The sequence below is a fragment of the Vanessa atalanta genome, chromosome 13 (genome assembly GCF_905147765.1).
Source record: "Vanessa atalanta chromosome 13, ilVanAtal1.2, whole genome shotgun sequence".
In the NCBI taxonomy this organism is placed as follows: Eukaryota; Metazoa; Arthropoda; class Insecta; order Lepidoptera; family Nymphalidae; genus Vanessa; species Vanessa atalanta.
The window spans coordinates 5347057-5419145 of NC_061883.1; the positions used below are offsets into that span (position 1 = coordinate 5347057).

General features: G+C 29.4%; 5 protein-coding genes across 6 annotated transcripts in view; 4 read left to right on the plus strand and 1 right to left on the minus strand.

Moving 5' to 3' along the window:
- Positions 1 to 1147: 1147 nt before the first annotated feature.
- LOC125068303 lies at positions 1148 to 11360 on the minus strand. The gene is made up of 6 exons (XM_047677411.1): positions 11177 to 11360; positions 10685 to 10736; positions 8914 to 9039; positions 6888 to 7030; positions 5373 to 5559; positions 1148 to 1278 (listed from the first exon to the last, which is right to left on the minus strand). Exons 1-5 carry the CDS (start codon positions 11252 to 11254, stop codon positions 5383 to 5385), a joined length of 576 nt encoding a protein of 191 aa, XP_047533367.1. The 5' UTR covers positions 11255 to 11360; the 3' UTR covers positions 1148 to 1278; positions 5373 to 5382.
- A 629-nt stretch (positions 11361 to 11989) lies between these two features.
- Positions 11990 to 35551, plus strand: LOC125068075 (putative phospholipase B-like lamina ancestor). The gene is made up of 11 exons (XM_047677066.1): positions 11990 to 12158; positions 19134 to 19240; positions 28111 to 28485; positions 29595 to 29744; positions 30057 to 30309; positions 31284 to 31564; positions 32208 to 32442; positions 33120 to 33334; positions 33885 to 34044; positions 34159 to 34468; positions 34882 to 35551. The coding sequence occupies exons 3-11, from the start codon at positions 28367 to 28369 to the stop codon at positions 35217 to 35219; spliced, it is 2061 nt and encodes a 686-aa protein (XP_047533022.1). The 5' UTR covers positions 11990 to 12158; positions 19134 to 19240; positions 28111 to 28366; the 3' UTR covers positions 35220 to 35551.
- Positions 35552 to 38173: 2622 nt separating this feature from the next.
- LOC125068199 (charged multivesicular body protein 2b) lies at positions 38174 to 41447 on the plus strand. Its single transcript, XM_047677251.1, has 6 exons — positions 38174 to 38349; positions 38446 to 38537; positions 38764 to 38880; positions 39534 to 39714; positions 40068 to 40174; positions 40635 to 41447. The coding sequence occupies exons 1-6, from the start codon at positions 38316 to 38318 to the stop codon at positions 40731 to 40733; spliced, it is 630 nt and encodes a 209-aa protein (XP_047533207.1). The 5' UTR covers positions 38174 to 38315; the 3' UTR covers positions 40734 to 41447.
- A 1914-nt stretch (positions 41448 to 43361) lies between these two features.
- LOC125068348 (gustatory and odorant receptor 22-like) lies at positions 43362 to 48821 on the plus strand. The gene is made up of 9 exons (XM_047677450.1): positions 43362 to 43472; positions 43988 to 44126; positions 44243 to 44493; positions 44930 to 45190; positions 45629 to 45756; positions 46727 to 46886; positions 47510 to 47581; positions 47650 to 47739; positions 48738 to 48821. The coding sequence occupies exons 1-9, from the start codon at positions 43362 to 43364 to the stop codon at positions 48819 to 48821; spliced, it is 1296 nt and encodes a 431-aa protein (XP_047533406.1).
- Positions 48822 to 64481: 15660 nt separating this feature from the next.
- The window catches only part of LOC125068141 (orcokinin peptides-like), a 9810-nt gene continuing 2202 nt past the window's right edge, over positions 64482 to 72089 (plus strand). Inside the window, exons 1-6 of one of the 2 annotated variants that reach the window (XM_047677162.1) lie at positions 64482 to 64524; positions 68149 to 68228; positions 69230 to 69281; positions 69773 to 70236; positions 70780 to 70880; positions 71719 to 71820. In XM_047677162.1, coding sequence (XP_047533118.1) covers positions 68154 to 68228; positions 69230 to 69281; positions 69773 to 70236; positions 70780 to 70880; positions 71719 to 71820 — 794 coding nt within the window. In that variant the 5' untranslated portion in view covers positions 64482 to 64524; positions 68149 to 68153. Of the gene's footprint in view, positions 64525 to 68148; positions 68229 to 69229; positions 69282 to 69772; positions 70237 to 70771; positions 70881 to 71718; positions 71821 to 72089 lie in introns of both variants that reach the window. The other variant, XM_047677161.1, reaches the window with a different exon arrangement.

The window sequence follows — 72089 nt, forward strand, 5'->3', positions numbered from 1 at the left end:
GTCACAATCATCTTCATCAATCTTGGAAATATAACATAATGTCAAAGTAATTGTGAACTACATTGATTCGACTTACGCATGCCGCAGATCTAATTTGAGAGAGCGTATTTCTGTATGTTTTTAGTATCACGAAATTGGTCCAATTTAACCAGTATTGTGTATTTTGAGGTACGATCAATTACGTCTAATATCAATTCGATCTATTCTTTGTGTATTTAAAAATATTTAATATTAAGCAAAGTAATCAGAGCACAGAATGTATGTGTATCTCAATAAAAAAATATTTTCATTTGTGATTTTTCATAAAATATACTATTTTAAATATGAAGGCTTTGATTATCTTTAAATGATAAAAATAGGGACATCAAATTAAAAACAAAAAATACTATGGCCAGTAACAAATGGAAACTATGTTATGAATGATTTTCACGTTACAACAGGCATGCTGTATAAACAATTGCTAATGTTTCTCAAATATTCTGAGTATTAGGCACACTACAAGCCAAATAATTAAAAAAAAACTTTTTTAGATTTACTTTGTTCCATAATATATGGCGTACTAGTATTATTTTATTTTAATTAATAATAAAGTACAATTATCTAATAGGTATAAATAAATTGAGATGTAGATAGTGAAAATTTATTTCCTTGTCGTATTCAAGTCTTAATAAATAGTAGGTATTTATATAATACTCAGTAAATGCGGTAAAAATATCTAAGATGTTTCACATTTTAAATCGTTAAAAATTGTAAATGATCGAAAGAGTGTAATACTTTTCCGTTTTCTTAACATCGGCCTGCTAGTCAATAGTCCAACAACATTTTACTGACACGGAATTTGAACCCGGGATTCTTTTCCGCTGCTTTAGAAATGAGACTAGAACTGCTAGACATATTTTGAAGATCGCAGTGACAGCACACGCCTAGCCGTTTAATGACTACATTTTTTATTGTTTGCGAAGTTCATGGGCTTTTTTTTATTTACAATGTCAACTCATGTCTATTTATAGCTCGAACAATATGTCATAAAGTGTAAAAAAAACACATTTATGATAGTATTTTAGATATTGATAATATGATATCATTGGATTCGTTTTCTTTCTTAAATAATCTCAAGTTACGATTAATCTATTTTATTTATTCGATAGTTTTATACAACAGGATTAGGTAAACGAATTACAGAGTAAAAATTAGGCTATTAAAATATTTTTATTTAAAATATTTGTAACACAATATCATAATGTAAAGCGTAGCACAGCCTGCTTCGGTTTGTATGACCTGTAATGAGAAACCAGTAAATAGTAATCTATGACATGGATTATTGCTATGACAAGGACAACAAACTAGTGTATAGTGTTTGCGGTTAGTAGGAAACAATAAACACATACATAATCTTTACAATATATAGATTTTTTTTATAGCTTATATATACGGACTGGACAATGGACCATCTGATTTAAGTACGTAAGCAGTCGTCTCTGTCCCATGGTCCAAACCTTACATGTTTTATTTTTGTCCTAAAATTGATATACTATTATTATAAATGAAAAAGTATCTTCGTCTTAGCAGATGAACGTTCGACGACATCTGACTGATCGTAATTGTTATCTACCTATACTTCTATAATATTCTAAATAATTTATGTAAATAAAAGTGTAATAACACTCGCGGATTAATCACGAAATCTCAGAAACTATAACACCTACAAACTTGAAATTTGGCAGGTAGGTTCCTTATAGCGGGTGTAGACGTCCGCTAAGAATGGATAAAAACACATACAAATGAAACTCTACCCCTCAACGGGTAAAACGGGGTCGGAAGTGTGTTTTATAAATTTCGCGCGAGTAAAGCCGCAGGTTCAGCTAGTAATATAAATACGAAACTCCGTATGTTCTTCAGTTTGTTGCTCTTTCACGGCCAACCATTGAACTGAATTTGATGAAATATTGGTAAGAAGCAAGCTTGAGCTCCAAGGAAAAGAAGCCGCGGTTGATTATAGTTAAATATATTTATATATTTATATATATATATATATATATATATATATATATAAATATATTATATATATATATATATATATATTTTACATATATATTTTTTAAATATAAATATCACTTTATATATACTTACTAAATGCCCATTAGGACTTGGTGTGGGTTAAATTCATATAAAGTTATTTAACATACGGAAAAGAGACCATATTAATATTTTTTCAATTAAGTGTAGAGCGAGCTTATACTTTATTAATATACATTGCAAATCTCTGGAATGTCCAATACAATGTTGCTGGACGATGGAACATACTCATATCCCGTTATTATTAATAAACTTATTGATTCATATGAATTATTACAATAAGGACTTAAATAATATGTATATACAAATTAAAATCGATGAGTCGAGATGGTCCAGTGATTGAAACACGTGAATCCTAACCGTCGCGCGCCGGTTTCGTTTTATACCGAGGTAAGCTAAAAGCGATTTAATGTACTTAATTTGTGCTTATAATAATTCAGTCTTACTCGGCGGTGGTAAACATCGTGACGCAACTAGTCGTATATATAGCCATACGTTGCATAATGAAATAAGTTCGAAACCTTCCCTTCAAATAGAGAGCATTAGTCCAGTGGAACGAACTATAATCAAAATTATTTTAAAACAACTGCTTCAAGAAGAATGAATTATACCTTCTGTTAACAGTAGATACGACTCATTGCAAGAGTAAAGTCAAATAAACAACTATGTCAATGAATTGAAATTATATCATTGGTAATTAATTATTCTATGGTATAAATTGTAGATTCGTGAATAAATGGCGCTTTGAATGTCGGCGTAACTGTTATCGATACTTTTAAAAATAATGTAAATAAATATATATTATTCAAGTACTGTTTTATGTGCATAATAAAGCAGAGGTATAATTAGCAAAACGCTTGGAATATGTAAATTTAAAGATTATATTATATGATATTTTCCTTTGCTCCTTTTGCGATTTCAAGGTCTTTGCATCGATCTTTTGCAATGTCCTAGAGCAAATGTTTTTAATATAGAAAAAGTTCAAATTAATCAATCACGCCGGAACGGATGAATGAATCTGGATTCAAATTGGCACAGATACTGGTGGCTATTGTTAACGGAAGGAATAGTTCATTATTTTTGAAGCAGTTGTTTTAAATTATTTATGATATATATATATATATAGTTAATAAATGTCCCAGTGGGATTAAATTTTGAAGGGAAGGTTCTGAACTTATTTCATTATGCAACATATGTTTCCTACCGATGAGTTAGACTATGCAGAAAACTGCATAGTACTACTATGCAGTTTTCTGCATAGTCTAACTAACTGACTTTTAGGGGTAAAGAATGGCATAGGCGATTTTTAATTTATATTTCCATTTTATAAAGAGGAAAGATTTGTAATCGATAAACCTACTGAACTGATTTTGATAATTATTTCACTATCAGAAAGGTAATTTTTCCAGGTGTAACGTAGGCTCCATCCATCATATATTTCAGTAATAGTAATATTTTTAGCCTGTAATGGTATTTGTAATGATTGCAGATGAAAAACACATTGCTTTATCCGCATGAGCTGACTAAATCATCTTTTATACATAAATTCTACATATTGATAAAAAAAAGGTTTTTATAAAGTCTAAAACATATTCCACCTAAACATATATCTATATTTTAATTTATATGGAAATAACTTCGAAAAGTTAGTGGAGTGGACAGCGAGCAGTGGAATCGCACTTCTGTGTTGCAGTCAAAAAGTCTCAACACTTGATTATTGCAGATTATTAATAATTTAAATATTTTCTATGTATAATTTAAACCTACATTAAAAATTTTAATTAGGTACAATGGCAGGTTTAGAAGAATTGTCGTCGCAAACTGAATGCTATGCGCGTGAACTGCGGTTTCAGCTAGTTTATTCTTTCAACTTGGAATTCACCATTTTCATGGCGTCTGATGAACTGAATGATACGTCTGAAGAAGAAGAATAGTTTAATATTTTTTTACTATTATAGGACATTTTTTAATATTACAGGACAGTTCTTTTTATCCGGACGATAACAAATAAAATGACTGGTATTCATTATATTATATTACACTGTCTACGCGGCCGCCTACGTACCACACTACTAGTGTCAGTGGATATAATTCTTTCGCGGGGTTTTAAAATATAGAATAATTTCAAAGTTAACGGTAATTTTGAATCAAATAGCATTTAGTGCTACTTTTGGAGTGACTAATGAGCGGGAAAAAAGAAACATTACAGACGGTGAATTGAGACGTAAAAGGGGCTTCTTGGAACACATTGGAAGAGTTGTCAAAAAAAGTTAAAAAAAATAAATGTTTATGCTATTTAATTAAAATCGTAGGATAGATCCTAGGATAAATTTTTGTTTGGTAAATTTTTGACACGTTGTATAAATGCTGGCTGTGCAATTTTTTTATATAATCTCTACAGATTAGTCCGGCTCTTGTTTAACTATAATGGATTGCTGGATTTTGTTTTGTTTGCTTATAATTTATATTTCATTATAAAAATAACATGAATTTTTCCTTTGTTTTATATTGTTGAGTGAAAATAAATACCTCCTTTTTGTGACGGTAAATCAGAGAAACCTCTAGCTTAATTCCCGCTTCAACCCTCTTCCGTTCCTTTTGAAATATCACCCCTGTTAACGGTCTCACGTCTAACTTTAATAACAATAGACAAATATATGTGAACTTTATTTAATTCCAATAATAATTTTAAATAATTATATAAAATTCAATAAAGTTAAAAGGAAACTACATGTTTTATAGATTGAAATTTTCAAATTCGCCGTTAATCACCATAGCTCCCCAACACGGCTTGGTAGATATAGATACATGAGGCGGATTTACATTCGATTCCAACAGGTAGTGCCATTATCGTCGAGCACAATTATAAAGTCAAATTTAACATATGAAAATTGAGATTATGAGAACAATATGAGATTTGAACCACTGGCTAATTTTCATAAGAAAGTTTTGTATGAGTATTTTAATCTTTATTTTCCCGATTCTGATATGATAGGATAGATGTACTATAGCTTACACCAGTATGGATTCCACGTGACGTCTGCAACGGTGCACGGACGAATCACATTAGATTAAAATAATTATCCTATTTATAGTAAAAAGATTATGTTTAGATGATATGTACAATAATCTAATTAGGTAGAACAGCTAAATGTACAAACATGATGTGGATTGACATAGATAAAATTCAACGATAAATAAAATAAGCATAGGATGTAGATTCGCTACCGTCGTCTCGTATTGAAAAAAAAGTTACAGTTTAATCATTATATATCTAATAAATGAAATATCTTTACCTGAAATACTTTATCTTATTCGTTGTGGACAATATTTGATAGTATGAGCGTTGTCACCTGTGGCGCCACAACGGCGACAGGAGAAGGCCCGCAAAATGGGACATCGCACCCGACCTTTTCCGTCTTTTAAGGCGTGGGTTGTATACCAGACTTCTGGTTGTCCATTATTCTTGCAGAACCCACACTCCTAAAATAAAACAAGTTTAACAAAAAAAAAAATGTATTGACCTCAAGCAAACTCATAAGCAAGACGTTAAATTAAGTATCATAGTGTTAATTTAAAGAAATTTCCATTTTAAAAATGAGGCTCAATTTTTTGTTGTATTCATAATTTTCAAGACGATGAATTTACGTTATTAATTTGATACAACATCGGTGAACAGTTGCGAACGATGGTTATTGATTTTATAATACAACCGTGACATTGTTAACTGTATAAAGAGGAGACTGAGCAAAATCTATACTAATACTAATAATATTTTAAATGTGAAAGTAACTCTGTCTGTCTGTCTGTCTGTCTGTCTGTCTGTCTGTCTGTCTGTCGCTCTTTTACTGCCAAACCAATGAACCGAATTTGATGAAATTTGGTATGAAGCAAACTTGAACTCCAAGGAAGGTACTTTTTGCATAAGCTACTTTTTTTGCCTAACACATGACAACCAACCACCTTAAACGCGAGCGGAGCCGCGGGCGACAACAAATAAATAAATAAATATCTTTGACAAAACTAAGATATTAAATACGAAATACTTTGTAATTTTGAAAATTAACCTTTATATATATGATATACTAGCTATAAATGCTCGGCATGCGTCGGAATGCCTTTTTAAGGTTTGTAAACTATTATCCGATATGACTTGCGGTAAGATAATCTACGTGTTTAAATGTACCTACAACTTGTCATGGCCATCGGTTGAGCTATGTTGAACATAACAACTTCTATTTATATGACCATTGAGCGAATACTTGTATTGTTAAGTGGTCAAATTTCAAACATAATCAATATTGAATATTGAAGGAAAACATTAATTACATTAATTTGCATGTGGTCGAACATATTTTTTTACTCTATTTATCTCTATTAATATTTCCAACATTTTTAATAATATTATGAAAGCTAAAAACATATGAAAAAAGCGCTGGATTAATTATTGTCTTTATCTATTTATATATAGATATTAGGTATGTATTTTTTTATAATATAGGCAAGTAGACGAGTAAATGGGCCTCATGATGGAAAGTGGTCACCACCGCCCATAGACATTAAGCGCTGTAAGATATGTAGCCCTTTCCAACATCGCCAATACTCTACCAACCTTGGGAGCTAAGACATTATGTATCTTGTGCCTGTAGTTATATTCAAACCGGACACAACACTACCAAATATTGCTGTTTGGCGATAGAATATCTAATAAGTGGGTAGTACCTATCCATACATACTTGCACAAAACCCTACCGCCAATTAAATACATACAATTGTCTGGTTATGTTTCTTCTACCTTCAAATATCCTCACCAAATATTTTTGTAATGAGACCCGTTGCTGGCGAAGTGTGTCGGCGTATTTCATTAAAAGATTGAATTGGTTTGACGACAAGGAGAATAGAGCGGCTCGTTGCAAGCACATCGCCTTTTCAAATTCCGATTGATGCTTAGAATCTGCAATTTAAATAATAATTATAACAATAAAACATATGACAAGTGTAAGCCGACTTTTATTTAATATTTTTTTAATTAGTAATTTTCAATTTATTTTTATATTTTTATTAACAATAAAAGATTATTGACTGCCGGTAATTATATTTTGTGAATGGCAACAAAATGTGTGCGGGGAAGGAGGATACGGTAATTTGATTCATTCGGTTTTGAGCGTTGAAGGAAAAACAAAAGAAATGAAAAAAAGAGAAAAATGTAAAGTCAAGGGAAAAGTAAAGAAAGTGATTGTGATCATTACGGAGTTTCATTTTGGACATATTTTGTTAAGTTTACACATCTTTATTCTGTTTCAATGTGTAATTTTAAAACATCAAATTACAAGTGATGTAGAGCTCTTTTGAATATATTTAAGCCCTCTGTCACATCCACGTTATAGTATTAGCAAAAATATTTTATGTACACAATACAATACGTTTTATTTTTCATATATTTCATGAAAGCTCATTGCTAATACGTTTGAAGACATTTGTTTAAAAATATATAGTCATCAAAAATTTAAAGAAAACATTCCACTGACCGGCAAAATAATTGCCGGTTCTTCCCAGTTCCGAGGTAGTAGAGTAACAGGTAGTAGATAAAACTGAATAAGCAAGTGGAACGCCTCTGAGAAGTATAAATATTTTAACTTGCTTTTTTGTCAAGTTACTTGACAATACATGAACAAGTCAACACTATTCTCATCATTGAGTAGATAGGTATTTGATTCGAATTTTATATGGATTTATTACACAGATTTTTTCCCCATACTTTCCTATTTAAAAGTATGATAAGTTAAAACCATCGTATATTTTTTTTATTCGTTCCTCTGGAAAAGTCGTATCTTGTTCCTACGCTCTTTGTAATCAGAGGTGTCGATATTACATATCCTAGTGATATTCACACCGAATCGTGAAAAGGAAAAATAGTGCCTTTATTAACTTCAGGTTTTATTTAATGTCAATATTTTGGTAATCGAAGCTAGATATCTCCGCGCGGTGTCAATAAAATAACGTCAAATAACGATAGTACTTTATATAAGAGTAACAATAATTACATAAGAAAGAAAACCAAGTTCAATGAACGGAGCAAAATAAAACAAAAGAAAAAGCACTCGAAAAATGGTATGGACACCAAAGAAAGAAGATATAAATTAAAAAAAAGATATTTATATCTCTTGTGAAGCTGCTATAAGCTTAATTCATTTCGCCGCCTCGATGTGGATTGGATGAAAAAAAAATTGTGTACGTATGCATATAACGTTCTCCTGTTTGCTTTAATCAACTTAAAAAATAGAAAGGTTACCATCTGTATGTACTTCACTATATAAAACAATAAAATTATAAATAAAATTATATTACGACTAGAGTCAAGGCGCTTAATTTATTTTATTACTATGTTTCCCTCACTACTGGTACGAGTTGAATTATAATCAGTAGGATTTAGGAAAGTCGTGGCGCCTACCTAGATTTAATAATAGGATATAGCTAGGTATTCTATTCTCATAGTTATCATAAGTTTTAATCAATATTTTTTTAAATATAGGTTGATTTTTTATTTGACATCTGTAGGTAGATGGGTGAATGACCCCCTGACGGTAATTAGGCAGCACAGATTATAGACATTTGCTCATTAAGATATATTAACTATACACAAAATTTCGAAAACGCCACGTTCTTTGTAGCCAGTGTAAGTACACCCTGTACTTACATTGTCTCACTCACCCTTCAAATTAGAATACAGTATTACTATCTATTGCTGTTAGGCGGTAGAATATGTTGTTGGTGTTGGTGGTACCTACTCGGACGGGCTTGCACAAAGCCCTACCACTAAGCTTAACATCAACATACCGTCTTTCTTATTCATATTCTGCACCTTGTCAGTATAATTTCGTTCATAACCAACATTTTCACCGTTATCAATAGTCACTTGAGCTTCTAATACTGCAGGATCCAATTTAACAGCCAATAAAACATCTGCAAGAAGGCACGTAATTATAAAAGCTAAAAAATGTTCTTATTTCTTTAATCATCTTTTGTTCTCTTGATACTTATTACTCTTTGTTATAAATAAATTGGATATCGATTATTTACCTAGAAAGCTACCTGAAACGCCCTTAAAATTTTTAACATGCTTCATTCAAAAAGTCTTACAAGACATTTCAATCCTTTACTTCACACTAAATGTGGGTTCTTCAATTAGGCATTATAATTACGAAAGAGATGTTATTTATTTGATTCATGTCTGAACCCAAAAAATCCGATTCAGAAAAATAGGTCCGTTCTACGTTCGTACGACGTCGTACGTAAGTATGTGCTAGGTACGTCCCTACATGCAGGCGAAGCCGCGGGCAGATCCTAGTAGTAGGGTCGTAGGTACTCGTATTAAGTCAAGTGCAGTATTATTAGACATGGAGGGTGTTGTAGCCCCCCACCAGTGGAATCTACGCGTAGTATGTCAGTCCGTCAATTTTAAATTTGTATTAAGTGTAACGAGAAGGGAATAACATTACGAAAGATTATTGTAGTCATGAAATAAATAAATGCTTGTGTATTTCAAGAAGCGTTCCTAACCAATTAGAAATAAATAAGTCAAACAACAATAACCAATATATTATTTCCAAGTTCGAATTGCAATATAGAGTGAATAATAAGTAATTGTTACTGTTGCAATTATTATTGTCCTTGTTGTATATCTAAGGAAAAATCTTGATTCAAAAGTGATTAGAGAATTTCTTTTAATATAATTATTTATAATTGTTTGCAGGATAAATACATTTAATTGTAAGTAATTAGATATTATGTAATGATGATGGGGGTATGTTGTTTAATTAGTGGAGTAAAAAAGTGTCACGCAAGCTACTGAATTTCTTTCCGGTTCTCTTTGGGTGAATGTGGTGATTTGATTGTATGATTTTTTAGTTAATACTCCATTTTAGTAACATAAAATATAAATATTATATATATATATATATATTTATTGTTAAAGTCGTATATCGCCTGATATAAATACGTTAAATTTTATTTATCAATAATAAATTGAGAGAGGAAAGGAGGATTACGTCGGGAATTGAAAATTTGGCCTAGTTTACAATAGTACGTGGAAAGAATTTGTTTGAAAGAAAGCTTATTTAACACAAAAACATATCGCATAATAATTATATTACAAAGTAATTATATTATGCCAACTTTATGATTTTTGGAATTGAATTGTATTCCGACTCATTTAAAAATGTATTAAAATAATAGATTATGCACATAAAGTAAAAAAATACTATATTAAATGGCATGCTAATCTATATGTAAATATGACTTCAAACAGTTGAACTTAGAAGGGTAAAAACGTATAATATCACAGAACAGGATACACAGAGATGTGCTAATCCTTTCTCTTTTCTTTTTTATAAATTTAATAAGCATGCAATATCAATTATACGTACTTATAATATATGACAAAGTTATAAAATACTGCATACAATATTTAAGACTATTTTATTTTTAGGTAGTTATTAATAAGCGCCAATGTAAAGAGTATGTTAAATTAAATTGGCCCATTTGTTAAAAGAGCTTATAATTACTCTTTTAAAACCGTCACTGAAAGTAAAAAAATATTAAGTCTTACCGGAATGAAGGTTAGATTTCTCTCGAACTAAAGCGATACTGGGAATAGAGGTCTGAAATATAATAATGACAAAGATTCATTATATTTTATACTATTTATTTTACAGGAGGATTATAACAGACCCGACGAACAGATGGCTCACACATTGGTTAAGCACATTAGCTTGTATCTCGATAATGTCCGGCAGACTTAATTCAATTAATGTTGCGCGGACGTTTTTTACAGTGAATAAATTATTAATGACATTTTTACACTTAGAATCGCCTCTAAATCTGTCATACCAAGACATAGACATAGAAATATCTATTATAAACTGGTTTTTCTAAAATCAATAATTGTATTTTACAAATTAAATTTAAAAGAGCAGTTAATTTAATCATATTTTGAAATACGTATACAAATCAAGGAACGTTATTATTTTAAGTACTTACATAATATGATTCAATATTTGAAAATCATGAAACACTTGTCCAAATAATATTTAAAACATACCTTATAGGATATTGGCAATATTTCTTTATATATACGTCCTTCTTTGAAAGATTCGTTGCAAATTGTTGTAACATCCATTATTATATAGGTTTTTTTTTTTAAAGCAAGTTGTAACGAAAGGTAACAATATGAAGAAAATGATTAGTAACTACTTATACATATTATGTATGTAATAGAAGTATTAATTACAACCGTATTCGTTATAATATGTCTACCCTCTTTTTTTAACATTTTAACAACGTAATAATAACAAACTAGTTTCTTCAAAGATTATTCAAAAATATGTTAAGCGTGAATTAATTTACAATTATGTAAATCATTATTACTACTAAGCGAATTAAGTCTTATTATAATTTTGTCATTTGTTATTGAACAAAGATGAACGTTAACGCCATCTATAAAATTAAAATCAAACTATCTATGTGTTTTGTTTGGTTTCAGTTGACCTATAACAGTTGTTGTCAGGATATAACAGATGGCGCTTTTAAACAAATAATTATGAATATTATTTTATACGATAAAATAGGTTTTTTATTCTTATTAATAATAACTATTTAGACAGTTATATATATTTTGGTAATAGTTATATTTGTTTTTGACCCAAGCTATATAAAGAAATAAAAGTAAACATTTGTTAGGAAAATTTGGAAACTTTTTGATTCTACTAAACTTTTCTTTTATACACACTTAACATTTTAAAATGAAAATAAAAATGGGCAATACAAAGCATTTTCGTATTTATTAAGTATGGCTTAATGGCTAGCGTAGATACTAGAGTCGTGCGCTTGCGATCACGACATTTCCGAGCGCGCTACACGGTTAATGTAATCGTCACTTCGATGTAACCAAGTGCGGTCGTGTCTCTACAGGGCTCATTGTAGTTCGCACGAAAGCCCTTTAATAGTGCCTATTCAAATGTAGTCCCCTTGCTGTGACCTAAGTCAAAGGCTACCAGAATTTCGAGAGGAAAATCGATGCAAACGTAAGTTTCATTTTTATAATTTTTCATTAGTCATAGTGGACATATTGCACAACTTTCAATACAAAGGTTTTAATGCAAATAGGTCAATTAGAGTACTAAACTCGTATTATTTTACGGTTTTTTGTCATTATTCAAATTTCACAACATTCTCGTTCATTACTTACCTACACTTTCTCCACGGCATCCGTTACATCCACGGATATTAACCTGTGGTCTTTATAGAGCTTCTAAGCAAGACTTTTCCTCGTAAATCGAGCTAAATAATCTGTGCTAAACTATAAATTGATCATTACTTCACAGCCAAGTATTCAAGGGGAGTCTTTAAGGTTTCAAACCAATGGTCATTTTTCGATGGGTTACTACCGTCTAGACTCTAGACGTGAGGCACTTGACCCCAATCGGATTGAATCGGGTTCCGAACAATGTCCCCACGTACTATTAAGAACACGTGGTGTTATATTTAGAACGCGTTGCGAAGCAAACCTAACTACTCATATAGTACATATATATTTATTAAAAAACAACATTTAAAAGAATATATTTTATGCTTATATAACGGGACAAACTTGGTCCAGCCGCTACAAAAACAATTGCTTATTTCAAGAAATTGTTATCTTTGTAGTCTACCTTGAATTATTGGAATTTTCACAACTGACGTAGTTCTAGTTGTTACCTGTAATTCTCATGTACGTAATAATTGCACTAACAAATAACTTGCCAAGGCTTAATCATTATCAATGGGTTTTGTTAACGTTATCTGTGGTAAAACTGTGTGCGTAAGATAAGACTTCATGGCTATATAAAGTTATGGAAATGTGTACCTACTTATTGTATTTTTCCATAGTTTAATATAGCAACTATTTCAATTTTATAATGATACTAATATATAACATGAAATTGTTATATATTATTTTATTTATCAAACTTTACAATTATATTATATGCTTACAAAAAAAATAATAAAATATTATGTAACAATAAACAAATTGACAAAAACATTATTTCAATAATTCCGCATTAGGGTATGTTGGGGAGACCGGTTTTTAAAAATTGCTCCTGAACTTGATAATATTTTTAGTCACTGGCAATATTGGCAAATCATTTTTTAAGAATATTACAATTCAACGACAAGGCATAATAAATAAGGTAAAAGTTACGTTACAAAATAATGGAAAGTCTTACTTACTATATTATGCTAGGTGTCACTCTCAGAAAACAATAAGATTTCACTGCTCTACAAATCTTAGACATATGATTTTGTCCGAACTTTCGCTGGAAAATATGTAATAGTATAGAAACCCTTGAACTAATTTTAACGAAGCTGCTAAAATGATGACGTTTAACTAGACGTGTATATATAACCAATACCAAATAGAAATATTTTCTGTTTTAATAGTCCTTCCAGTAAAGCAAAAATGCATCCAATCAGTACCTAAACGAGTAAAAAATGGCATACGTACTTTTTAGTTTTTAAAATGTAATCATACTAATTCATTAGAAATTAAGTAATGAGTATATTCTTAATAAATAGAAAGCAAAAATTCTGTGTTCTGAAAGTAAAAGTAAACAAAAAACATTTATACATACATATACTCGTGCATAATAGAAATCAATATTTAATTTTGCTCTACATATCAAATTCCGGAAATCACTTGTCTGTTTTGAGTATTTTATCAACCTATAGAATACCGCTATTACACGATTCTATAATCTTTCCTTGAATCACAACCTATTCATAATTTTTCTTATCTTATTTGTATCCAATATGATACTGAATACAAAACTGTTTACGATTCTGTCGACATTAAATGCAATTATTTACAAGGAAAACAGCTAGATGTAGTTTATGTCTTAGAACATATTCATGTTTAATTATCGTTACAGCAATAAGTTTGCTGATTTCTTTACTAATAGTAAAGAAATTGATATTGCTGTACTAAAAATTGTGTATATATAACGATAATCGATAATTAGTTCACTCTTTTTTAATATTTATTTTCAATTATTTGAAAGGAATTAATTAAATTCCATTTTAAGGAAAATCATATTTTATTTATGTCCTTGTTGCATTTTTTTTCTCAGTTACTGCGACCGTTATTATATATAAGTTATGTTTCTATAAGGCGACACGATGTTTTTATAAGACAGACATCACTAAATATAGTCTAAATTCATCTCTGGCATGAGACGTACAAAGATTCGCAATTTTGCCGCGCTATTAAATGTCATTTTTCTTAAATAAATTTTCTCAGCAGCACGTCTGCTATACCCCGTTCAAGTTAGCTTGATCTTTTTGACAGACGGGCTAGTGATGAGAAACAGAAAATATAACATATATAACAGTCGTTGGAATGATGGAATTCGTAATTCAAATTAGAATTCATTTTTTTTCAACTTATTTTCTAAAAAGAGTTATAACAACTAAAGAAACCCCAACCAAGAGGACCCCCGTTCGTAACAATAACTTAACAATGATCTTTAATAAGGATTTTTGTAATCTATATTTGTAGCAGTTCCTGCCTATCGATATAACATTGTACAAGCGTTTATTATTTTCAGCGTTTCTATTTAAATTTTACTTTGAAGCAATAATATATAATAGAAAAAGTCTTAAAATTTCCGGATAACGCTTGAATCTTTAGGAACTTTTGTATCATATGTATTTTTTTAAATATTTTTATAATTTTTAAAATCATTAAATCAGGAAATAAATTTTCGTCATTGCAAAGTTATGTCGATCAGAAAAATTTACATCTGTCAAAAAGATCAAGCTATCTTGTACAGGGTATAATACTGAATTTATTTCAAGTGTAATAATTATTTTCGGGCCTTAAAATACATAATTTAAAAAGCTCGTTACAGTGATTTATATGGACACAATAAATACTTACTACAATACTAGGTACTACTAATTATCCAATTTGTACGGTTAATTCTTATGCGTACACAAAAATATTGCGATAGGTACGCTTTATTCAAATATTAATTATATAAATATAATTTTTTTTTCCATTGTTTATCTTTTATAATGAATATACTCAACAATTAGTTATGCTTTACTTATTGCATATAAAGAGGTTTCAGAAATGAGTTGTCCATTACAGAAGAAACCTCCGGTATTCACTGGTAATTACTTATATTTATTATAATTATAATATCCATTACAATTCATTGTTAAATTTAAAAATACACATCACTAAGTATAGTCTATTTTATACTTATCACTTTTCTGCTTTTCATATTTTGACACTCACTTTATAAAAAAATCCTGGTAATTATTTCCCACAATTAATTTATTTTATCTGAATAATTATTTGCTTGGTTAAAATTTTTAAATAATTTAATAGGTAATTTCTTAATAACTATTTTATTTTTAAATATTTAGGGTGAATCATTATTTTGATAACTCTATCAATACATTAAAAGCTTTTTTAATCTGTCACTACCAACTTTTAGATTTTAGATAAAGTTTGATGGATAACGAATGGATAATATATACTTAGTTCCTATAAGTTGGCGGGGGAAAATCATTATTTTTTTGCTATTTTAATTGTGCAACAACATTGTTGTTGTATCTAGATTTTTTTTAAATTTAAAAATATTGTGTACTCTTTTTTTATACTTCCTGTTTAAAAAAAACCGCTGTTCATCCTGCGTTTCCTTTTATATTCATATAAAATTATTAAGTTCTCTTAGTGGCATATTATATGTTGTATGTTATATATAGTAGATTTTTAACATAACAACATTTATTATTCTAATTGATCTCTCCGCGTCAACTGTTTCAAACGACTATAGCGTCTTTATATACAATATGACGTTACTGTAGGTATTTAGTATTGTTTTAAGATAATTGTTATTCAATAGTGTGTTGAGTGACACTTTATCAATCACGTCAGAGCCGAAGGCAGTTGTTGTCCGAATCAATCAATTTTGAGGCATATGGCGTTAAGTATCACATGAGATGGAGAAAACACGGAAAGCATTTTTGCGAAATCATAGAAGTTATGACAACTGACAAGTCACACAAATTTAATTTGTACAATCCTTTTTATTTCGATATCTCTCAAACTCCTGCTAAGGTTTCATATCGAAATATTCATATACAAAGTAATATCATATAATATTTAATAAAATAATTATTATCTTTGTCCTACACCGCACTCTCCCAAGTTTTTTTTTTCTATAGTAGTATTTATATTGGTAGCTTACCTATTTGCCAAGAAAAAATGTATGAGTAAACTTTTAATGTGTATTAATAATAACTAGTGAGTCGCACGCGAGATTTCGCATTTTTTCAACAGATATTTACAAATTTCAAAACTTATGATTTTGTTTTGATTTAATTTCATTGTAAACTGACGATCTGATCGTCTATTCGCACGTTTTATATTTGTTTTTTAATACAGCGATAGCGCCACTCTCTTCTCGGACAGTATTTTTATTCCGCTCTCTAAAATTAATTCTTTGTTAAATCGTAACAATTTAGTAAATTGTAATCAAGAATCCTCTTTAATTTTCTGCATATCTACGGCTGAAACTCTCCAAAATAAGATCATAATCCATCTTTAATTTTAAGTTATCGTCCCATAATCACTGGGACAAAACGTTTTTTGTCTCAGTGAGGCGCAAGGCGATCGTAAGAGCGTAAGGCGATCCTTACGCTATTAATACTTATATAAGAATATTATTAAATTCATTGCAATACAAAATATGCTACAGATAATAAATAAAATAAAATTACCTCTACAGATAATTTACATATTTTTTAAATATTAATTTACGTATAGACCAAAGGCATTAAAGACTATGTTTTTGTTTACAAAACTAAATTGAAACTGATCGCCGATCTTAAGGTGAAACTAGGGTATGCAAGGCCAAGATATTGCAAAATGCTTTTGGCATTGTTATAATTTCGGTAGATACACGTGAAAAACGTAAAAAATATTTAATCTTGTAGTCGATGTTCTATCAAAACAATTGAAAATCCGCTTTAGGTGTGAGACGTACAAGCAATCTTAAACCGTAAGACCCAAAAATTCTAAAAGTTTATTCAGAGAGAACCTTGGCCTTCATTTGAAAATCTTTATTTAATAAATGTGGAATCGTTACAATTATTTATACGATTCCTATTTACCTTTTTAATTAAACAAAAAGCTTGAAACTTGGCCCACTGGTGCGCTATTAACGCTTAGGTTTTTAACATATCTATAATAACACTCTTCCAGTGTTCTTTTTCATTTCTGTACAAATTATACTATTGTTTTCTAATAGTTTGAAAACATGTAGAATTTCCAAAGTAAATGCTTATCATGGATACAAGGATGACACCTATTCATACGAATCGATTTTAATTAAACATGAGTTTTGTTACTAATAAAACGAATATAAATATATATTTATTGTATAATTTAAAAAGATTCAACAATATTTGAAAGATGACAAACTTATTTGCTTTATTCATATTTGTTGCTTCGAATTGATTATAAGTACACATAAATTGTTTCTGATTTAATTAAGTCGATCATTACATTACACTTTTAATCTTTAAAATTTTCTCACTGATTCAATGTCATAATATGTTTTTCTCTATATTTAAAAAAGTATATTGTGGTTCTAAAATTTCATTAACTCAATAAAAAAAATTGTATAAACATGGTCTTGTTTTAATTTTATTCTAATGACCAAAATACTGACCTTTGTTATTTTGTTTGTATTACCTGCTGATTTCATAGAATATACGAGAACTAAGACCGTATCGTTTAAAAGACAAGACCACCTTGGCGCGGGCCGAATAATCGACCATCTTATCGCTCAGTCTAAATGCTTGCAGGCGATCATATTGTTCATTAAATTATAAGGTTACGAATTACCGCCCAGTTTATAAGTACTCACATAATACCTAATTTCTTGAATCTGTATTAAATTTAATGGATTGTGCCAACGAATATTTTATAGTACAAGAAAATAAAGCGTATTAAAACGCAATTAAAAAATACGGCCATTTTCGGCGTTGAAAATAATGAAAACTTGCAATACAGTAAAGCACAGATATTCAACAAACAAATAATAAAAGATTTATTTTGTTATTATAATGGTAATACCTTAATAATATCTCATTTAGATAAAAAAAACCAGGTAGAAATTAGTGGATTTGTTACTTTTGTGTATAACCTATCCTAGTGTAATTGATTTTAATGATTGTATTTTATTGACAAGATTTTTTATTATACTTATAACTTTTTAAATAAAAACACAAAACTTATCCGTCTTTGTTTTAATTTATATATTGTTTATCTATATTAATTCACGAAGTATTTATTCCAATTACGGTTGCTATAGTGCTCAAAATATATGAAATAACAGTTTGTTGCTAAGACGTACCTATTATTAATATAGGAACACTGTAATAATATGATGAAGCGGATTCTTTTGTACATTTTATTTGTCGGTGAGCAAAGATCTTATTGTTGAGTGTTTTTTTATTGGGTGTCACACTTTAGCTTAGTTTGGTCCAAACATCTTGAATAAGCAATACCGTATACCTATTTGTCATCAACACGAATAAACCAACTATCAAAGTAAGGTTTTTGGATACAATTTTATATAAGTTAGAAATAAAATAATTAAAATGTATTCTATTTGAAATATTAAACATTTAGGTAACTTTCGAATTTAATATGATTTGTCGATCATAAGTAGATTAATTAAGACTACCTAATTTAAATTACTTTTTATTTTTATCAAATAAAATTTTATTTTATTTAAATTTTATTTAAGTAAACTTCACAATGAAGCGTTTTAAAATTGTCAATATTTAAACACTACCACCGTTCAGCGATCGACAGTAGGGCTGAAAAATTATCGTTTACTTGTTTCGTATAAATGTCTAAATTAATACATTCCCCATTTATGACTTAATTTATGTATTTGCTAAGTGTTTCGACGTAATTAATATATTTTATCTTTTTACAGATCAGTAGCGGTCTAAGTCTATTATCGACCGCCACTGTCATCAGCAGTTTCATTCCGATGGGTTGAGAACGCCTATATTCTGTGTTTGTGGGCTCACCACTGACGCTGTAAGTATCAATAAAATTATGTACCTATAATAGTTGAAACAACCATATATATTAATAAAGATGGAAGTAGTACATAGTAGAACTTTTTAATAGATAATTGTATGTGTGTTTTCTTAATATTTAACATTATTACATTTAGAGCTGAGAATATAAGATAACTAAAGTATACAGATATAAAATGTGTTTGTAGAAATATTCATAGTTGACTATGAATTTCATTTAAAAAAAGCAGAATCTACATTTAAAATTCTGACCTGGTAATACCTTTTATATTAGTGTTCTTGTAACTTGACGATTCAAAAGCGCTCATGAGAATCTACTTGTATAAAGAATATTATCGTCAGTGAAAAGGAAGAAAGGCTAAAGCGCCAAAGTGGTAGTTTAGAGAAAGGAGTTTTAAAATTGAGATAGTAAACCTGATATCCGTTTTCGATTTCGTGTAAATGTATGTATTCTGAACGCACCCGTAAACTTCAATCATGGCCGCCCGATGAACTTTACGTCATTGAATTTTATGGATTAAAAAATCGGAATATCTCGATTTTGAATATCTGAATTTTGCGAATAAATGTTATTGACAAAAAAATAATTATTCTTTAACGATTTATAATTGTGGATAGGTAGGATCGTGTCTATCGTAGACCTGCACGAAATTCTTAATATAGATGTGTTCGTGGAAAATAAATATCTTAGTAACATTACATATTAATCAATCGGAACGTATGAACGTGACAAATTTGAAATGCTTCTTTCTGTTGATCTGTATAAAATATACTTTTATAACATGTTTTTAATATGTACTGTGACTACATATATGTATCTATATAATATGTATTTTGATTAGAATCAGTTTGAATATGTTTCAGCATACAAACACATGTAGTATCGTATTTATAATATTAGTACGAATATTACCTAAAACTAAATTCAATTGAAACGATTGAGGTTAACTTAAAAGTAATTGATTGCTAATTCGAAGCAATTATGTTTTCCTGTAACAGACACAAAATGTTATCTAATCTTGTCAAGGTTCAAGTCAATAACCGTTTTATAGTCACAGTAGCACGGTCTTTTGAAAAAAAAACACCTTTAATACACGGCTATTATATTACACAGACTATATAAAAATAATTGTAGATACATATTATAAAAAAACATTTCCCCGATTAAATATTAATAGACGATCTTAATTAAAAAGAAACAACTTTTACTTGGTGGTAGAGCTTTGTGCAAGCCCGTCTGGGTAGGTACCACCCACTCATCAGATATTCTACCGCCAAATAACAGTACTCTGTATTGTTGTGTTCCGGTTAGAAGGGTGAGTGAGCCAGTGTAATCACAGGCATAAGGGACATAACATCTTAGTTCCCAAGGTTGGTGGCGCATAGGTGATGTAAGGAATGGTTAATATTTCTTACAGCGCCTTTGTCTATGGGCGGTGGTGACCACTTGCCATCAGGTGCCATGCTCGTCCGACAACCAACGCCATAAAAAAAAAACGAAGATGTTTGGAAATATATGTCGCACATGATGATTGGTTATTTTTAAATGACAGTGTGTGTGACACAAATAGTGCATACAATGAATTTGTTCGGTATTGGGCAACGTTCTTCAAGTCCTTATATAGGCCGTACGTTCAAACGCGTATACTCAAAAGCTTACAACCAATGCAAGATGCATCTGTTGACATTTCTACTGAATCTAATAAAATTTCAATAAAACTAAAGTAGCTAGTCAATTTTCTATGTAGGGCTTATTCCGCGTATTCAATTGTCACTTTCACCACTCTAATAATAATTAAGAGTGAGATCGGAGATTCAGTAGCTAGGTCAATGAACTTTGATGGTGTTCCGTTCACCGTTGGGGGCATTCACTACATGCATGCATTTAAGTGCATTCACCCATGCAACTTTTTAAACCGACGTCTATTTTAAGCCTGAATGATGTCCTTAATACAATTTTTGCAGAATTATACAGTATCTGAAAACTACTTAAGTTTAATGATGCATATTTAATTAGTAGTACTAATAAGAGTATGTCCATAGGTTTGAAACATTCTTTACTAAATTGAAATTATACAAGCAAAGGTTATTTTTAAATCCATTTAATTTAAATTATGAAAAAATATTCAAAATGGAATAACTATTAATTTTTTAATGAAAATATTTGTTACTTGTGATAATAATTTCTATATCGATCAATACAGTCTTTGAGATATCCTAATAGTAAAGTGGCATGGGTCTGGTTTGTACTAATTATTATTTGGCCAATACGTTAAATGATAATTATTATTTGTACTAGCCAGAATAAATAGATTAAAGCGAAACCGAGGTATACTATAAAAAATAGACGTTGACAGACGAACAGACAGACACAAGAGTGATATGAGCCTTTTGTTTTTTAATCGGATGTGCGAAGCCATAAAAACGAAAGTATAAAATGTATTTTTTACTTAGTTCCAATATCACGGTCGCCTGCCATTGACCACTATTTTTTTGTTTAAAAATATGCGGTTTAAGCTATGTCGATCCAGTCGGCCGAGATTACAACTCGTCGCGCTTGAAATGTCCGAACAACCTCATTCGTAAACGGTTATTCGTTCCGTCTTCGCGCAGAAGCAATAAGGATTTTTATACATTCAATTAGAATCAGTAATCGTATAACGTCATATGGTCAATAACATATTTAAATTAGACAACGTTCTAGGCTAATACGGAACGCGTTCATATTATGGCACCATTCTTGAAACATTATTATTCACTGCCTCATTCCTTCATCCACATATGTTGATGATTATTTTCCTTAAGGATTTTGCACACATCCCTTATCTCCTTCTCGCATAATCCGAAGGAGGGCAATCCAACACGAGCTCTCAGTCTTAATACTGCCATTTAAAAAACACAATAGCATCTAATTGGCCTTACTTGGGATCTTAATAAATCTCAATGGTTGGCATATAAAAATCAGCTTTTGTGTATGGACTATTGGTACTCACGTTTGTATCTTGATTGCCTTATTTTCCATGTCATATGAAAAATTTTCGATACAAGTAATTAAGATCTTATAAAATATATGTACGTCCTTATAGATATCTCTCGGATTACTACTCGGATATAGTATTTTTGTTTTTGAATGAATTCTTAAAAAGGACACGAAAATGAACGTGTTTACATATTATATTCGTTTGATAATATTAATAATGTTCGTCTCAAGTTTATCCGAGTCGCATTCCTAACAGAAGTAACTTTAAAATGTGTTTATATTAGCTACTAACATTGGTTTAATTATTTCCTCTTCCTCTTTACTTTTACATAGAGGAAAAAAAACTTCTTAATTTAAACTTGCACTTAATATTTATCTCTCAAGTTTAAATACTTAATTTATGTTTATTATTAATCTTGTGCTAAGCAGTGAAGGCAACATACATAATATACATGGTGCGATAACCTCCACTGTCGGCTAAAAGACTTGTATTGTGGCACATGTATATCCACCAAATCGCACTGAATATACTTTAAGCCTTATTTTTCTGAGGCCACTTTGCCCTATTGTAGGGCATGTACGGGTTGTTGTTATTTGTTATATAAAACTAACAATAAATTGCTTGACATTATATAATACCGTTAATTACACTTCTTGACTTGACTGTTAATTATCTGATAAATGTTAATTAAATTAAAGGTAACTTAGTATATTATATTTATACGAAACTTTGATTTTAAATTTTAATTACTATTGAACACTTAGTACATTTGAAATATAAATTGCAAGGAGTTATAAAATACGCATTTCAAAAATGAGGAATATCGTTATTGTAAAATATCTCAAATATGAACACACTTTTAAAAATGTCGGTATGCATCTACCTGCGTCCTTCGTTGAATTCACTTCAGAAAAACCGTTGAAATGCTCCAGATTTTTTTGCTTACAAATTATCTCGGCTTATACGTTGATCCATTCAGCCTAAAATTAATTTTGAAAGGATTTTTGTTAATTTTATTATGAAATGGCGTCAACTCATTGTCATGATACTAGATGGTTCTTCATACGGCTTTTATTTCCTGCTTTACAGCTAGTGGAATAAGAATTTCTATGAATATGTATAAGCAAACATGAATTATATCTTGAAAAATTTTGTGCACATAGGTATCAGTGTAAATACTTAATTAAATATTGAATAATTCGTATCAGTCAAATATATATCCGTAACTTTAAAATAATAATAATAGAAAATAAAAAATATTTATAATTTATTTTAAAAATAATAAATCAAAATATTGTTTGAATTTATCTCTTATTAATCGATATTTTAAACGAGTGTTAAACAAAGTTAACATAAGGTTTAATATTTAAATTGTAATGAGAATTTTCTGTATTTAACAATTAAATACATAGGTGTCTTAATTATTTTTCGCACTTTTATATTAGAAGAATATGCCTTATTTATTTTATCTCGGTAGACGGCGCCAAAGCAATAAGCATACTTAACATACTAAGATCCTATGTGTTACTGAAATAACACGCAATATCACGCCTGCGCACTTCATTGATCCATTGATCCCGACAGTTATTCAATATTATTGACTAGATCACACGATTTATGTTTTCTTTTGACGTAATAACTGTTATATATTACAACAATGTATCGTCAGTATACATCACATTGAAGTTTTAAAACAAAAAGTTTAGCTCCAGCAAATATTTGCGCGAGTAAATATTTAAACGGTCCACAGTGACGTCTTTATCTTAATTCCAATTTAAATCTGTATTTATTTAGTTTTTCTCTTAAATAATTTGTTGCTATCTCCAATGTTGATGAAAATAATAAAGCGAGAAGTAGCTGATATATTAATTATTATTTATTAATAGCATCTACTACTAGTTTAGACACTACAAATCCTCTGTATTTACAATTAGATCCTAATATTTGTTCTTATTTAAATTTATTACTTTATTCGTTGTATCTATGAAATGTTATTTTATTTTGATATATCATTACACGTGAATGTCAATAATATCTTTGCTCGTTAAACATCGTACGCCAGCTCTCAGAAATACATCCTACTAAGAGAACATCATCGTAAAATTTATAAAACCAAATGTATGTTCTGGCTTCGGTCAGTATTGATTTACTTCAGATATGTTTACGTATTCGATGGACGTCCTTTGAAATTTCTTTTGATATTAATATATTTTAATATAAAAGTGTTTACGTCGTATTCGTTGCCGGCGAACTATTGGCAAGTCTTATTTATGTTAACTTTAAACGTAACAAACAATTCTTAATATAAATCGTCTATGGTCGATATTCGCCTTTTTCATGCACATCTATGGCGCAAAACCGAAATAATAATCTGTATTCTTGTATAGATATAGATATTATTAGATATTACTGTATAGATATATGCCGTAGTATAGATATTAATTCATTGATAACTTAAAGTTAAATATTTTTATTACATATATCAAAAAAGTTATTTTTATTAAGATTTAGAATCGTATAATATAATTTACAATTAATCGCTATAAAAAAATGTTCCTTTTTTTTCCATATTATATATATCATCCTATTTTTTATGTATAATATAATAAATAGATACTCATTTTTGGGTAAATAGAAAATGTAACTCTCTTAGCAAGAAAAAAATATTTCTCTAACCTGGAAAGAAAAAAAACGCAATCTAAAGATAATTGTATTAAAAATTGTAAGATATATTGTGTTTCAAGTTATGATGCCGTTATGGCCCGTCTACTAAGTAACCTCAAAAGAAAATCTTAATTTTAGAACTCTATGTCAAATCTCTATGCAAGCTATTAAATAACGGTTGAAGTTCAAAATTAATATTTGAACAATTTCATATTTTTATTTCTGAGGCAACCCTTAACACATTAGATCTTTATAAGTTAGAGTCGCTAGCTCGGACCAAAGTAATAGCCAAAAATATGATATTGTTGCAAAAATGTATGTATTAAGTTGATGTGTGTATCTGGCTCAGTGGGAATGATACTATATTCTTTAATAAAGGAAGTGTTATATTATTATAAATTGCAACGCGGCCGTGTTGCCATGGCGCCTAGAGGCGGCTAACTATAGGCGACGGATCAGATTACAGATACCGTGTCAAAGTAGAGAAGCACCGTACTTGTACTTTGTTCGAACTAACTTTCACATTTATATATTTTTTTATAAGTAAATATTGTATACTATTGAGATTAAAAAGCTTTTATATGTTGAAATTGAAATAAAAATAAAAAGTAACGTCTCTAATTGCGTAATCTAACCTAACCGAAGTTTATTAATTTAGAAGTTCTTTAAAATTCAATAGTTACCATACATATGTTGTTGCGAATAAAGCGATTATTACACTTTTAATAAAATAATACACTTATATAAATAATATTATTTTATATTAAAGAAAGGTATGTTGTATATTTTATTAGTATGGCTGCATTTACCTAGTTTTGTTTTGTAACTATTAGTGAATAGGATTTATGGATGTAAAAAGATTTTGATATTGAAACAAGTCATAATAGAGATATTAATTTTTTAAATTCGGGTACAGTAACACGTATTATATTAATACATATTTTTTTTTAATTAAATAATAAAATATTCAAATTAATTTAATATCAAAATAAAAACTAATACAACTCCCCTAATTACATCTCTTATCATTAATAATTACTATTACTAATTACTAATAATTTAATAAATTATCATATTTAAATGACTTAAATTGAATTTAAAGTATTCGAGATTATGTTTGCCTTAAACATAAACTTTCTAAAAATTTGATGTTAAAATAAATCGATCAATAATGTTTACAAATAAATTAATGCATGCTAAAAATTGTTAGTAACGTCGTTTAAATTTTTATACGTATAATAAACGAGCTTGTAGTGACACAGCACTTGCTTGACTCTCCTATTTATTACGTCAAATCAGTAAATTACAAAGTCAACAAAATATAATTACACAATTATAACATTGTTTACAAAGATCTTTATAAAATATTGTCGAATTTAATAACAAAATAATTTTCGTATTGACTCTTAAAATTATTTTATAATCATGCTATTTGACTAAGTAGTTGATACATACCCAATACCCATGTAATGTGTAGATTGCATTATCGTCTTTATAAGTGTAGAAACCGACATAAAACCGCAAATATTACATTTCTGACCAATAGTGCTTGGCCATATTCCAAGGCTTCTTACATCTGCTTATATTATAAATAAAGGCTAAATCTTCTTAATTTATTTTAAATTAAATTGATTAATTATTTAATAAGTTCTTAAGTAATATAATTGGTTTCTGAACGACGATAAAGCTACGACATACTAATTACATATTTCGATTTATATCCTTGTGCTTTATTAATTGAAAATTGGTTTTAGATCAGTTTGCACAGTGCAAATAGAAATGAAATAAACAAACTTTGATTTTTTTGAAAATAAAAAATCATTTCTATAATTTACTACAAATTTAATTTTTTTTAAACACTTAGATAGCTTGGTAATTCATGTCTAAGGTCTCAATATTTTTGTAGTAGATAAAAGATCATATTATTGTTAGAGATAGTAGAAATAGGGTATGTATTATTAGGCGATTGTTTAAGCTACACGTGTAAAATCGTAGGTACAGTGTACGATTTCAGCTACGGGCTTTGCTTCTAGTGTTAGTTAGGACCAGACTAGGCTGGCCGCTTTCGTGCCGTCCCGACAGTTACCTCACGTTAGGAGTGAAGTGATAATGAAAAACCAACTTAGTTATTAAATACTCTATTGAGTAGAAAATAATAATAAATATAAGCAAAAAAATATATTAACTAACAAAAAAACTTATTCGAGCAGGTAGGCTCATTTAACTTTTTTTATATACAAGGTAATAGCCAAGCTGTAAAAAAATAATTAATAATTTTAAATACGAGTGATACTTATTTAATTTAATTATAATATTAAAACTACATATTATAAATCTTTAGAATCGAAATTTATGGATACTGAGTAAGGATTGTAGCTAATATAATAATATTTAATTCCTGTTTTAGTTACGTTCAATAGATAACATAGAAAGCGCAATCCCAAGACTATCTTTTATTGATACTATGATAACAAAATATCAACCGACTACTGATGTACAATAAAATTGTTAGTTGTATTTGTGAGAACATACGAACAAAACATACGAACTATTTCATCATCGTGTATTGTGATTATTAATAAATTAATTCAAAATCCTAATATATGCTTAAAACAAGTTCAAATAAATAAAAAGTAAGTATATGAAGTTCTGGGAATTACAAATAATATATTATAACAAAAAAAAAAAATTTTGTTTTACGATAAAACGCAATGAAAATTCCTGTTAACATTGTATATTCACTTTGTTACATTATTTCCTTATTTGAGCTGCTTGATGGAGTCAACTAGAGTGACTATTTTTAATTCGGAATTTGACCTAACTAGCTTAATTTCGGATATACCTTAATTTAAGGTTTCCAAAATGTATTCGTTGAAAAATAAAATTACCTATTTAAAAAATATATAATATATATTTTTAAATTATTTTCGTTTTTTTTTAATTACTATTTATATATTATATACTTATTTATATGACAGTAAATGATAAATATATTAAGCTTCGTCTTAAAATAAAACCTTTGTTGTTATCTTATAAAATATTAAAATAAATAATTTCAACGTCAAACGATTAAACGATTTAATCGCAGAGAGACAAGAAAACTTTTAAATAATAACATTTGCCTACACATTCTGATAAATTTAACAATGGTTTAAAAATTTCCTATTGCTTAGATACATTGTATCATGAATAAGATAATAATAAAATTTTTTCGTTGTTCCAGGGTTTAAAGAAAATAAATATAATATCGGGTGTGAAAGTTCACCTCAACGTTACAGCGGAATCCAATGTCGACTCCGAGCGCATCAGTCGGAGCGATACAGGAACCTTGAACGCCGTGTAAAACAACAAATTTGATGGTCGTTCTCCTATTGGAAAACATCATCTACACGCACTGTCACTTCATTATTATTAAATTTCTAAATATTTTCTTCATATTATAACTTATTTATACTTCATTCTTTATTTAATAGAGCAAAATGAGTAAAATTTTAAAAGTCGTAGGCGCGTCTTGGATGCAGACAAAAATAAGCTCTTACATTTTGGGATTTCTCGGAGTCCTCGCAATCTTAGCGCTATTCGTTGGACAAATAGAAAGGTAAGTTATCTTATAATTCACTTATAAACTTTAAATGTATTTAAAGAGTCAGGATTTTTGGCGTATTTTGTAATTTTGTATTCAGTTAAGCTAAAGCTTGTATTAGGAATATCTTAATTTGTCAGGATCAAACGTGTTCGTTTCGCATCACTAGGCATTTATCACGTTTAATTTACTGTCAATTATTGCAATATATATTGCATAAACACATCGAATACATTTTACTGTGCTGTTAAAATAGCTTTACAAATAAACCGTAGATCATACTTTATATCCGTATTGACGCAAACTGCGCCTCGTATTCGTGTAGGTAATAATAATTTATTTATAACTTTAAAATAAATAAAATATCAGATCTATTTAAAAATATTTTTAGATTTTATAATGGACTACGATGACGGAGCATTATGATTTATACTTTTGCCTCAAACCGAATTGTTTACACAATTATAGCATAAAATTTTTGTAAATAAATCAGTAGCTATATATTGTACTCCTCCACCACCGCATATGATTTTAGATTCAGTTTAATTTCGGATATTACTATGTATGTTTTAAGACATCTTCATTTTTGAAAGTAGCTTGAAGATTTGAAGTTTTTTTATAAGGAGTCGTTGCTTTGAAGGTCCACCTACCTAGTCGAGCCTGGTAGACAAAAAATAATAGTGTTTGGTCGTAGAATGATAATTATGATATTCTCCGGACCAATTTCGGCCACCGTCAATATAGTCAAAGGAGACTAGCAATAACACATGAGTGCATCGATAGTTGGTATTGTTTCGTATATTCATATCATAATCCGATGGCACAGAAAATTCGCCACGGTCGAAAATATTTCAGGCGCAGAATCAACGCCTTTACGTGCTCTCCTGGGCACGTAAACACATTAAGATTCCGAATATCTACTTTTTTAATAGCCTGACTTATTTTGCCTGGATTCTGAAATCAGGATATTGAGGTTTGCGGCCTTATAATCCACTAGACTATGACCAGACGTGTCTTTACCTACCAACGCTGTGAAACTGTTCATAGTTGTGTTGGAATAGAAGAACGACATAACTGCGCATATTATAATGAATACGTTGTCTTATTTATTATTGTTATTTTAGAATTCAGGAAGACGGAAATTATGCAGCAACCGTGTTCTATTCAGAGAAAACCGGATATCGTATTGAGTACTGGGGTCAGAGCAACGATTTAAAGGATATCGCGAGAGGAGTGGCTCGAGCGTACTTCAGAGCGGACATTGAGACTACGGGGTCAGTACAACTTCAAAATGTGTTGTGTATATTACAAGTATTTTTTAATGATTAAAGGGTTATACGATGAGACTAAGAAGTTTGTACAACTTCAATAATTCAGAATGTCTTCCAGTAGTGTATTAATGATTTACATAGTTTATTTAATGGACTTATAGAACGTCAAACCGGCGACTGAATTTACTAGGATTTCTTGTTCTAAATGTCTCTTTTTTATTGTTTAATACAATATTTAAAAAGAAAACTCTTTCTATTTTAAGTTTTTCAAACAATTTGAGATCTATTTAATGTCTTTTTCAATTTTTTGTGAAGATGGTCACTCCTAGAAGTGGAAACAGATGGTTCATATCCTGACGAAATACAAGCTTACGCGGCTGGCATAGTAGAAGGAGCTCTAACTTGGTACTTAATCCACATGCATCTGGAAAACACAATAAGAGCTAAATGTGAAGACCAACCATTAGAAAAACAATGTGATAAACTTAGAGATGCTTTAGATAAATCTGCAAATATATGGAAAACTCACGCCGCAGAACGCAGTTCGTCTGATCCTTTCTGGCACCACGTAAGTTTTTATACGAATAAAACTATTTCAGATTTTGGTGACCACATGAATATGGTCGTATTATTTGATTCAATTTTAGTATAGAAGTTAGAAAATTGTAATATTAAATATATATTGTAAATTTGAATTTAAGATATGTAAGTACGTATATCACTAAACTTTTCATACTTAATCGTATCTACTAAAATAAGTTAAGAACTTTGCATTGTTATAGAGAACAACAACACTTACAGTAACATAAATTTATTTTTTTAAACAATTCCTGTGTTATTATGTTTAATAAAAATATTATTGGTTTTAAATTCGTATAAACTACCTACGAGTATGATATTAATTTTCATTGATGATTCCTTTAAGCGCGTTGTTATGTTTTACTGATTGTATAGTATTGTTAATACCACGTAAGTTCATTGTAACGATTCCATGTTTTTATACTAAAACGGTCTGAGATTAAAACATTATTTTATCAGTTACAACCGGAATGAATCACATCGTAAACTCAAAGAAACAAAGATTTTTTTCAAGGAATTTTATTATGTTGCTTTTTAGTCGTTGTTTACGTCAAAGTATGTAAACATATAGTATCTTAGGTATCTACCAAGTTCCATTAACCTAGTAGGTACTTTGTGTTCTTAATTTATTGTTATACATTTTAGCAGTATGCGCTATTTATTATTGGCTATATATGGCTTACTTTATCATCATATATAGCCCTGCCAGTGTCATGTCCATTTGCAAGTGCATAGTCCTTACAATTGAACTGTTTATTTATTTAACAATAAAATATTACATTTTATCGCTTAATACCTCAAAGTAAGCATTCGGCTTTTCCAATATATATATATATATTTAGGCATTTTAACTGAATACGTACGTGACTTACCACTGGATAAAGATTAATTACTTTAATGTGTCTAAACCTAAATGATGGTTTATATTTAAAATTAGAATGTATTTATTGATTCGTTTTGCAGGTATCGCTGTACTACACGCAAATCGGAGGTATATATACTGGATGGAAACATGGAGTAGAACGCAGCATGAATGAATATGACACCGATATATCCGACCTATATTGGCTGAACTCCATTGCAGAAGTGAATGAATTACAGCACAAATTGAACATTTCCATAGAAGATCCTGAAATAAGCGCTATGCCTGGATTGTCAAGTGCATTTTTAAGAATTGTCAATGAAACATCAGAGGATGGGACAGCTATGAGGAAGCTGTTTGTAGCACAGGATGTCGCTGGCAGGTAAGACAAAGTAACAATAGAACAATAGCAGGCATGGTGCACGCATGTCTGTTTCGGTATGTTATGATGTTCGTGTTATGATTGCAATTTGGTTTGCATCGTGTACTTTATTCGTTTTATTGAAAAACGTGACTTTGATTTTTATCGGCAAACTTTTGACAATATATTGACGATGGCCATGTATTATATGAAACCTTGAAAAGGCACAAATTCAGGCCAAGACTATCCCAATGGTACTAATTTAACCACAAAAAAAAAAACAATTATACCATATAAACATGGTCGAGACAAAATTTTCCTTAATCACGTAATGACATAATTAGTAGTTTTTAAATTTGGTAGATTTTAGGTTGGTGTACTGGTGACTATATATAGTGATGAAATTTAGATCAAAATAAAAAAATATATGTATATATAATTTATATAATCTTGTATAAAAGAGCATACATTTATTTTTTACAATGACGTCCAAAATTATATATTTTTCTTTTTTTATTTTATATCTTTATAATAAGTTCTATTATTTTCAAATACCGTCAGTTTTTGAAACGATAATTAAAACCACTGATCTTTTAATACGTCATCGTGAATCCATGAACATTAATTAATTAATCTGGCCTTAACCTACTACTTTTATTTTCAGCTATTCATCAATGACCAGAATCATGAAGAGGTACAAATTAAATTATCATCGTACGTCGAAGGATTCTGTTTTAGCGCCTGGGTCTTCAGTGGATTTCGCAGGTTACCCGGGTTCCGTCACCAGTCAGGATGAACTATATGTCATCAAGGGGGTGGATCATCGCTTAGCTATTACTGGAACAGCATTGAAAAATTACAATAATAAACTGTGGAAAAATGTTAATATTACCGAACAAGTAAGTGTTATTACAATTATTTAGATTGAATATTTTGTTTTAAATAGAAAGTATAGTCATAATTGTATGTTTGTTTATCGTAAATAGCGTTGTTAGTGTTCTGTATCTTGACGTGTACGACGTGTCATTTTGTATAACGTATGACTACGATAAACTTGATTGTGTCGTCTCGATGTTAATAATATCTGGAAATTATTGTTTCATAAAACGATTAATTTCTGTTGTTGCTGGTTTATACGGGTACGATTCATGAGATTCCAGGTTATATATTTAGGATCAGGCAAATAAAAGTTTGAATTCAATTTTGCTGTCACGAAATTTTGATATCTTGGTAGTGTTACTTTCTGTTGCCTCAGACAGTCTTTAAAAGCCTTCTTTTAAAGCCGTTTATTTTGCGCCTTATATTTCTCTAATCGGTTGTCTTCACGTCAGATTAACTCCCTCACTATATTAAAAGTAGAAATTGCACGATTGTTTGTGGAAATCTCCCTACAGCATTATTAATTTATTTTGATTATTATTATAATTAGTATAATTACATTAAATATAAAATAATCGTATTTTTAACGTAAATAAATAAATTGACAAATAACTTTTACCTTTGCTTTGTCTATTATATCTGGACGAGACAATATATTTTTTACGAACAACTGTTATTAACTGTATTCATATTTCAGGTTCCTATTGGTCCTCGCATAACAGCCGCTAACCATCTCGCTTCAAACGTCAGTTCCTGGGGCCGCACTCTCGCTCGAAGTAACTCCGGTACAGGCTGCAAACAGTGGCTCGTAGTCGACTTCAACAAGTTCAACCAAATCATGAACACGAGCGAAGAAATTAATGTACCGAAGTCTGAGAAGAAGGAAATGATTACGGAAAGCAAGGTTAACAAGTAAGTTTTTCTATTGAATACCGTCATCTTATTGTATTATTTAAGCTTAATTAATCAACAGATTTTCATTCAGATTTGGCCCTTCAATTATGCACGTTAAATTGTACAGTATGTTTAAAAGTCACCGTAGCCTGAATCAGAATAACATCACCGTCGCTATCGATAAATTACAATCAATATTTTTTTGAACTTGATAATATAATTCGTAGTGTATAATGTGATACATTTAATCATGCATTCATATATTATTTGAATTATTTCTTGGGTGAATTATATTTTATTATTTAGACACAACGATATGTATGTAAGCTGTCTCGCAGCGTGAAAGCTACTATCTAAGCTTCGACTTTGCCCCTTTAACAAAAGCATATTTAAAGAGAAAATAAATAATAAGTTGAATTATTATTTTAAAAATAAAATATAAGTTAAAGTTGTGATAGAATCAATTCTAAAAACAATCATTTAATTTTTAAACGAACGTAGTTAATTTCGTGGTTAAAATAATTATTTGGAAAATAACAACTATTTTTTATTTTTTTATATTTCGCAGAGACATAAAGCATACAATTGTCCACCGTGCCGGCAGCGGGCGAGCTAAAGGTCTACTGTGGCTGATAGAACAAGTGCCTGGAAGGACCCACTCCGCTGATCTTTCTGACGCCTTCCTGGAAAAAACCTATTGGGCTACTTATGGATTACCATTCTTTATGGTAAGACTATAAATTAATAGCACTTGTTAGCGAGTTATTACTACTGGATGAAATAAGATAATAATTCTAAAATGATGACGATTGTATTTAACGATGTACCTATATTGTTTACAGGACATAGCAAACGACACTCACATCCCAAAAATGGAAGAAGCTTACGGAAACATATTTTCTGAATCTGAATCACCGAAAGCTATCATATTCCACAAAGGCTTTAAAAATGCGTCAACTTTAGATAGCATATTAAAACTAATGCGAACTAACAATGTATCCGCAATCAACGACACAAGCTCTATGAACTGTAAAGATAACAAAAACTGTATATTTAAAGAAGCAGAGTATTGGTCAGTACTTGGAGTACGCGGAGACATCGCAAAACAATATAAGGAGGCATATGGCATTATTGATACTAAAGTCGTTATTGGTAAGTTGAAAACGAAAATAAATAATTAAGACCGCAAATATTATTATCATTATAACATTTGCAAATGTTTATATATATATATATAGCCTATTCTAATCGAAGAAGATCTTATTAAAAATTTCCGTTAAGTTTCGTCGACGTTAAAAACACATATTTTGTCAAATCCATAGTTCAATTTCTGTCAAATGTTGTTTAAATCGGCGTTTTTCCTGTTATGGTTGGTAGAGTATATATATACATATATATATGTAGTTCGTTTGCCACAGATAATATATATTTACTAATTCGGTCGAATGAATGAGATCATAAGGAAATGCATGAAACATAAGTTATATTGAATTCTTTATAGTTAAGGTCTTAATGTAGATAATGTTATTAATTAAAATATAAATAATATTTAACTTATTTTTCAGGAGAAGCCAACAAAAAATCATTAGAATTCATAGCAATATCAAGTCCACCGTTTACAGAAGTTATGAAATCCAATAAGACCGATGTTCCTATAAACAAAGGCAATGTTGCTTCCATATATACAGATCAGTTTGATGATGTGCCAATGATAAATGGTTTAGAAATCAGAGACCTTGTGAAACATCAACAAGAAGAAGCTGAAAAGGAGTCACTAGAAATGCTTAAAAAAAATGAATTAAAACCATTTCAATGGTCCGAAAGTGATTTTAATGATGAAGCACATGAAGGTCTTCCGGATATATGGAATTTTGGTCCCTTCAGTCCTAATTGGTCGTGGTAAAACTAGCGATTCTCAAATGATTACCATAATAACTAGATATATTCATAAACATTAAGCCGACCAAATACGTGTTTATAATCAAATTATTATAATAATATCCGTCCTCATTTCATTTGTGTACGTAGACTGTAGAATTATTTTATTTTGGAAACATGTAAAAATATACGATGCCTATTGCAAGTGACATTAGTTTGATAATTATTTTAACTCATCATCTTCGTTTTCATTGATTTTATATTGATGATAATATAGTATTTATTGAATTTATGTTTGTATTGGTCCTATATTGTTTCAAAGCTGTGTTTTTTTCTTAAATGTTTTATTTTTAAATTAATCATTATCGAATAATTGTTTTGTTTTAATTAATTGATGATTATTTATAAATCCATTATTGTCTGATAATACTTTAGTAAAAAATATTTCTGTTTATATTTTGCAATGTTTACACATTATTCATCAATAAGAATTAAAATATATAATATAGATATCTAATAAAATGAAGTGACGTAAAATGTTTAAAAAAACATTTCGATTTTTCTCTCGAAAATAAAATGTTTTTTGAATAATAGTTGTTTTATTTCGTATCAATTAGTGATATGGGAATATTTCCAGATGGGAATATTAAACACAAAATAAAGATATCTTTATTTTGTGTTTAATAAAAAGACAATGCTTAAAATTATAAACAGTGACTGAAATGAACTATTGCTATGAGTAACGATAATGCATTTTTTAGTATAATTTTGTCTGGCCTTAAAATTAATTACTTTACTATTTTAATTAATATTTTTAGTCGAAGCTAATTTTATAATTCTATATTTATTCTTAAGCAATTCAACTGTTCTTCAGCATAATTGCGAATCACATAAACTTTAATAAATAACCATCTTTGAAAAAGATTACAATGCCCATTTGAAAAAGGAACATCATCATTTCATATTTATTATTTTTATAGAACACAAGAAAAACGATTTATTCATAATCGATAGTTCTAAAATAAATAAAAATCTTATATGTAGATCATGAGGTCATGAATTAAAGTTTTTCTGCAATTATTGTGACTAAAACACTCAATTCTAATTTCACCCAATTATAATAGCCTAGCAAGCTGGCCCAATTTACAGGTATCAGAGAATTTTCAAATAAAAAAATCTACCAATTAAATCGTTACTTTAACCTTAAAACAATACTAAATATGTGACTGTATAGTACAATATGTTTGCCTTATCTAAAATATGAAAATAAAAAATCAAAACTAAATAGTAGACACAGTTAGTCTATAAAATTCAAAATTGTCGTACACATATACGTCAGAACGGAGGAATTCGATGTTTTAATATTTTTTTATTCACTACAAATTTTATTTTAGCTTGTCAATAGTTTTATATGTAAAGTATTTCTATTATATAGTTAGTGTTTTTTTTTAACAAACTAATGTTATAAATCATTCAATTATTGAGGTAAGTTAATTTAGTTCTGTATGTGTATGTATTCTTTTTTTTTCAACTTATATAAAGCTTAACTCTTGAAGTATGTAACTCTTTATGCTGGTGATAACGTTATTATTTCATCCCATAAATTATAACAAGGAAGCAACGCAAAAATATTCAGATATTCAGACGAAAACGCTTCATATTATTTTTTGTAAAAATACATCAAAAAGGTCTTTAAATTTGGTTAATTTAAACATCTATAATCAATAATTATCGTTATTGAACAGTTTCAGATATCTTCTGATATATCCATAATAATAAGTTAATATTGGAACTAATCTTCTCGTACGTGTCTTCTCTCTTATTTGAAGCATTGGCAGAATATTTTGCACTAAACAAGAGAAGATCCTTCAAAAACAAAATACAAGAAAAAAATTGTTATGGGTAATCCACTGATCCCTACTTTAAGTTTCTGAATTTATTATACTCTATGATTATATAATCTTAACATCCTTATATTTACATATTCCATACAATTTGCTTATTTATACTAGTACTACCTACTAATCTATATATTTTCTTTATTAATATTATAAATGTGAAAATGACCCTGTCTCTCGGTTTATCTGTCTGTTACTCTTTCATAGCTAAACCACTGAACCGAAATTTATGAAATTTGGTATGATGGTATGGTATTATGCCTTACACCTGACGCCCAACCCTTAAAACGCCAATGAAACCGTGGGCGACAAATAGTTAGCTATATTATGCAATGTTAGGAATATAGCAATTAATAAAAAGTAGTAAAATTGTCTATGTCTAACTATTGTTTAAGTCGCAGGTCTCTGTAGTAATAATCAGAATATAGTATAAATTGTAACTGAACAAAGCTCAATGGCTCATTAGTAATAATTACACATATTAATTACTTTTACATACATTTTGCAAAACGAATGAAATGTAAAGACCTTAACAGTTAAGAACCGATTTTTTTACAACACCACATTTATTATCGGAATTTTAGAAGTAAAATTAAAGTGAAAAAGAGTACCTAAGTGTAGAGAGTTGTATACCTATATTATAAATATATATTAATCATGTCTTATTTCAATGGAAGTAGGAATAAAGATAAACAAACCTTAGATTTACGTATCTTATTACTCGTATTCATGCGATTTGCTAAGTTTATGATTATTATATATTTATTTATAATACAACACTATTGCACTTAATTACTTATATCCCCTATAATTTTACTTCCGAAATTCCGATAACAGTTTCGTCGACGCTTAAAATCCAAAGTGAAGATCATAGATTAATCAAACTCTCGACCAATTATATCGCAGCAATTTGCTGTCAAATCTTTTTCTAAAAAAATTCAATTCAATTCTTAGTTTAATGACTGTCAAATCTTGTTTATTTGGCTTTTCTCCTGTTATGGTTAGAATCGAGTATATATATCTATAAACATTATTAAGCGTAATGTTAAATGTCAACCTGACATGTGTCAATGTCATCTAAACAATTCATCAGATTGATTGATTGTAAGATCACAATTTACAGCTAATTTTTTAAGCCATTAGTCATAACATTATTAATAAATATTATTTGTTTTATAATATATGTTTAAACCTATTTTAAGAAAAAAGTGTTAAATCTTAAAATGAATTTCTTTAAAAAGGCGCCTACTGTTAAGGGTAAGTGTTGTAACGTAATCTACAGACACAGTTGTGAAATGGTATACAATTTATCCAATAAATAATTTATAAAACATTTTACAAATTAAATTTAAGAGCAACAAAGGCAAAATGATCGTGAGCTACGTAAAGCAGGCAGAGATTTGGAGCGAGATAAATTAGCCTTAGAAAGAGAAGAAAAAAAATTGGTATGATAGTTTTCTTCTTAATTATTATGACAATAATTCTTTCGTTCATATTTAAACAAGTAATTAAAAAGTATTAAATAGATTGTTAGGAAGTGACTTCATGATTTATTTAATAGTAAATAAATTCAGATTAAATTGAAAAACTTGACTTAAAAAATAATATTACAAAAAACTATTTCAAAAGTGATCCTAAATAATAGTCAGCCTTATATATTTATTATTGTAGGAAATGGAGATTAAAAAAATGGCAAAAGAAGGAGACAATGAGGGATGTAAAATACTTGCTAAACAATTAGTTCAACTCAGGAAACAGAAGACAAGAATATATACAGCAAACAGTAAGGTAATCATTTAGACTTCATACAAAGTGTAACAAATTATGTTGCTATTCATTAATGTGTGGATAGCTTATTCCAATTGTACCTTACATACTTCGATTTACATTTTCAATGCATATTGTTGTGCTATATTGTCCACTACAAATAGATCTTGATTAATATATCTTTATTTACTATACATCACTTTTCCCTTTAAGTATATATATGTATATAAATGTACTTTATTTTCAAAGTTCTGAAAAACAACTGTGATAACAACCGAAACACCAGTTTTTGTTAATTTATTTTGATTATCACAGATTATTCAAACTCTCGTTGAATGATTTCCAGTCTATTGATGTCAAATGATGTTTATTAGTCTTTATTCCTCTTTTGGTTTATCTATATTTTTAGGTTTCTTAGATTTCTAAGGTCTATGATTGACTATGCAATAATTTTAAAATTAAAATAATATAACTAAAAAAAAAGACAAAGCCACAAAAAAAATATTCATAGATATCATCAACATCATCAAAATAAATCTTTTCCTTTTATCCTGAATTTGTATAAAAAAGCACCGAGATTAAACAATTTTTACCATAACATGTGTGTGTTTCATGTTTCTGATATTATTTGTTATTATTAAACATTTACTAATTGTTGTATGTTAATATTACAGATAGCTAGTGTACAAATTCATAACAAGGCAATGGGCGCTAATGTTGCAATAGCTGGAGCAATGGGTACCACAGCTAAAACCATGGGCAGTATCAATAAGATCCTAAATCCACACCAAGTTGCGAAAGACATGGAAGCATTTAAATATGCTAGTGCTAAAATGGATATGACAGATGACATGAGTAAGTGAATTATATTATTTCTTATAGTTTTTATGTGCATAATGTGCACTATAATATAAGATAAAACTGACTATTGAATGAGGTTTATACTTATATGTCATCATGATGGAAATATAATACAAAGATAACATTTATCTTAACACAAATGTTTTTATTAAGTAGAAAATTATTCTAAGAGAAACTTTAATAGATGTACTCGTTGGTCGTTTAGTCAGCATCAAACTACAGCTATGCTCCCCAGCCTGCAGATATTTTGAATCTCTATCTAATATATGTATATTATACATAGCATGCTTAATGTAAAAAAATTAAAACTTTACTTATTTTTGTTTTAATTTTATTAAACATTTTAGTTTCTGACACATTGGACGATATTATGACTGAATCTGGAGATGAAGAAGAAACTGAGGGCATTGTGAACCAAGTGCTTGATGAAATAGGCATCGAAATTACTGGAAAGGTAAGAAGATTAATACTGAAATTTATCCTAATGATTTGGAACTAAATTTCCTATTTCGATTAAATGGTTATCTTTTTAATTGTTATTGTTTCCATTTTAAGAATATATTCAAGTTATTATAAGTTAAACTAGTCAACCAGTCATGCCTTTTTTATAGGTACATGTAAAGCATACACAAAAGTAATATAATGTTATGGTATGTTATGTTTTTAACACATAAGTGTCATAATTTGTGTTTCATAGGTTTGATATAGTTGTTATCAGTCCATTTATTAACATGATAAGTAATGCTGAATTCCTTAAAAAATAACTTATGGTCAGTAATTACCATAAAACAAAAACAAAGAGTCAGAGAAGAGAGTAATTTTTATCTATAAAACTATTAAAAGCGAATATTTAAGTTTTGTAATATATAATATAGGTAACTTTATAATAGATTTGTACTGTTTTAAAATTTCAGGTTGCAAATGCACCTTCTGTATCCCGTAATAAGGTTGGCGAATCTACATCAGACATCGACAAGGAACTGATGGCTCAGTTAACAAAACTAAAGTCATAGATCTTATTCATTTAAATATAAGTACCTCAAATAAAAAACAAAAGTTACACTGTCCAAAAGACTTGAAGCAACAATACACTGCGACAACTCTAAGAAATATGTTTTGGCAGTTAAGGCCAGCCTTAATCACCAGTGTTTTGTTTAATATTACCAATATAACTTATTAAAATATAAAAATAATTATTTTTATAAGTATTTATTTGAATTGTCATATTTTTGAAACAATGTAAGACAAGAAATTTTGGAATTCAAATGAGTGTTTTAAAATAAATATTACAAGGAAACGAAAATAGATTCACCATACTTTAGGCTATATAAGCCTACTTAAAAAAAAATTTTTTTGTACAAATGCCCTAAAATATTAATATAAATCATGGTAATTGTAGTGTTGGAGATGTTACTTTTGTTTTGAATGTAAGTTATATATAAAAAAAAAAATATATATTTTAATATTGATAATGTATTTAAGATTTGATGTTATCAGACACAGTGTGTCTAATAAATATGAAGAATGATAAATTACAATGAATTCTCATGAATTAAATGTATATTTTATAAATTATAATCAAAATATTGTCAGAAAATAACTTGAACTCAATTTTTCAGTACCTCTGCGTAAATAAATGATATAGTGTTAATATGTTTATACTAAACATAAAAGCATTCGTAATGCTTTTATTTAAGTCAATCAATTTATGCACATTATTATTAAACCTTTTTTTGGATAAATTAATAAAATTAACTTAAAACAATAATTTATTCATCATTTGTTTTATTAACTTTACTAAGATTTGTTTGTATATATAAGTGTTTTATATGAGAAAACTGTGATAACTTTGTATTTTGATTAAATGGTATCAGGAATGTTGAACTTATTGTTTTTTATTAACCGACTTCAAAAAATGAGTTTCTCCCTTCGTCATGTATGTGTTATTGTTTGTATGTCCGCGATTTTCCCACAAAATAGGGTTGGGGTGTTTGTTAATGATCTGACACACACAATTTATAAGATATTCCATTGCTTTTAAATAATTGTAAGCATATTCGCAATTAAAAACGAACATATTAAAATAAATATATTTCGTATTTAAATAGTATATTGTATTAAAGGGAAATTACATTTATGAGAAAATAACTTGGTAGATATTTTTTAGTCTTTATTTTACAACAATATCACGCGATCACTTCGCCTCAAGGACAGCACTTATGAGGACATTATTCAGTGCCTTTGAAAGTAGCGTAAATACCAAGCGATATAGGAATCTACTGAATTAAATCGGTCAGTATTGATTTTTAAAGACTATCTATTTTTTTCATTGCAAATAGGCAAATGGGCAGTCTTAGGGAAAGTGGTAACCATCTCCTAAGACATTAACACTAAAAATATATTTGTTATCCCATATGTCAACATCGAAGCGCCACCAATCTTCCGATCTAAGATATTTTTATATCCTTGGTGCCTGCAGTTACACCAGCTCAATCATATTTAAAATGAACACAAAAATACGTAAGAATATTATTTTTTCGCTAGAATAGTTACATATATGATGAGTGTATGGTACCTATAGAGACGGTCTTGTAGAAAGGTCTACCAAGAAGATATTAAAAATATCAAATTATAGACTTCAGTTCTCTTTCTATAGGAAAAAATCGATCTACTACAATTTTTTTTTATATTAAAACTCTTTTGATTAATCATCAATTTGTTAGTACCAACTCGTAGTTCAAGGTTTTTAAAACAAACTACTACGTACAGTAATTATTAAAACGAGTTCATATAACTTGAAGGTGCTGTGAGATGTTTCAGGGCTTAACTTATTGGGTGATAAACCTTTGTGTGAACTATTTTGGGTAGGTTTCGGTTTCATGAATTAGTGAAGCTATGAATTTCAAGAAATTTTACGTATGTATTTAATTATATCATCTTAAATTCGAATTCTTTATAAAGTCTTGCAACGATACTATTTTTTTTGCATCGGCTACAGCTGAAGCCTTTCCTATTTATTTATTATTATTATTATGATAAATTCAGTCTTGTTTAGTAAAAACGTTAAGGACTTTAATTAAACTTATTAGGCTGTTATATAATGAGTTGACCTAGAAAAAAACTAACATATAAATTATTAATAATTTAAATAAACAATTTTTCTTTTTGTTTGTCCTCAATGGTTTTCTAATCCGATATGTTCCTTGTTTAAAAATTCAAGAATTTTTCTTAGTCCGTCCATCGATAAAAAAAATCTACGTAAACTCGTATTCTACTAGTGCGATGGCGAAATTGGCTAGATAGTAATAAATAGAAAAACCAAATAAAACAACTTAGGGAAAATAAAATAAAATTTGTTGGAAATACAAAATGTTTAATAGGAATTAAGTTAGTAAAACGTCCAGAATATAAAATCGACAAAACACAACTTGGTAATGACTTTTGCCTACAGTCGTTAACTATAGGACATTAAAATTCAGAAGCTTCCGCCGTTGTTTGCTTTCAAATTTAATGTAAATATGCCGCGATATTTCACGCCTTGTTTACTTATTCGATAATGTCACCTTGCCTATATAAGGGACGCCCATTTATTAGCCTCTGACATTTCATCTGCGCTTTTCAGAGAGAATTTTTACTCAAACATGATACCTGACCACTTATTTGATGAGGGAATAAACAATTCTCTTTTAGGTAACGACATGAGACACGTCCAACTGAATAAAGTAATTTATGAAAAATCTCAAAAGGATTACGTAAGTGAAAATTGTATTTTTTATCGTTTTTAAGCATCGATACGGGTAATATAATAGACAATCGTCTATGCACCGTTCACATCGACATAGTCAATGTTTTTTCTTGTCTACCTTAAAAATCTGTAAAGTATCATCAGCAAACAACACTATATCACAAATACCTTAACATAGAAAGAAAGATCATTTATATATACTAGAAATAGAAAAGGGGTCCCTTTCTATTAAAATTGAATAAAAACCCTACTCTCAATAACAGCGTATCTTAACATAACATGCTATTTCACATCGACTTTTTAAGCCTGAGGACTTTTTTGCCGTCGTAATTGCGGTGGTGTATGTTTATATTATTTAAATTTTTAGTGTGGATATTATTTAAAATTATAACTTCCATTTTCTCAACTCATAATTGAGATTGAAATCTTTGGTGAAACCCCAATATGTATATAATATTTTTACCTGAACAATGTCAACGAATAAACATAATTTGCTGTATCTAAAACTATAGAACTTTACAGGAACGAGAACAACGTAACCTGCTCTCGTCACAAGATGGCGATACTTGTGAGATACACGATCAATTTTACAGGGATCACAAATTGCTTTTAGTGCTATTCAGAGCTTTAGCTGTTATGCCCATTACTCGATCCAGGCCTGGTATGAATTTGAATAATACATATTTATTTTTCTTTTATAATATATTAGTTTAAATTCCGGCTCAGTGGAGTTGATACTAATTCATATACTACTAAAAATGTTATAATTACTTTCAGGTACAATAACATTTAGTTGGAAATCTCGAGCGACCGCTTATGCTATATTTTTTTACATAGTAACGACTGTTATTGTTCTTATAGTTGGTTACGAACGAATTACGATTCTACGTTCTATTAAAAAATTCGATGACTACATTTATTCCATTCTATTTGTCGCATTTCTGGTCCCTCACTTTTGGATTCCTTTCGTCGGCTGGGGCGTCGCACATCAAGTAGCCATTTATAAAACGAATTGGGGAAAGTTCCAAGTAAGGGCCGTATTTTTTAACTTAGTTACGATTCTTGTCAACTCAACTTACATATGGCAGAGTAAACGTGACTTCAATTTATCTCGTATACAACTTAGATAGTTTTCTGGTATAAAGTTAGCAATTGCTAATAATAATAATTAATCAACTTAAAAAAAGACAGGAGGTTCACAATTTAAATGTTTACCTATTTAATTTTTGTATATTCGGGTAATCCTCCAACATAAAGAGTTGGATTTGAAAATTATTTATTGGTTCGAAAAATGTTTTACCGTAATGGTTCCAAAAAAATTTTGTCAAGATCTGATGATCAGTTTCGTAAGTAGACAAAGGAATTCCAATAAATGCCAGCAAATCAACCGCGTTTGCTACTATATTATTGCTATTTGAGTCAGTTTTCCTTAAAATTTTATACTTATTTTCATATTATTTTTAGGTGAGATATTATCGGGTCACTGGCGAAAACCTTAAATTTCCAAACTTGAAAACGATTATAGTCCTCATTAGTGTTGGCTGTTTGCTTTTGGCTATTTGCTTTCTTCTAAGTTTATGCGCTCTACTGGATGGGTTCCTGCTTCAACATACTACGGCATATTATCATATTATAACTATGATAAATATGAACTGTGCTTTATGGTACATCAACTGCAAGGGAATTAAAATCGCATCTCAAAGCCTTTCAGAGTGTTTCCGAAGGGTAATAGATTAATTTAAACGAAATTTAATGCTTATAATAATATATTTGCTTGGGTAGAACTTGAGATCAAAAAATTCAAACAGAAATGGAGTCAATAATGTCTTTTAAAACACTACCACTTACACACAGTCTGCACCAATGTTACTTATTACATTGTAATCAAGTATTATGGTTGTTTAATGCTATATAAATAAATATTTCGTATTAGGATTTTGTAGACTAAGAGAGTATATTACAGAATAAGTAACACAAAAAGAGGAAAATTTTAAATGCTACTCCAATTGATTCCTTTAAATTCAATTTTTCATATAAATAAAAAAAAAATTGAATTAAAAATGTATATTTTAAAACTAATAAGTCGTGTTATTAAAGTAAAATATATCAAAATATTAAGTAAAAAAAATCTTTAAGCTAACTAAATTGCTGTTTGATCACCAGGACGTGCACGTTGAATGCACGGCGAATCTTATATCAAGTTACCGTTATCTCTGGCTAAATCTATCAGAGCTTCTGCAATCACTTGGAAACGCATATGCTCGTACCTACTCTACGTACTGCCTATTCATGTGAGTATTTTTTTGGATTCAATATTGCATATTTATTATTTATGAAACATATACATATTGTATATACGTACATATGTATTTCAACCCAAACTAAAGTCTGAATATTTAATTTAAATTAATATATATATATATATGTATTACTTGTAATAGAGATTGATAGTAATGTGCTAGGTAGAGCAAATGTTAAAATCAATGAATCGATCGTGATAGTATATTACAGTATCAACGGCTCTAAATCAAGGTTAACTATTAAGGGGAAGGAAAATAGAATTACTAGCTCCTTATGCGCAAAACATGCAAATATATTCAAAGATAAAACGTAACACATTAACAGAATAATTTAAAATTAATGTTGGTTTATGTAACGGTTTAAAACGGACGGACGATTTAAAAAATATGGCAGGTACGAGATGGATATGGGCTACCCAAAATAGGGTTGCCGATCTATGAGGAAGCTTTCGTCCAACAGTGCGTTCGTTCGTTTGTCAACAGATAAAGTATCTAATAAAATTAATTTTGATATAGAGGTAGCCTGGGGCATGAATGTAAGTATTTTAAAAAAAAAAGATCAATTAAAAAATAAATTAGGAATAAATGAATCATATATCTAAGGTGGGCCGAGGCAAAGTCTACGAAGATACAAATGAGATCTCAGTAAAATGGTAGCGCAAAATTCTGTTGTAAATAATTTCTAAAATAAAGTTTTACATTACTATAATTCCTATGTTTTTAATCCCAAACTTATGAAAAATAAGTTTTGTTAAGAGCGCAGTCTCTAAACAAAACTTATTTTAGGTACATGAATGATTGTAGCCTGTATGTTTCCTTTTCTAGTCGCACAGCTAAAACTGTACGACATGGAGACTTGAAATTTATTGTAAACGTACTTTGAAACTAATTATACATATTTTAACTGGAATTTGAAGCTTCTAAGTGTAATGATTTAATATTTTTTAATGAATTCATTCAGGTTTTTCAATATAACGATTGCGGTGTACGGCGCGCTGTCAGAGATTGTGGATCACGGCTTTGGATTCAGTTTCAAAGAGATGGGCCTTTTTGTTGATGCCCTTTACTGCTCTACCTTGCTGTTTATTTTTGCTGATTGCTCTCATAAATCAACGCTTAAGGTAAATAATTAAATACAGTACAGTCTCTAACCCACACAGTGTCACATAACTGGGCTAAAACCCGCCCTTTTCTTGAGTAGAAGGCTTGGAGTTTATTTTACTATGCTGCTTCAATGCTAATTGGTGGATTCCTTTGTTATTTTCAAAATTTTTATCATACACGTGTAGGTTTCCTCACTATTTCGACGCAAACAATAAATGAATAACATAGAAAGTGAGAATTGATATTGATAAATATTTTCTAGTCCAAATGAGAAGACATGCTTACAGAAACGCCAGATGTTTTAGCAATCTCTTAACGCTTAAACTGATACTCTTTTATAGAAACAAGTTTAAAGTGTAAGTGTATTTGTTTGTTTAAATGTACTTCTACAGTTATTCTATCGAACATTATTACCATGTAATCATACCATTAAAACATTATTATAGTCTGTGTCCATCTTATGTCTGTCTAGCTATTGACTATTGCCTTTAGAGTTATTTTAATTAAAAAAAAAGAAACAAAAGTACAAAAAGCATTCAAAACATGCAAATACATACGTTTTTCCCAAATTATCAATAATGATAATGTCTGAATTTTGGCGCTTAGCGAAAAATAGTATAAATATTTTTTCTATTAAAAGGTAGCAGCTGGAGTCCAAGATACCTTACTGTCAATAGATGTCTTGTCAGTGGATCGACCAACTCAAAAAGAGGTAAATAATTGAAAAATTAAGTATTGTAATTTTTGTATGAAAAATTAATTCTTATTTTCTTTTGGTAGATCGATCATTTTATTCAAGCGATAGAAATGAATCCGGCTGTTGTTAGCCTTAAGGGATATGCACATGTTAATAGAGAACTTTTAACATCGGTAAGTTTTTCATGTACTATAGTTTAGTTCAATAGTTTGTATTTATACGAGTAACAAGAAACAAAATGATAAACAATGTATTACAATATTGTTTGTTTCCGAAATATAACACAAAATTAAAAAAAGGACTGACCAAAAACAATACGTTAAGTTAATAAAATATATTCAATAAAGTCTTAACATTTTATTTTGAACTATATATAGAAGTAGTAAAATAGTTTTTAAAATATATTTTTATCTTACGGTATGAATAATAATAATTACAAAATCATAACATTATCCGAGAAATTATTACTCTTGACATTATTATAAAAGGTAAATTATACACTAAGGCGACATCAACTGTAATGGAGTCCGGTAATGAAGCTGAAACTGAAAGCCACGCAGTACTGTGACACTCGACACCGACCTCGACTCGTCAGGATTGAATTAAGAATTCTTTCGACAGATCGGTCTTACAGCATACTTAAATAAAGTATTAATTGTAACACTCATCAACTTAAATATAATATAACTTTTTAAAAGTACAAATAAAAAAAAACGGTTTAAATATAGTAGAAGGGATAACTATTATTTACATGACGCACCTAAATTATTCCAACTTAAATCATAAAAAGCCGTATGTGGATTTGAGACGTTCTTTAATATGTTAAAGATACTACTACTAATATAAATACTCGCTGTATTGCTGATTCTTGCATAGTAGTTGGTACTGTGGACTAAATCTAGAAACCAAGGAAAAACCTTGAAAATAAGGTTTTTCGTATTACAGAGTTACCTACAGTTCAAAAAATTTAACCATATTTGTTTATATCTTTTACATTTATATATTCCTCTCTACAAACAGCTGACGTCAACGAAATTAACTAAGGAACAGAGCAACAGATCCATGTCATATGTACACATAAAAATCGTATTCTTTCTCTCAAATTTAATATACTTATTAAATTTATTAAGCTTATCTATTTTATGTCTATTTAGTATATTATCTGTTTCAGGCCATAAGCATGATTGCTATTTATCTCATTGTTTTGCTACAATTCAAGATTTCACTACCGAAGGATCTGTCTACGAGCGGTTAGTTGAAAGAAAATTTAAAAATGGAAAATCTCTGTCAGACCACCGACAACAATAGCATAAATCACACTTTACTCCCGGGAAAGAAAAACGGTTTTTGGAATTATATTTTATTAGAAAAATTATTATAATTATTATTAATTAATATCAATAGTACTTCACTACAGACTACATACTATATAAATATAAACTGTTATGTATTTTAAGTTATATTACAAACAATGTATTCTGATAAGATGATATATTTATTTAAAGATAATTTAAGAGCATATACGTACAATTCAACAAATTTTCTAAATAAACATAACACAGGATTTATCCTGTGAACATTAATTATTTTTAAATTACTTTTTGTTGGAAAGGAGCTTTTAATAAATCAAGTAAGCACCACTGAGTTTTCAAGGTGCTGAGATTGTGTTTACAATTAATTTAATATTCTAGAGTAAAGAAAAAAGTTTATCTATTTATTTTATCTATCAGAATATATTCAGAACAGCGTGGTTTATTAGAAGAAGCTCTGACTAATTTTTATTTTCTTTCGATATGAAGAAGCTGTGTCAATCATTGAGCAATGCATTTAATATTTACTTTACTATACATAATATAACTAAGTATACAACTATAATGCTACAGTTTATATATTATAAATATGTAATATAATACTGCAAAATAAACACATCTGAATTTTATGCTTTTATTGTTACCACGGAGACCGCAGAGAGAATAAAAAATACTATTAAATATGTTAATTATATTACACTTTTGCACACCTGTAAAATAAATAATTTTTATATAGGACTTTTCACAATAACAGTAGCAATATAGGGTATATTAAAAGTTATGCATAATAATATTAACGTGCGCCGTATTAGCTTACGCGTAGTCGTTACATACACATCCTAATATTAACACGATCACTTCAAATGGAATTATATTTTCGGTATTAACTTTTATGCCTACGAATAATTATACGTAAAAAAAAACTTTTATTAATAAAATACTTTAAATTTATAATTACTGTAATGAAAATAATTTCCTTAGTTTAAATGATGATTTGTAATCCACACAATGGACCAACACGCGATCAAGTAATGTAATGTTACTTTATTACGAAGAAGGCTATATTCATACATCGGTCTGTTTTAGAGGTTCGTTTTATATTACACGTTTTATTTTGATTATTTCGTACGTATTTGTACAAAAGAGCTCAAACAACAACGGCTCGTTTAACAGCTCAGTCATTGTTAAAAGTGGTCCTACAAATACGGTGTAAGCATAGACTCCAGTTGCGACGGTTCCGTTAAAAACGATCCTGAAATTACGCAGGCCTGTCTTTATCAAGAGTGTACGGTGTTCAAAAAACCCAGATATCATACGTTCACGTTCCTGTTCACGTTCCCGTCACTGTTGATGTTTCAGTTGTGGACTATAGGTGAAGCGCCCCAGAAGGTCTCTTAAAAACCTTATTTTGAGAATTGAATCTAAAACTGGCGTTTACACCCTGGTTGTCAATACGGACCTTCTGTCTTTGCCAATTAGAGAGTTATCAGGGTTTTACACTTGTATTCGCAAACTTGAACATTACAATTAATTAAACCATTATCGTACTTCAATTAATATTACTTAGTTTTTAGTTTAAAGCACTGTATTTTTCGTCCAGTTAGTAAAATAATAATAACATAAAAATAAATATCGTTTTATTTTTCATCAGCAATCCCTATCTTCACTCGGGTGCAATTTTTTAATAAAGAATATGTACTCAGGAACAATGTAGCTTTCTAACAGTAAAAACATTTTTTGAATTGGATATTTAGTTCCATACTAATATTATCCATATTTAGTAACATACTAGTGTACATTATTAATCGTCATAATTTAATTGAAAATAAAAGAACATATTTTAAAATTTGTATAAATTAATTTCTAAATAATTTTAGTGTGTGAAAATATTCTGAAAACTTGAGTCTGACCTAAGGATATCTAAATGATTTAGTTTTGTTCGATGAGAATCTTAAGTAATTACATATCTATAATTTAACAAAATTTTAATACTTTAAGATTTTCACAATTGTTACCCATTTATTCATAATATAATTATCATTTATTTCAAAAAAATATAGACTTTTACGGTTGGATTTCTTGATGGCAAAATCCCTTTTCTTATAAATTAATTGGCTCACTGGGAAATATTGATAGGTATGCTATTATTCTCGATTCATAGATTGCGCTTGTCTAAAATTATAATTTGGATGTTTACGTAATCTACCTAATTTTGGAGCAAACCGGAATTGTGGACTTTCGGACACCATGGTTGTGACAATTAACAACTTAAAGTGCATTTGTTTATTTATTTTTTAACATACACTCTCTTTTCACTCACTCTACCATTGTTATAAATCGTTAATTTATTTTTATTACTAAAAAGAATAATCCAAGAGAACAAATTATATACAAATAAATGGCTATTCCAAGTATTACGAGGAATCTAAACATATTCTTTAACATAAAGTCTTGAATCCGCCCTGCCTCGATATCTGTCGCCCACAATCAATCCGAGGATCCTCTGTCACAATAGGAATTCATTAATCAACTTTTCCAATTTTCAACAAACTTATTCTTATCTGCGAATTAATAATGTTTGGTCCTCTCTGGAAATGTTTTAATTTAACGCATATCTGCACTTAAGGAAATATGGATGACGTTTAAAATTGTAGTTCTCGGTTCAATATTATTGATTATTTCGATAAAATATACTAAATTTAAAAATATTAATGTATGTGCTAATTTATGGTTCTTAATATTCTAAGGTGTTTATTTTTATTCTTAATTTCTTTCTCTCATTTTTTCTGTGTGTTTTTTTATAGTTTTTATTTTTTTAAATTTATGTGAGTGAAGAACATCATTAGTTTTAACAGTGATTAATGCAAGAAATCAAGGTTAGATCAATTCCAAAGAACATCATATTATGATTCTAATACTAATATTAGTCGTAATGTTTACGTATGCTCTTATTTTGCAATTTCTTATAATATCGTAAGCAACCCCATTTTACGGGCACACAAAATACAAACGTAGCAAATACCATACACGTGACTGCGTCATAATAAAGTTTATAAAAATATGTACACTTACAATGAACATATTACAACATTTTGATAATATAAATCAAATTATACCTTGATTTAATCCAACATACAAATCTATATAACAAACGTACGTACAGAACTTGCGTTAATGAAGTTAATCTATTAATATTACACTAAAGATATTTCGAGCTTAATGGCATTATTACTAACGCTGTGAATAAAACTCGCTATCATCAGTGTTAACAACGAAACGGGGAATTTAATATTTCATTTTATAAGTTCTACTATTTCTGTACTCTATGATTCAAAATGATATACTAAATATAGAAGTTAAAACGCTGCATTATCGCCGTAGTACATACGCTGTGAGTTACATCCAAGAGTATAATATGAAATTGTTCTTATGATCTGATGAGAACATGTAGCGGCCAATATTCATGGTTATCGGTCAAACCTCCTTTTTATATGCACATAGATTTTCTGTATTCTTATTTCGAATATCTGTGAAATAAATGTTAATTATATACACTAAGTTATAATTTATTTTCTCAATGACAATGTACATACATTACAACCCCAGCAATAAATCCTCAAAGTGGCATCCGCACACGTTTAATGAGATTGCGGAAAGTTATATTTAACGTGAATCCAATGCCATCTACATTCAGCAGGTTACTTTGCTAAAATTTGATGCATAAACTTTATCTAAGAATACGAAGTTTTAAATGTTCAACTTACTAACTTTAAATCGCCTTGATAAAAATATGCACGAATAAGTTTAAATTACACGAGATTATATTATAAAGAATAAATTTCTGAAATAATGTGTTTTTAAAAGTTATAAACAATATATTTTTTATATTAAAGTAGTAATGATATCATATAATATACTAGATCCATATTTATATGTATGGCATGTATTTATAAGCATTCTATTTAATTTGCCAACAACAGCGTGCGAACAAATCTAAAACGTTGTATATTAAAATTATATAACATATATAACGGTTAAATTAATAGTTTCAATATGATTATGTTAATATGCTTTAAAGTACGCTAAAAAAACAGACTATATTTTAAACGGGTTATTTAATATGAGTCCTAAATATATGATTAATGACCATTAAAAAGGATATATATTTTTTTAATTCGATTTATTTTTTTTATTCTACATACATTTAGAAATTATCTATAATTATTTAACTCACCTATACTAAAACTTTATACTTATAAATGTAGTATACAATTAGATGTTAAAAGATCAAATAAGATTACTAACCCTTTATTTGTCTACTATTAAAATATGGTATGTTTACCAAAGAACTAAAAGATACATATTTAAACTTCAACAAATTAAAACGTTACTCTCAGCCGGCTTGTGGGTCTGAGTAGGCTGCAGATCGCAAGGTCCTGATAATCGGTTTTTCGGACAAATTCCCAGTAGCAGCAAGCTAGGACTTGGGTAGTGTAATTCCGTGCTTCGCAAAATAAGGGAATCCGTCGATCCTTCATTTGATCCGATTATGTGGGGTTGAAGTTCTATTAGATTATGAGAGCTAGGCAATAGAGAGGCACCTGTGCTTGCAAACACATTTATATATCCTGCGAAATTCGCCGGTCCGTCTGATTATCCACTGTAGCCAAAATTGAAAAAGTAATTTTCCTTTATACCTTATTTTTTATATTAGTGTAATTGAAATATATACCTACATGGCAGAAAATACTTTTAAAAATAAAAATAAAATTCGTTCAAATCATTATTGCACTAAATGGTGTCAAGAGTGCTCTCTCCGTTTAATTGTAACTCTAATTTTCTGGGCGAAAGCGAACAAGCTTTCTTGTCACCGGTCGCCAATAAGACGGGGTTTATATCTTTTAAGAATTTATTTGCACTATTAGTACAAGGTCGAATGTGTTTCAACTACATTTAGCAAAAACATTATTCAGAAAAAAACAATTTTATATAAAAAATATCTTTCCAATAGAAAACGATCAGGTACTATTATTTATTTGAAAAATATTGTTTCGCATTTAATATTTAAAAGGAATGTATATGTGATCATATTTTATTCGTTCAAAAAACTAATTAATATTGGTGTCGTATTTCAATTTAATCTGCAATGGAAACAGTATCAGCGCATTTTTACTAATGCAATTTTAGATAATACCCGCGTAACATATTGGACAATTACAATTGGTAGAAACTCTTTCTCCCTTCAACGCTCTATCTATTGACGCAATGTCCATGACATCATTCGGCAGCATATAGCTTTCGAATGGAATACAGATTTGTATCGCACTCCGTGTCAAGTGCGGTTATTAAATCTCAAGAGCACTCTAGATAATAGAATTGACTCAAACAACGTAAAAAGCGGCAAATTCGTCATAAGCAGCGCGGCAAAAGTTTTTTTCTCTTCACATTTCCACTTTTTGATTGTATTATATGAATACAATAAGCATAAATAGTAACAGTCAAAGTGTATTATTTTTATATATTGGATTTTACGTCGAACGGATATACTTTAGAAATATATCTTACAGTATTAGACTATAATTAAATTGACGGATAATCTGATAAATATTAACGAAATTTATATATTTGAATGTTCTTGTGCTTTTTAAATATTTATATCCGATAATAAGCAATAAAGCTTTTTTCATTTTATGGTATTAATATTATATACAATGAGAGTATTAAAATTTATATGTGGAATCATAAAATAAGATTATATGCATTTATTAGCTAATTGGTTAATTTTGGAATCGGTGTTCATATATCTAAATAGATTTGCCTTGCCTTACTTTGGCTAACAACTTGCCTAATGGCAGGCACCCACAAGATACTATTTACCTTAGATTTCAATCTTAAAATCACTCCGACAGTATACAGATCAGCTTACATTAATTATTACAATACTTTTGTCTTTGGGCAGAGTTGACCAGTAATTGGTCGTTAGAGTTACAATCGTAATCGATACTGTAACCTGATCATCATGTCAGAGAGATGCCAATGGTTTTTAGTAGGTATTGTGCCACTCAACCAGTAGTGTTCCACGTTGAATCCCTTCCTGCCTTCGACGGAATATATGCATTTTACAAGAAAAAAACCGTAGGTCACCAGCCTGCATCTGGGCGGCACTTGTCAAGATTTGATCGACGTCCATATGAGGTTATAAAGTTTGGCTAAGATGTTTTATTCATTCATTCAATACATTCATATAAATACAGATCCCGAGGTTATTGGCTCAGTTTAGGACGTAAATAATTGTTGAGTTTTTCTGCAAAATAATTTTAGTAGAGCTGGAAACCTCATAAAGCCGTCTATCCTGCGCCTAATCTCTCACGGATGCTGTCTAACATGTGTCTGTTTCTTTATCTATGAAAATGGGAGGGAATAGAGTGCACGTATGTTTCTCTCATGCTCTGTTGTCTGTTCTCTGTATAGACCCTCTACATATGGCCTTCTGCCAGTATTTCAAATTGGTCGACATTCGGTCAAGAACACACTGTTATTATTGCTTCTAGATGTTTTTTTTTCATTTTATGTAACTTTCAATTTATAAATAAATCATGCATGACTTAGAAACGATTTATGTCTGTATGGCGACGAGCTATAAAAATACTTTATAATTCATTGAATTGGAAATTACATTTGAAAGTGAAATTTGTTCTTTACCATATATGTATTTATGAATGTATGCATATCCATTATAACTTTGTATCTAAAACAACTAAAAAAATCTCTCTGCTATGTATATTATTTTATTAATATTATAAATTCATTATTTTCATGATATTAAAATAGTTTTTAATTTTTTATTTAATGACGCTTTGACATCTTTTAGGCTACCCTGTAACAAGAAACTCGATTCTCACCGCAAAACATGAGCTTGAACTCACAGAATGTGATATATGAATTTGACTATAATAGTTATAAAATGTATAGGATAAACGTATCAAAATGGCATATCACAGTAAGTCGGTTGTCACTATTTCACGAGTGCGTTACGAATTAATTTCTTACAGAAACGCAAAGCTGAACATATTCAATAAATTGTGGCATTTAAGTAATTTCGCAGAAAAGGTCATAGGGTATTTTAATTATTTATTAACAGACAGTTCAATGAATCAATTTTCAAACACTGCAGTGATAGAACATGAGGACCATGATTAAAGGTCTTGGGTTCAAATCAAAACTAACATCACAATTTTTATAGTTTTTATTTCATAATTTATTTAATACTTGGTTGTAAACCAGAACATCGTGTGCAAACCTTTTTATTTCTTAAAGGATAGCAGACTGTCAAATGCGCCACATGATGTTAATAGGTCGCCACCGCTCATTGCATTGGACCTGTAAGAAATATAAAACCACCCCTTTTTCATTCTTAATACGCCTTCAACCTTTGGAAATAAGAAATTGTACCTTGTATTTTGCTTGTATCTTTATAGCTCTGAATTATATATTGCTGTTTGACACTTGGTGAAATATATAAGAATATACCCAGCGGGCTTGAACAAAACCATACCACCCAGTAATCTGCTTGTGTCGTATGCAATTCTTCCACATGTGCGTAGGTATATTTATGAAGTAAATAAGCTTCAAACTTTATTCTTAAGATAAGTGACCATTGGTCATCCTCGAGATACAATTACATTACAAGCTTGTCTTTTTTGTACAGTCACCCCTACATCTCTTAACGGGAATACCTCGAATTACCAATAACCCTGTATATATGCCGTTATTTTATGATGAAGGTAGGTAAAAGGGGCACCTGACGGTAGGTGATCACTACCGCACTGTAAGAAACAATACCATTCCTTACATCGTCATTGTGCGACCAAACTTGCGAACTAAGATATTATGTCTCTTGTGCCCTGTAGTTACACTAGAAATTGAAACTGGCGCTACAATATTAAATATTGCTATGATGAATGATTGGTATCTACCTAGACGGACTTATACAAATCCCTGCCACCAAGTAGGGTAGTAGTACATTATAATAGAACATTTAGAACACAAACGTAGATAATATATATTTTTTTGTATTTTTAAGTAATAATAAGTAATCTTCTATCTACAATACTTGTCTTCAACGACGTAATGGAAGTTTGATTTATTTTTACTACATAGCAGATCAAGGACCTGATATCTAACGTCGTTCACTACTTCTGCTTTCATGGATATCACTTTGTGATTATAACCCTCTTTTATGTCAAACAGCAATAATTACAGAGAAATGAACGAATCATCTTAATTTTTCTATAGATAAAAGCAATAAAACATAATTCCCTCTAATTACCTGACTTTTTCTGTTACTTAACAACAGAATTTTATCAGTTAATGTTATATTATATACTATGTTTTCGACCCGACTTCGTACGGGTAAAATTTAAATTTAAAAATTTAATAAGCGTCTATGTCTGTCTACAACTATACTAAATTTCAAGTCGATCGAACTTTAGTTAGTAACAATGTTAGTGGACTTTACACCCCATGTGATAGTCATCATTCCGTGTCATATTTTATCATCCAGCTAAAATGATTTTGAATAGTGTGATGTCTCTCTCAATTTTAAGGGTTTTATTATCATATTTAAATAATAATCTTTAATACAAAATGTATAATCTTCAAGTCCTTTGGACTGCTGCAAAGAAATTCAAGTAAATGTCGAAAAAAATTTACAAGAAATAAGAAAAAAAGTAAGGAATGAATTCCCAAATTATGTCAGTCCCTGTTCCTACCTACTTTTATAATATACATATTCATATAATAAAGAATACTTTAACTAATACAAACGAACGAATATTTAAACGAATAAAATATAATCTTTGTTATCTGTTTCAATATCTTTCAATTAATATTTGGATTACACACAAAAAACTCTTTTTTATTATAGTATTTGATTGGATCAAAAAATAACCAAGAATTAAAAATAAGATGGATGCTTTACTTTTTGTTTCAATTAAACGAAAAGAAAATAAACATTAACAGATACTTTCAATCCATACATACTCGTAGATGTTTTTTTATATTAAATAATTAGCTTAAAAAAAAACATATTATTTTGTACCACATTAAACAATTTCTCAAATTTTCATTGCCAACCGTAGCACGCCCAATCATAATATTACATATCCCTCATAAATAACAAGAAGACACCAGTTCGGTCTAAACAATATGTAATTAGGTGCTCAATAAATTAAAACGTATTTTTATTTTTGGTAATTTACACCGTGGCTTAAAATATTTACGTCGGTCGTATCAAATATAATAGATTAATTAGTTGTATAAGCGTAATATCAATATAAAACTAAATTAAGATTTATTATAAGTTTTCCTATTTTTTTGACGAGATGAGCCAGTGCTTAGAACACGTGAATCCCAAGCGATGATTGTAGGGTCATACCGAAGTGAAGAAATTTTGATATGTTTAGAATATAATAATATTGAAATCTGTGTCTCTGAATATGAATCTATATCTATGAAATGGCTTTTACTACAAATACTTGAGAAATTGTATTTAAAATATATAAGATTATTGAAAATAAACTGAGCTAGTAGTAGAATGAGTAAGTTTACTCCTAATACTTTAGGAGTAGACTTACTTATTCGAACTAGGTACGTGAACAATATTTAATAATATAATATAAAAACTTTATTTCAAACCATTTTTTATATACTTTAATAAAGCTATATTACTTCTGAACTTGTGTTAACCTAAAAAATAAAATATAAAAGTTGTGAAGCGAAATTTTCCATCAGCATTAAACTCTAATTAAGTATCATTATTCCAAACCTTGTCTGTTTGTTTGTATACATGCGTGAGTGTGCATTCTAAGTCTGTACATAATCGGATTTTCAACGGTCTTAGAAGGTTAATTTGAAATTATGCTGCTACACATACACACACATACACACACACACATAAACAACCTTAATCTGAACAGACCTTTGTATTATGTAGCAAAGGTGTTATGACTTGCCTTATGACTACTTTATAATTCCGTGTGATTATACTTGAAACATTGACCTGCAGTTTGTTGAACAATATATTTATAGAATTATAATAAAACATTTTTGTGATAATTTGTAGTAAACGTTGATAAAGACACTAATAACATTTAATAATAATTAACTGTCGAAACTGTACAAGAGAAGAAGGATTTCAATTCCTTTAAATCTTTTTAAATTTGTAAAAAAATTTTAAACAAAACTGTGAGGTTTTCATTTACTAACTATTAATAAAGCCGTAAATCAAAATATATGAATAAAGTATATTCGAATAAGATTCTACAACTAATTTTAAAGGATTAGGTATATGAAATGTATAGTTACACTGAATTCAGTCAAATCAAATACAATCTATACTAATATTATAAATGCGAAAGTAAATCTGTCTGTAAGTCTGTCTGTCTGTCAGCTGTGGACCAACCGCTAAAACGACAACAAGTTTTTATATATATCCGGCCTGAAGTCTACAAGTACTAAATCTACGTTTTCGTATTATCAATATAATTTTGTGTTGAGTAGTGCCTTATTTATTCATGTATTTTTTAACAATAAGATTTAAGTTTATTCATTGGAAAACTTCATTCGTGGAACACTGACTCTATTGAAAATGATTGTTTATTTTTATTTTATATGGTATAGGTTGGCGGACGTGTATATGAGCCACCTGATGGTAAGTGGTCACCACCGCCTATAGGTAATGGCGCTTTAAAATATATTAATAATTCCTTACATCACCAATGCGCCACCAACCTTGGGAACTAAGGTGGTATGTCCCTTGTGTATGTAGTTATACTCAAACCGGAACACAACAATACCAAATATTGCTGTTTGGCGGTAGAATATCTAACAAGTGGGTAGTATCTACGCAGGCATATGTGCAAAAGTACATAAAGTGTGCATAAAGTCCCACCACCAAGTCATATCTATGGAGGTAGTGAACCAATGGCCGGGACAGCAGATCTCGGAACGTACCTCGGGCATATTCGATATACAATTCATGCAGTGAATATTAGGTAGAATAATAAATATAATCTCCACGTACTAAATACATCTTCAAAATTGAAACAAAAAAGAAAGTCTAGAACAAAAGTTCAAAATAACCTCTCAATTATTTAAGCGTGTAATTAAGAAAGTTTCATAAACGTAGTAATAGTTTCTTCAATCGACACTCATCAACGCCGGAGCAATAATTAAGATCACCGTGACACAAATATTAAAATTTTCCATTAATTAATAAATAAATGGCGTTTTCGTGGTTAGAATTGATATTTGCATAGACATGAAATCCTTATAAATAGCCAACGACTGATGAATGCCAAGCAACAAATGAAAATATATTTATTTATACATTAATCTTTTAGCACACTTTGACGATTTTTTATAAGTTACAAGCACCTTATTCGTTTATATACCAAAAGTAATGATTTAAGAATACAGCTCATTAAATAAGTTAAAATTAATAATGTTAATGATATAAATGAATTGTCAGATAAACGGATATTCGACTTTAGAAAATTAGGTTACTTCAAACGCGAAAATTGCTAGAACATAAATTTACTAAGATATGAACTTTTATACATTTTTATTTGTAAGCCATAATTAACCTCGTATATTTTCTTACAAAAATATTCTTTCAGTATAGTGTTTTTTTTTTCTTAAATTTGTTTATATGATATATTAAACGTAATAAATAAATAAAACGAACGGTAAATTAGTGGTATGAATGCAAAATGTAGCACAATAACGCACGTAGGAACGTGGAGCTTAAAGGAGCACGCATAACTTTAGTATGAAAATGTTTCCGTCTTTATCTACTTTTATTCATATTAACATAATATATCTCCCACGTAAGACGCGAAAATAAATTTTCGTAATAACTTTTTATTAAATAAGTATAATAGTTGCGCACCAAATTTCGACGCTATACAATTATTATCTTATACTTCTAAATAATATATACTGATATTATTAATGCGAAAGTGAATCTGTCTGTCTGTTGTTCTCTCATTGAAAAGTCACTGAACCTAATTTCATGAAATTTGTTATGAAGCAACTAGGCAAGCTGGAATTTCAAAGCAGGACATTTTTTATACCGAACATCTGACGACCAACGCCTAAAACACTATAGACTGAGAGCCAGTGTTCCGCAGACTTACAGTACAGTAGCAAACTCCGAGTAAGGAATACCAGGTATACTGTTTCATCTGCCGTCGGGGAAATGGAGGCTCACTATTCCCATCTAGGGTTCCTTTGAGCGTGCCAAGAAAGCGTGTATTAGTGAAGCCGATTGCTATAGCTAGTTTTATATAAATGTAATCAAAATTTTGATATTTTAACTTTTTTCTTTTAATCGTTCAACCTTGATTTTCATTATGACATCTTTGTCATGTTCATTACTATTTTAAAATCTAAAAAAAAATATATTATTATATTATATACGAGAAATACTACATGTGAAAAATAAATATTTTAACATAAATAATTATATACATACATATATTTTAACTAAATAGGTAATATAGATTGAAATGGTTATTATTTTGATAGCAAAACGTTTACAAAAATCATACAAAAAATTCATATAGAAAGGCTACACTGCATACCTTCGGGTTGCAGCCGAATGGGCTGGCACGCCCGGGGAAGTACCACTCTCTCATTTTAAATCGGCGTAAAGTGGTAGCTATGCTACCACGTTTCGTCCGGTATATGAGAGTCCCAGAGGCCCGATCCCCCTCCCTCCCAAAACATAATGGTTGTGCAGAATTTGGTTTTATTACCCCAGGAGGGTACCATCAGCGACTGCGGTGGAGAATCCCTCTCTGGGCATCCATGCTCAGAACGTACAACACCTGAGCATTGATGCCCAGGCTGCATTCCGAATTCTGGGGGGGGGGCGATTTTGCGGTTTTTCCGATACGACTTGGGAACCTTCAAGAAAAGAGCGTACTCCTACCTGAATGGCCGGCAACGCACATGCAACCCCCCCGGTGTTGCAGATGTGCGGGCGGTGGTAGTCACTTTCTATCAGGTCAGCCTCCTGCTCGTTTGCCACCTATAACAAAAATAATGCCACTGCTTTCGTAGTCTCATAAAGTAGTATTGTTTCCAGAATGAATGACTATGTGAAAAAAGGGCTATCTTATCGTGACCGTACCATCAGTAAAATACATTTGAATGTTACTGGTTGATACCTGCTTCTCTAAGGGAATCTATCTTGAATTTCAATTTACATTTTGAGTAAGTGGGCACTACAACCCACAGCTATTAACAATTTGAGTAATATCAACTGTTTGTAGTAGTAGACTCCGTAGACTCTAAGATAAATATATCCATATGCTTGTAATAATACTGACCCTTCATACCGAAGTACAATAACATAAAGTATGCTTGTTTGGATGTATAGTTACTAATAATTGAATTGTTAAAGCCTAAACATCTGAGAGCTGAAATAGCCCAGTTGTTAGAACACGTGCATATTAACCAATGATTGCGGGTTCAAACTCAGGCAATCACCACTGAATTTTCATATGCTTAATTTATGTTTATAATTATAATAATTCATCTTATGTTCGGCGGTGAAAAAAATATCGTGAGGAAATACGCTTCAAAACTTCTCGTCTAAGGGAGAGAAAGAATTAGCCCAGCAGTGGGATATTTACAGGCCGCTACTTTACTTTTCAATTTACAATTTACTCAGCTGAGTTTGCATATACACCTACCACATTAAAAGTTATTTAAGCAAAACGGTTATTTCATTATACAAAACGGTGTTGCGTAGGGGAAATCTATTCATTATGTATGTTAATTATGTAACCCACGTTGTCATTGATGCTTGCTTCGCGTAGCTAATGAAAAGTCGTAGACACATTTTATCTTTTGCGTTAACGTAAACAAGCTATTTACTAAATATATGCACATACATGAATATAAGCCACAGAATGTGTGCTACGAGCTACGAAGGTATCTACGAAATAAAATACTCACTTTTAAAAATATTAGTTATATATTCAATTTCTTTACATTAACTATCAACGGAATCGGCTAAAAAAACTTTATGATTTAACTCTTAAATATTTTACAGTTTGTTTTCCAATAAAATAAAATTATAAATATTCGAGTGATCAGTGCTTGTCGCCTTTATTATTGAGGTCACATCAATTAATTGTTAATATTTAGTAATTTTCTTGGCTTATAATTTATCAAATTTATTTAAATAACCTTCAATATATTTATTACGTCAAGCACAATTTCGCAAATATTCAGTAGCGTAGCTATCATAGGGCAAAATATGCGTTGCGTAAGATCCCCATAAGAAATATAGGTAGTAAGAGCCTCACCATTTCTGCAATTTTGAGACTCAACTTTTTTTCTAAGCGGACCACCGCACCGGGTCCTTTATTGGTCTAGCTATACCACAACACATAGTTTTATTTAACACACACATTGAATCTGGATGATCTGAAATAGTTAACATATAATGAAAACATTAAATTTCAATTACTTTGCATTTAGTAATAATATAATAAATAGCATTGGCCTCACTGTATGATAATTAAACAATAAAGTATATTTATAAATATATAATAATATATAAATATATTTATATTATAATACATTAAATTGTATCAGCATGTTTAAACAAAATATCGCATCACGCGCGATTTTGTCGGGAGCGCTGGCAAAACGTTTACGTTCGAGCTTATATGAGAAATAGTTTTAAAATTGAACTGAGGTTACAGAGTGGATAAAACACAGATATTCACAAAAGTTCGCAGGTTCCAATCCAGCTACTTTTATTTGGTTAATTCATGTTTTTAATCAATCTTAAGCTCGATGAATAATCATAAGAAATATGCTTATTTAATATTTATACGAAATTTGAAATTATATATCAGTTATCCGCCAATATGAATGCGCCGGGATTTTCAGACTGGTATACAACTCTTTACTATAAACAACTTAAAATTATTTATGGTCATATCAACTTCAATAAAAATACATTCCAATTAAATAAGAATAAAAATAGACAACAGATTTCAAACACCTAAAAACAGAAACTATTTCTTTGATAAAAAGAAATCATTGTGATATATTTGCAGAAAATTTACTTGAACGCATATCGAAACTGGCGTATAGTCACGAGGTATTAGCGCCGGATAAAAGCACCTTGGTACGAGAAGTTTCTAAAAATATTTTACCATAAAACTCTTATTATAATATGCCTATACCTACATACCTCACTGTAGACGAAGAAAATCGTCAGAATATTTAAATACTATTATTTTTTTTAAATGTTAATAAAAGAGCATTTATAACTTACGTTATAAATAATCCTTTAAAAATAATTTCAGAGGTAGTCCGAATTATTGCATAATAAAAAAATACATATACTCGGAATTGTTTGTAAAGTTCATTTGTTTTATAAACAATAGTTGATATAGGATGACAAAAGTTATCATTGTATATGTATGATGCAGACTAACAAGGCGGAGGGCGGGACCCGCCTCCGACCAGCGCGTATATAAGCGTGAAAGCCTTCGATACACCGCATTCCAACAACTGACTCAACCGCCCAAGCACTACCGCCCTACGAGACCCGTACAACAGGTGAGTAAATATTCTTCTCTATTATATGTATCAGCCAGCAACATTAAATAAAAAAAAAAAATTAAACTTTTTTTATCGAATTCGTTTTATATTTTCTACTACAATTTTTATTTGAAAAAAAATTATGGTCAACCGCGTTATTAATATTTTAAAAACTTTTGTAAAGCTCGTCAACAATTTATTTAAAATATATCTATATCTATTATCTATTAAATTGAAAACAAGCAAAGTAAAACAGTAGTTTCATATCTATTAATATTATGTGAAATAGAGTTTTTAGAGATAAAAATATATAATTGGTGCAAATAATACTTAAAACGATTTTATATTTTTTATTTAATCGTAGAAAAATATTGAAAGAGACAAATATGCAGTATTCTTTATTTCATTTCATTTTAACAAATCAGTCAAAAAGTTTCGGACTTGTGGAAAAGACAGCTTGTAAGAAGCGCAGACGTTTCGTTATCAACATGAAAATATATATACGTACATCAGTTTTACGTAACGCTGAATTTTCAGAATTAGTCTATAAAACTATTCACACATATTATTTTAATTTCTGATTTACGTTAATTCCGAAAGTTCAATCGAAAAAGCAATACCAGACAAATATATTTAGTCTTTTTAATAAATTCTCTCGTTTTAATAGGCTTAATTTTACTTCACAATATATATTATTATATTGTATATATAATTTCTTCATCAAATCTTGAAGATCTACTTGAACAAAATCGAAGCAAAGTTATTTAATTTGTAAGGCGTAAGACAAAACAATTTTCAGGACGTAATCCTTTTCTAACATCTTATAGTTAACAAATACCTGTTTTATAAATAATTGTTGTTAATTAATATAAACACAATAGTTTAATCGATTACAGTTAAAATATACATACATTACTTCAACTCTGTTTTGGATTTTATATAATGCCTTTGAAAGAATTCGAAATTAATACCGAACTTTACCATAAATTTGTTCAATATTTCATTGCCTTTATATAATAATTTTATCTTATTTAATACATACTTATATAAAATATGTTTTAATAATTAATTATATTTACGGATGAGTATTGTTAAATATGACTTATTGATAAAATAGTAAAGCCTATTTTTACTTGTACATTGCTTTGACATAATAAAACAAATCACGACAGAAAGTACTCAAATCGAACATTCTCAAATCGTAAAATGTTATGATATGTTTTCTTCTATATTTAGATTAAAAATGGCTTGTAATCAAATGATTGCTTGCACGTGTAACTTTTCAATAAAACATAAATAATTTAATCGAGGCGTCTTCAAATGAAATAGATTGAAATTAAACGTAATTTACATGTTCCTTCCGAACTTTTATAACTTTTTTGATAGTATAATCATAAAATCAATTAATAACTATTCAAACTATACGAACAAGATTCGAGTTTATTCCCTTTTTTATTTATTTACCATAAAATTCAATTTTATATTTCGTTTTTAGTTTTAAAGTAGAGCAATAAAAATAGTTTCGTTATCTTTATAAAAGAAAGGCATAACCTGGCTATTGCCTATATAAATTATAGTAATATTTATTAATATTACTATATTTTTATACTAAAGACAATATTTTCTTCAGGAGTAAATGAATGATTAAAGTCCAACTAGGTGTGACAAAAGCTGGAGGGAGAGTGTAGGAACCCTTATCCGTGTCGTCTGATAGCCTTTATGCCGATAACTGGTTAATATTTTATCACAACCAATTGAAAGGTTTTGATGCGAAGAAAAAGCACATAAAATATATAAATATACGATAGCATTTAAAATTGATATGTTATATAAGGGATATATGAAATAAAAATAAAAATTATATCTTTATAGTAAACTAATTGGATGTTCAATTATCTTCCGCCGACGCAATACAGAGATCGCCCATTTCTCTTAATAAACCTTTTGAAAGTTTATATTTATCATAAAAATAATTATATTATTTTCATAAAATATGAAATCGATATTTGGAGCAAAATAGTATGCGTTTTAAGTTTTGTTTTAATTAAAGTAAACGCGCGTGTATTTATTTGTTCGAAAACAATTAAGAGGCAATATAAAGGCTGTAGGAACGATTCAATAATACAAAACGAGCAATAATGATAAACGAGATGCAACAGGTATATGACTGGCTTTGTAAAACGACTCCCTGTGAAGCTAGTTGCTAAGATTCCTAATGAGAGCATCATTATATATACTCTTGTGAATACAAATGTTTTTCTTTCATTTATATGTAAATTTTAATTAGAGTACAACCTGATACATCTTTCTCTTTAAAATAAACATTTCACAGTAGAAATCAAAAGTAATATTTACTTGAACTTATACATAAAAATGAAAAACTTATTTTAATAAAATAGTTTTAATAAATTTTATTCTCAACTAAAATATATTTTTACGTTTTTTATTCAGTGGGTGTACATTTATTATTATTATTATGCTTTTGCCAATCCATTATAACGAAAATTATTTAACGCATGAACATTTCAAATAACGAAGACAACCATTTTAACATAACGTATGCGGAGCGTTTAATTTAATAATACATGCAAATTTTTAACGTCGATTCTCATTTTACATTTCTATGCAATGAGCTATTTCCGGCTGGAATTAATTCACATCAAACGTTACAAATTCTTTTATACATGAACATCAAATAAATCAATATAAAAAAAAAGTAGAAAAAATTATGGTATCTACTATTGAAAATATTTATAAATACAATATTATTCTAAGAACAAAGACTTTCTTTACAGATATACTTTTTTACATGTAAATGTACTTTTATTAAAAAAAATGTTTTCTTTATATTTAAAAATAAATGTTATATATTTAAAGTAATTATTAAAGTAAATATCTTATTGCTACTGCCAATAGAATCAGAGATTAAATAAAGCTTCAACCAGTAATAAGACCTTTTCAGGCTTTACTAATATTCTTTCTCATATCTGATATCGGCTCTAGTGACCTATCTTCGCAATTAAGCCATTCACTTTGATATTTATTAACTTTTCGTAATATACAGTTTTCTCTAAATTGTGGATTTAATTTATTTTTTCTGTCACAGAAATTTTATTTACTGTAACTATTACATAGGACGTGTTTTCTTGCAAGGTTGCAATAAAAGAGTATGAATAATATATAATTAAATATTATTACCGATAAAGAGGCTAAAAATACAATTTTCGAAATTATGTATTTCGAAATCGTTCGAATTTCATATTAATAAATAACTTAGTTAAATATGAACTGTAATAACGAAAGTGCATATCGTGAAAACATTGTAAACATTTTCCGTACGTCGGACAACATCCGTATTGAACAATGTTGCCGTGATACGTACAAAATAAAGTACTGTTGTTGCTATTGTAAAAATAAAAATACTCGAAAGATTGATAGTTCGTTTCCATTTATCGCTATGTTTTATTATTTACAGCACTTTGTCGAATGAAAAAGTTTTTCGTTACTTTAAATGCTTTTATCTATAGCTTCTCTTTGGAATGTAGATTCTACCAAGAACCAGCATGAAACTCAGTAGATATTATTTTCCACCAATTTTATTAAATTTGTCGTTTACTAAGGATCATTATAATATTTTACCAGGTAAAATGATGCGAGCAGCGGGTGCAGTGGCTTTGGCTGTGGCCACACTGCTGGTCTGTTGCAGTGCCGATCTTCATCAGGTATATCCTTCATCAAAATTTTCATAAATTCCGATTTTCAAAATTGTAACTGTAAGCTAAACGATTTTTGACTTATTGAACTATAGTTTCAGTCGAAGTAGATAGTTAAAATATAATAATTTAACTTTAAAAAGATAAATTAAAGATATTTTTAGTCCTCAAAATGAATTTCTATCGTCATTCTAGACTCAAAAGTATATTAACATATTTTAGATGATCAAAAGTATGGTATTAAAGTCTCCTCCAAAAAGTGCTGTCATAATCAAAAGTAGAAAATGTGTCATTAGAAAATGATACATTTTCTACTTTTGCGTACAACACAAGGCAAAATAATGTCTTAAACGAGGGTTTTATTATATTTGTATAATATTATTTACCTATATTTCTAAATATAAAATGGGATGTGTACAGTAGAATGAGTATCGTGTTCTGTTGTAATTTCTATATTGGAACCCGAACTGTTACTATATAATATACTTCTTAGCAAAAGTGTTTTGACAAAAACTGCAAAAAAATTCACCAAATCTCCTATATAGTAAAAAAATAATATGGATATCTTAAAATTATCCGGATTACATTTAATAAATATTGTCACAACTCGAACCTTACAAGTGCTTACCATACATCGTTAATTAAAATCTAAAATAATTACATTTGCGTTCTCATCGAAGCGTTGATCTATGGAAATTTAATAACAATTTAAGCTTTTCCAATCAGATACTAATCATCGTTCACGACGAAAGGAAATTCCTGTGTAAATAACGAAATGTTAGAAAGATATTTCATAAAGCCCTCAAGCTTATTTAAGCTTTGTTCCTATTTTAATGTGCCCCCTAAATAAATCAAATTTCTCCAATAATAATTTAAATGAAACAAATTACTTTACGAAACGAAGGCTTAAATAACTTAATTAGATTTTGTTTACATATTTTATCTACTCCATTCCATTTTATAGTCAACCATTATTATTTTCTTACTAATAATGAGCTATATTTTGATAGGATCAAGATATGGGTGTCGGTGAACACCGCACTGGAGACTACGACAACAATGGTGAGAAAAATATAAGATTAATTAATCAATTTCGACTCAAGCGCACAAAATCCCGGTTATGCAATTGCACTTCGGAATGTTTAAACAAAACCCTTTTGCACTTTTATCCAATTCAATCATTTACACGTTTTTAAATAATGAATTATACAGAGTCAGTCTTAATATATATACACTCGCAAAGTTTGTCAGCCTTGTCAAAATATTATCCAAAATAAATATAATTTATATAAACCCTGGCACAATATTTGCACTAATATTTTTATATTTAATAATATACTGCACTATTATTACTAACTAAATTTTCCTTTCACGTTTTATTCATGGTGATGGATTCTCGCACTTCACAGAGTTTTTCCTCTGCACAAAATAACAACTAATAGCACAACGTAACGCAATTTGCGCACTAACCCAGTCCTACGGTAAGTACATTATATTATTTAATTACACTTACGAATGAACTATTTTCATTTGATAATATTAACTTGTTACAGACTCTAGGCAAAAAGAAGAAGTGGAGAACTTTTTGAGATTTCTTATGCAATACGAAAACCAAAATGGAGATAAAAAATACAATTATGGACGTATTGGCGGCAGTACTTTACTTGGAAGAGATATAAACTCTTATGATAGCGGTTCTCTTGGGAGGGTATCCGGTGGATTAGGTGGATCTACACTTCTCGGAAGAAGCATTGATTCTGATACAAGACATTTCAATAGAATCGGAGGATCGACTCTTTTAGGAAGAAATGTTGACTACAAAATGCCATACGCTAGATTTCTCGATCCCCTTGGAGGCGGTAACTTCGTTCGCAATCTTGATCCTATTGGAGGAGGAAATTTAGTAAGGAACTTGGACTCTATCGGAGGTAGTAACTTCGTCAAGAAGAACCTTGATCAAATTGGAGGACCCAATCTAGTCAAAAGAACCCTAGATTCCTTGGGAGGCGGAAATTTCGTCCGAAACTTAGACTCAATCGGCGGAAGCAATTTTGTCCGACAAGTAGACCCCCTCGGAGGCGGAAACTTTGTTTAAATTACATGCATATAACGATTCCAGATTCTCTAATTCTATTCAAATAAATCCCCATAATCCTACAACGTAATATATGTGATGTATTTAAGTAAATTAAATATTTTTGGTGTTGTTTATTGCGTGTCGAATGTTTGTTAAAAATACAATTTCAGAGTAAAATAAATATCATGCATATTAAAAAGGTTTTGGAAGTTATTATTTATTCAAACCTTATCCTTGCATTACTCAAGCAAATCATTAAAGACATCTTTCGCTAAGTAATAAGGCGCTTCTCACATTATCTAGCTTTCATAGATAATTTAGATAAGACGGTCCTCTTACCTAGAGATCGTGCCATGTACTGAATAGGTAAATCCAAAGATACTATAAGAGGTAAGATTTTCAAGGCATAACAATTAATTTGTAATTTGAATGTTTGTTTGTTAATTTATTATCCAATTTATTTGTTATGGTTTAGGACACAAGCCACGTAATTTGGACGCTCTCGGCGGCGGACATTTAGCCCGCGAAGTTAGAGAGTTACGCCGATTCCCTTATTTCATGGGTAGGAGGTTCGAATATGGAAGGTAAGATATTTCATTTCAAATATTATTTTATATATAAAATCATCATTAAAAATATCAGTTCCTTCAAAATATATAAAAATATTTAGATTTCTTTTTTGTATCACTTAGACACTAAGTCAATATTTCAAAAACGTCTTCGTACTGAAGGCGGACATAGTAAAAACTTCAAAACCGGCTTTACTGGAGTTAAATTAATTATTCAACAAAGATAGACTTGCCTTTGGCCGTGCAAAAGAACGCAATTCTTTTTTTGTTTCATAACAATAATCCATTGAGAATTGTCTTTGCAGCTCGTATCGTTGTATATATTCACTATTTCTAATTTTCTCTTACTTTGATTATTCAAATATGAAATTCGAAATGTATTTGAAATAAGGCGTTATACCTAAGAATTCATTTTGTGATGAAAGACAAGTCTAAATACACGTGTTTCTTTTAAATTATTTTAAATTTCTGTTTTAAAATAATGAAGCTGTTTTCGTTAAATTAAATTCGGTCGACAAGAATATTTCGTCCATGTTAAATGTTCATATATAATCAAATCTTTTTCTACAATGAAACGCATTGAAATATAAAATTAAAATAGTAATACATTTCAAAGAATTTATTTTGTATACATTATTATATTTTTAACGTAAAAGTGAAACCTGTAAATGACATACTGCTGGATAGACGATTCATCTCCTCTTGAGAAGGTTTGGAGTATATTTTTGAACATGTGAAATAATTTCATCGAACACATGCATTTTTCTCACAGCTTTGTACTTCACCACCGAACACGAGATAAATTATAAACACAGTTAATGTAATTATGATTTTAACAAGTTTTTGCTTATAGTCCTTATGGGGGTAAGCGCGATCCGTGGCCCCTTGCATCTCCAATCGAGTACGGATATTACGGAGAGGGACTTCCCAAGCGCAATTTCGACGAGATTGACCGGTAAGTGATGCATATGAGACTTCCATTTCATATTTATAGAGACAAAACTTGAAAAGAAAGCGTAGACCAATTTAAACATGACTTTTATATTTTGATTTGTGGAGCAATGTTTCTACAACGGTTCTTCAACAGGATCCCAGAAAGCGTTCAAAATGCCTCTGTTGCATTTAAACACACATTTAAAAAAAATGTTAAAGTACGCTTATGTACGAAAGGTTTACAATTAGTAAATTTATGATTGATAGCACACCTTGGGAATGAAACGATTG

Bases quoted from the DNA above. Each gene is read 5' to 3' on its own strand.
- LOC125068303 (XM_047677411.1), bottom strand. From the start codon at position 11,254: ATGGATGTTACAACAATTTGCAACGAATCTTTCAAAGAAGGACGTATA. The intron at 10,737-11,176 runs GTATGTTTTAAA...ATTATATTTCAG, and splicing joins TATTGCCAATATCCTATAAG to ACCTCTATTCCCAGTATCGC. The intron at 9,040-10,684 runs GTAAGACTTAAT...GCCTTCTTGCAG, and splicing joins GAAATCTAACCTTCATTCCG to ATGTTTTATTGGCTGTTAAA.
- LOC125068075 (XM_047677066.1), top strand. From the start codon at position 28,367: ATGAGTAAAATTTTAAAAGTCGTAGGCGCGTCTTGGATGCAGACAAAA. The intron at 31,565-32,207 runs GTAAGACAAAGT...TTTTATTTTCAG, and splicing joins GCACAGGATGTCGCTGGCAG to CTATTCATCAATGACCAGAA. The intron at 34,045-34,158 runs GTAAGACTATAA...TATTGTTTACAG, and splicing joins ATGGATTACCATTCTTTATG to GACATAGCAAACGACACTCA.
- LOC125068348 (XM_047677450.1), top strand. From the start codon at position 43,362: ATGATACCTGACCACTTATTTGATGAGGGAATAAACAATTCTCTTTTA. The intron at 43,473-43,987 runs GTAAGTGAAAAT...AGAACTTTACAG, and splicing joins AAAAATCTCAAAAGGATTAC to GAACGAGAACAACGTAACCT. The intron at 47,582-47,649 runs GTAAATAATTGA...TTCTTTTGGTAG, and splicing joins ATCGACCAACTCAAAAAGAG to ATCGATCATTTTATTCAAGC.
- LOC125068199 (XM_047677251.1), top strand. From the start codon at position 38,316: ATGAATTTCTTTAAAAAGGCGCCTACTGTTAAGG. The intron at 38,350-38,445 runs GTAAGTGTTGTA...ATTAAATTTAAG, and splicing joins AAAGGCGCCTACTGTTAAGG to AGCAACAAAGGCAAAATGAT. The intron at 38,881-39,533 runs GTAATCATTTAG...TTAATATTACAG, and splicing joins TATATACAGCAAACAGTAAG to ATAGCTAGTGTACAAATTCA.